Raw genomic sequence first — 71,051 nt, forward strand, 5'->3', positions numbered from 1 at the left:
TATATTACTAAATGAGCAATGGGTTAGAGAGGAAATCAAAGGGGAAATTAAAAAATTGCTTGAAACAAATGAAGGCATCAGCACAACTTATCAGAACTTATGGGATACAATCAAGGCGGTGCTGAGAGGAAAGTTCATTTCAATTAATGCTTATCTCAAGAAACAAGAAAAGCACCAAGTAAATCAGCTAATCTTACAGTTGAAGGAACTAGAAAAACAACAACAAAGCAACCCTAAGACTAGGAGGAAAAAAGAAATCATCAAAATAAGGGAGGAAATAAACCAAATAGAGACCAAGAGGACTATACACAAGATTAATCAATCAAAGAGTTGGTTCTTTGAGAAAATCAACAAAATAGACTCCCCACTAGCTCGACTAATTAAAAAAAGGAGAGAGAAAATACACATTAATAGTATCAGAAATGAAAATGGAGATGTAACAACAGATACCTTAGAAATACAAAGAAATATCAGGAACTACTATAAGCAGCTATATGCAAACAAATTAGAAAACCTAGAGGAAATGGACAGATTTTTGAACATATACAATCCACCAAAATTGAATCAAGAAGCAATTAACAATCTAAATAGCCCAATAACATGCACTGAGATTGAATCAACAATTAAAGCCCTCCCAACCAAGAAAAGCCTGGGACCAGATGGCTTCACTGCTGAATTCTACCAAACGTTTAAGGAAGAATTAACCCCAATCTTACAGCCAAGCTTTCCACCACCTGCGCAGGTACATGGGGTGCGAGGCTCTCGGGCAGCTTTTCAATTTGCCAGGGTCCTGGTCTGATGGCCTCCGTTTGGGGCGGGAAGGTTGTCCTGGGACCCTGAGAAGCGGATTGGGAACGCCTCTGAGCCGCCATGACAGGGGCTGGAGTGGGGGAGGAGCTAGCAGGATCCAGGCGGGGGCCCAAGCAGCTTGGCCCCGGGCCGCCATGCGGCCCGGGTGCGAGGGTCCCTGCCACGATTCCAGCCTAACACAGCCAAGCTTTCCACCACCTGCGCAGGTACATGGGGTGCGAGGCTCTCGGGCAGCTTTTCAATTTGCCGGGGTCCTGGTCTGATGGCCTCCGTTTGGGGCGGGAAGGTTGTCCTGGGACCCTGAGAAGCGGATTGGGAACGCCTCTGAGCCGCCATGACAGGGGCTGGAGTGGGGGAGGAGCTAGCAGGATCCAGGCGGGCATTTGGCTCCAGGCTTCGCCTGCTGGCCGCCCGGCCAGGAAGTTCTGGAATTTGGTTTCTCTGATATGCTGCATGAGACGCTCCGTGCTGAACCCACAGTACTCTCAGAATATGTATTAGTCCTTAAGCTTTTCAAAGGCATTTAATCTTCCTCTGAAGAACCTGTAGTCACTTTATAGTGCCGATCACCAACATCAGCTTACTTAAAAGGCAAAATTCCGGCCTTGTCAAGCAGGAGGCCCCATTACCTGATAGGATGAGGGATCAGCAGAGGGGTCACAGAAAGCAGGACTATGACACTGACTGGCATTCAAGAACCATACTCGGGGCTAGAATGTGTGAAGCATGCGTGGACCAATCCCCTGACACTCTGACCCCATTGGACAGTTTAGAAGGGCCGGTGGAGTCTATGCAGGAGGCATGACAGTGTATAGGACGCTCTGGGCTGAGTAGAGCAACCTCTGGTATAGTTACCACTGGCTGGCAACAGGCCTGGTTGGAGAGCGTGGTGGAGGCCTTGGCTGCGTGGAGCCTACCACTAAGGGGCACAGGAACTGGAGGGAGGCTGAGTTCTGGTCGGGTCACAGTTGTAATCCCTTGGCACAAATATCAATTCGGCTTTGACGCACCATGCCAGATTAGACCACAGCACAGTTTGGTGCTCGGGAGGACCAGGATAGACGTTGGACGGGCTCGGCTAGGCCTCAACCCAATCTGAGCCATATATGAGATACGCGTGGGTATGGACGAGCCGTGGCTGGGCTGAAACTCTCAACAGCAGGAACCAGAATGGATTGAAGAGCGGAGCTGGCCGAAGGACCTGCTTGAATGCATGAAGCCCGACACCATGAAGGAGTCGGAGGGAGGAACCTGAACAGTTCCTCTGACAGGACACTGACTCTACAAATAAACGCAAGAAGCATGGAGGTAAATAACCCAGAAGAGGCTTTGGAATGTGACCCACTGGAATACACTTGGCTCTGGTTGGGGCAGACCAGGCTGAGTCGGTTCACGTCATCCACTTGCAAGCCCAAGTGCTGAAACTGTGTGGGGGCCTGGCCGGGTTTGGTTGCAATAAAAAAAAAAAAAAAAAAAAACAGTACAAAACACAAAATGCCAAGGTGAAATGGCTTGTGCCAGTAGGGAATGCAACACCCGACCAGCACTCCTCCCACTGGTTTAGGTGAGGGACGAGAGTGTGATGGGCAGAGCCGGGGAGAGATGCGATATTCATTGGTTCCAATAGAGGTCGGGGCTCAGAAGAGAACCAACCCAGGGGTTAAAACCATCAGCTGATCGGAGTGATGGGCAGTGGCGGGCACTGTGCTTACTAGTAGTACATGTAGGAGCCTGGACTGGGAATGCCTCAAAGTTTTTTTTAGGGGGATTCCCCTCAACAAAATGGAGGAATCAAAGCATTAATCAAAAAAAGATGGAAAATGGAGTAGATGAATTAACCACCTCAGCTTTATGCTTGCAGCAAAAAACTGGACAAGGGGAAACCCTAAGACGGACTATGTCAATCAGTGGACTCTGCACCAGCCTCATCATACCTGGACTGTTGCTGATGATATGTTGGAGCTTCTAATTGATCGAGGTGACGCTCTGCTGGCTCTGCCTACAAACCTGAGAGGGCCTCCCTAAGAGGCCGCTGAACTTGAACTGGACAAGTGGGATGCTGGACTCTGTATGGTGTAAACTTTTAATTAGGGAATCTCAACGGAACTTGAGCTGTGGTTATGCATCAAGGTGAAGGAATTCATGATGGGGGAAGGGTTTGGGGTGAAGGGGGGGGAATCCCAGTACCTATGAAATTGTGTCATGTAATGCAATGTAATTAATGAATAAATGAATATTAAAGAAAAAAAAAAGACTATTGGAACTCATAAGAGACTTTGGCAAAGTAGCAGGATACAAAATTAATGAACACAAATCAATGGCATTCATGTATACAAATAATTCTGCCACTGAGGAAGAAATTGTAAGTACAGTTCCCTTTAAAATAGAGGAAAGGAATCTTAAATACCTAGGAATTAAGTTAACTAAAGATGTGAAAGATCTCTACGATGAAAACTATAAATCATTTTAAAAAGAAATAGAAGAAGATCTTGAAAAATGGAGAACCTTACCATGTTCTTGGATTGGCATTGTCAACATCATCAAAATGGCCATATTACTGAAAGCAATATATAGATTCAACGCAATCCCAATCAAAATCCCAGCAATATTCTTCTCAGAAATAGAAAAGATGATACAGAAGTTCATCTGGAACCACAAAAGACCACGAATAGCTAAAGCTGTCTTGAAAAATAGAAATCAAACTGGAGGAATCACAATTCCAGACCTCAAGACATACTATAGAGAAGTAGTTATCAAAAAAAAAAAAAAAAAAAAAAAAAAGAGAAGTAGTTATCAAAACAGTCTGGTACTGGAACAGAAACAGAGAAGAAGATCAGTGGAACAGAATAGAAACACCAGAAGGGGATCCACACATGTATAGTCAACTAATCTTTGACAAGAAAACAAAAAACAATCCAGGTAAAAAACCTGGTCTATTCAATAAAAGCTGTTGGGACAACTGGATAGCAGCTTGCAGAATAAAGAAGCAGGACCCGTACCTGTCGCACTATACAAAAATCAGCTCTAATTGGCTCAAGGACTTAAATCTACACCCAGAAACCATTAAACTACTAAAGGAAAACATAGGAAGCACACTGCAAGATATAGGAACAGGAAAAGACTTTTTAGAAAAGACGCCTAAAGCAATGGCGATCAAATCCAAAATGAACAAATGGGACTATATCAAACTAAAAAGTTTCTGTACAGCAAAAGAAACAATTTAAAAAGTGAAGAAGCAACCAACAGAATGGGAAAAAAATTTTGCATTCTACACAAGTGACAGGGGACTAATATCTAGGATCTACAAAGAGCTTCAGAAACCCAAGGATAGTGAAAAAATAAACCCTGTAGCAAAATGGGCAAAGGAAATGAACAGACGTTTCTCAAAAGAACAGATACAAATAGGTAATAAGTACATGAAAAGATGCTCAGACTCTCTAGCCATCAGTGAGATACAAATGAAAACCACCTTGAGGTACCACCTAACTCCTGTGAGACTGGCCTACATTCAGAATTCGAAAAACAACACATGCTGGCGTGGATGTGGGGGAAAAGGTACCCTCCTTCACTGCTGGTGGGAGTGTAGGCTATTACAATCCATATGGAAATCCATATGGAGAGTGCTTGGAAAATTGCAAATAAACCTACCATATGACCCAGCAATCCCTCTCTTAGGAATATACCCAACAGAACTGAAATCTGCATACGAGAAGGGGATCTGTAATCCTATATTCACAGCAGCACAATCCACAATAGCAATGTCATGGAAACAAACCAGATGTGCGTCTAAGGAAGAATGGTTAAAAAAACTGTGGTACATCTATTCAATGGAATATTATTCAGGTGTCAAGAAGAATGGTATTATTCTGTTCAAAACCAGGTGGTCCCAACTAAAAACTATTATGCTCAGCGAAATGAGTCAATCACAAAAGAATAAATACCATATATTCTCTCTCATATAAGAAATCCAAAATCCTAGCCAATAGAATTCAAAAAATCATCCGACAGATCATTCATCCGGATCAAGTAGGATTCATCCCTGGAATGCAGGGGTCGTTCAACATAAGGAAATCCATCAATGTGATACACCACATCCAAAAACTGAAAAACAAGAACCACATGATAGCAGCAATAGACGCAGAAAAAGCTTTCGACAAAATCCAACACCACTTCCTGCTAAAAACCCTAACCAAGGTAGGAATAGATGGAAAAATCCACAACATATTCGAAGCAATATATGAAAAACCCAACGCCAGCATCATACTGAATGGAGAAAAACTGGAACCCTTCCCACTGAGATCTGGAACAAGACAGGGATGTCCACTTTCTCCACTGCTATTCAACATAGTCCTAGAGGTACTTGCTGAGGCCATAAGACAAGAAAAAGAAATTAAAGGGATCCAAATGGGAAATGAAGAAGTCAAGCTTTCACTATATGCAGATGACATGATTCTTTACATAGAAGAGCCAAGAGGCTCAACACAGAGACTCCTAGAACTTATACGAGAGTTTGGTAGAGTGGCAGGGTACAAAATTAATGAACAAAAATCAACACCCATAGTGTATGCGAACAGCCCCAAGTTGGAAAAAGATCTAACCAGCAAGATACCATTCAAAATAACAGAGAAAAGTATGAAGTATCTGGGAATTAACCTAACCAAAAATGTAGACCTATTTGAAGAAAAGTACAAACCACTTAAAAAAGAAATTGAACAAGACCTCGATAGATGGCATAACATCCCATGCTCCTGGATAGGTAAAATCAATATCATTATCATTGCCTTTGGCAATATAGACATTCAATGCAATTCCAATCAAATTGCCAAAAACATTCTTCATGGAACTGGAAACAATGATCCAAAGGTTCATCTGCAAACACAAAAAACCACGAATAACCAGAACCATCCTGAAGAACAGGAAGTTAGCAGGGGGAATCACAGTACCAGATCTATGGACATACTATAGAACAGTGGTTATCAAAACAGCCTGGTACTGGCACAAAGATAGAGAGGAAGATCAATGGAGCAGAATAAAAACACCAGACGGGAACCCACACAGATACAGCCAAATAATCTTTGACAAAAGGACAAACGACAACCCAGGCAAATGGGAAGGTCTGTTCAATAAATGCTGTTGGGACCAGTGGTTGATAGCCTGTAGAAACAAAAAGATAGACCCACATCTCTCACCATACACCAAGATCAAATCTAAATGGATAAAAGATCTAAACCTACATCCAGAAACCTTTAAACTTTTGGAAGAAAATGTTAGAAATACTCTGCAAGATCTAGGGGTAGGTCCTTACTTCCTAAAAAAGACTCCAAATGCAGTAGAAATCAAGACCAGAATAAACAAATGGGACCTCATCAAACTAAGAAGCTTCTGTACAGCAAAGGAAACAATCAATAAAGTAAAAAAACAGCCCACAGAATGGGAGAAGATCTTTGCGCACTACATAGGCGATAGAGGGCTAATCTCCAGAATATACAAAGAGCTACAAAACAGCCAAAACACCAAAACAAACAAGCCACTCAAGAAATGGGCACGGGAAATGGGCAAACACTTCACAAAAGAACAAACCCAAATGGCAAATAAACATATGAAAAAATGCTCAAGTTCCCTGGCAATAAGGGAATCCAAATTAAAACATCAATGAGGTACCACCTAACACCAGTAAGACTGGCCCACATGAATAAAAGCACCAACAACACTTGTTGGTGAGGTTGTGGGGAAAAGGGGACCCTACTCCACTGCTGGTGGGGCTGCAGGCTGGTACAGCCTCTATGGAAATCAGTATGGAGAACATTCAAACAACTCAAAATCAACCGTATGATACCGTATGATCCAGCAATAGCACTCCTAGGAATATATCCAGAACATCTGTTTTATGAGAAACCAACATGCACTCCTATGTTCATAGCAGCACAATCAGTAATTGCAAAAACATGGAAGCAGCCAAACGCCCATCAACAGAGGACTGGATAAGAAAGTTATGGTTCATCTACTCCATGGAATACTACTCAGCTATTAAACAAAACAAAATGCAGTTCTTTGTGGCCAAATGGGCCAAAGTGGAAACCATAATGCTAAGGGAAATGAGCCAATCCCAAAAGGTTAAATACCACATGTTTGCCTTAATTTAAGATGATATGATGTTATGTATAACATATTATGTTATGTATGTTATATGTTGTGTATAAACCAAAACTGAAATGTCAATGAGGTGGTCACAGAAGGTGGTTAAGAACTTGCATTTACTCTTAACATGTTAGTTACTCATTACTATGTCAATAAATTCCATGGTGATGGAAATTTTCGCTGATGGTATGTTCGAGCTTTTGATTGACTGGGATGATACTCTGCTGGCTCTGTTTTCAGACCAGAGAGGGTATACCTAAGGAGCTGATGAACTTGACTGGACAATAAGATGCTGGACTCTATGTTTGGTATATGCTTGCAATGGGGGATTCTCAACTGAACTTGAACTATGGTTATGCAACACGGTGGAGGAATGCACCATGGTGGGAAGGTTTGGGGAGGGGTGGGGAGAATCCAAGTACCTATGAAACTGTGTCACACAATACAATGTAATTAATGAATTAATAAAATTAAAAAATAAATAAAAATAAAAAATAAAAAATAAAAAAATAAAAATAAAACCAATTGCATCAGTGCTAGATGAAGGTGAAAATTAACTAGTTTATGACTAAGTTAACATTTAATAAGAATCTATGATATATGTTCTCATAAATTACTATATTTTATAAACTTTCTTTCAAATTTTGTATTCTTGATTTTTAGCTAATATTAGTATAAGTTTAGAGAAAATTGGCTTTGCATAAATGTTAATCACCTGTCACTCTGTAACCACATGTCCTGCCAACCGTGGAGTTCCTGGCTTCAGCCAGGTGACTGCAGGTTGGAATGAGCAATGGCTTGCTGAGAATATTTTCATAAAGCAAAATAATAATTTTTAAAGAAATATTTTGCTAATCATTCTTTAATCAAAGTGTGGTAATAAAACAACTGGATGTCGTGTAAAACCTTGTGATGCTTCCTATAAAATAAAGAAGGCAATTACTCTGAGTTGCCTATTATGAGCATCACACTGTAGTGGTCTGTGTCTCTCCTTGTCTTCTTTTTTACCAATCATGCACCCTTCCTGAACTCTGAAATTTTTTTTTGTTTTATATATATTTTTTATTGTATTTTGTTGACAATCTTTACATAGTTAATTACGGTAAAAAAAAAAAAAAAGGTTCAGCAGTTATAGGGAAGTGGGCAATAGTATTATGTCCATATTGTTTCCATCATGTATCTGAGGTAAAGGGGGATATTGACGGAGAAGCCCCACCCAGTTTCCCACCCACCCCAAGTCCCAGATGTGGGGCATGCTCTGAGATCCTTGCTCAGATGGTTTTAATAGTTCTCCAGTTATGAATTGCTGCCAGTTTCACTCAATGAGGTTGTCCACTGATTGACACAGTCCATCATAGAGTCTTCATTTGCCCAGTATTTCGCTGCCAACATATAGCTGAGGTGGTTGATTGACTTGTTCTGTCCTCTGTCTTTTCTTGGCTAGGGTTCTGAGTCCAGCAGTTCGATTGGGGAGATCGCCAAAGCAACTTTGAGGTATTCCCAGACCAGATTCTTGTATGTTCTAGCAAGCACAGGGCCCGGCACAGTCCATCACCACGATCAGCTGATAGTTTCAATTGCTGGGTTGGTTCTGTTTTCAGTCCTGATTTCCACTGGAACCAATGGGTATTGCAGTCCAGTCTGGTTCTGTCCAGCACACACTTGGCCCTTGCATCAACCAATGAGAGCTGCCGCCTAGTCGGGGTGACCCACAATAACCCCCACCAGGCCCGCCCCCTACCCTGGATTGCCAGTATGTGTAGCAGACTAGTCCAGTCTGTCCCACATCCTATTTGGCTCTTGTACTTGTCAGTGGGTATTAAAGCTTAGTTCCATCTAACCAACTCAACTCTCCAGCCCTCATGGATGTTGTTGAGTGCCTCTCTGTCTAGCCACCCCAGCCCCCGGTCTAAGTTTTCATGCCCTCCCGCGGGTGTAGTGACCCAAGAAGGGGGAACCCACTATTTCACTCCCAGGTATCTCTCAGTCCCGGTTTATGCACTCTTTAGGTGGTTCTGTGATTTGACTTGACAGAATTAGTCCCCAGTGCCAGCTTCTGCCAGTTGATGCTGCGGTTAAGCCCAAACATCCCTCACCCACTCTAATTTATGCTTGCACCAGCAGGAATCATCCGCCTAGCCTGGCTTTTCCCTGATCTAGTCCACGTGTAGCGCACAGGTGTTGCAGCCTTGCTTAGTCTGGTCTGTCCCCATCCCAGCCCACGCTCTTCAGTGGGAGTAGCTGTCTGGTGAGGGGACCAGTCCCTTAATACCCCCCGCTGGCTCTGCCCCTCCCTTCCTGGATCTCGCTCGTGCTGGTTGGGTGCTACAGTCAAATCCAGTAAAAGCAACCTCACCCTAGCGTTCCATAGTGTGCACTGGTTTTGTCGCGACCAATCCCGGCTCAACCCACACTCTGTTCTGGTGTTCAGATTTACCAGTGTATGACATGAACTGATTCAGCCTGGTCTGCCCCTGACACATGCCAAATGTATGCCACTGGGAAGCTTTTCATGGCCTAGTCTGGGCTGTTTCCTATCATGCTTCTTGCTCTTACCTGCAGGGACTGTGTCCTGCCAGAGGAGTTGCACAGGCTCCTCCATCAGAACCCCTCCCAATGCCAGATTTTGCTCATACCAGGGGGTCCTTGAGCCAGCCCTATTCAGTTCACCTCATGTCCTAGCAGGAACAGTGGCTTTTCCTGGCTTGCTTTCACCCCGTTCTGGTTCTTGTTGTTGGATGTTTCAGCCCAGCCATGGCTCGTCAATACCCATGTACAGCTCACACATGGCTCAAGAAGGGATTGAGACCCAGCCTAGTCAGTCCCACATCCACCCTGGTTCTCCAGGACACAAGATGATGTTGTGGTCTGGCCTGGCCTGGTGCATCCAATCCCAGTCCACACTAGTGCCTCGGGAGATTGCAACTGTTTCCTAGATAGAATGCAGCCCCCATTCCAGCACACATGCCCCTTGGTGGGAACCTCAACCCAGTTAAGGTGTCCCCTTACCTCCCCAACTGAGCCTGTTCCTAGCCGTAGATCATGCGCCTGCCAGTGGTTGCTCTGACTCAGCTTGTCTCAGTCCCTCACTTGTCCTGGCCTCTGCCTTAGACAGTGTGACTTAGTGTCCTTGACTCAAGTAGCTACCTAAGCAGCGATTCAGACAACCAATACCCCAGAGCTCCCTGGCCGCGTGGCCAGTAGGCAGAGCCAGGCACTACATGGTGCACTGGCAGCCCTGGGGGAGGCCGAGGACTCGTTCACTGTCTTGCGGCAATGTCTTTGGTGTGAGCCCCCAGCATTGGGTCCGACCCGGCGGGGCACCCCCCACAGCCACCACACTGTGAGGAGTGGCACTTGCCCTCAAACCCTGAGCTCTGAAATTGCCTGCACCTGGTTTTCAGCAAGAATTAGGACTAGAGGTAAAACTACAGTGATAGTTATGGTTATGCTAACACATGTGGAGATGGCTATGATTATCCCAAAAATTAGGGTTAGCTTTAGGAATTTGATTTGTGTTTGAACTGGGGATGCTCTTAGTAGGGTCATCATTTGGTCTAGGGGTATTGTTAGCTAAAGCATAGAGCTCGGCTTAGAGTTACAGACAGGGTTGTCTTTATGGGAAGGTTTGTTTCAGGAATACGGCGAGGTTCATGATTAAGGGAATCTTTAGTGTTGCTTTTAAATCTGGTGTTACAGTTGGGTCTATGACTATGGTTGGCATTATGTTTAGTTTAATGCTCACATTTCAGTTAGATTGTATTAAAATTCTGCAAATAGGACTTGGCTAGGATTATGGTTAGGGCTAGTAGTATGGATGGGCAAGAATTATGGTTAGTATTTGGCTCTGCTGTGGGATGCTAGTGTCACAGGCTGCAGCTTAATCCTTTTCACCACCCTGTCAGCCCTGCGACTCTGTGTACTTGAATATGATTATCTCAGCTCTTCAATTGCAGTGTAAGTTTAAGTCCTGGGCTCACGGGACCAGCACCACATGTTCCACTTCACCCCCCCCCCAAATGTAGAAAGCTGGACAGCACTGGAGTAGAGCTGAACAGAGGACTTGGAACACTAGACCCCAGGATAGTTATGTGTCCTCCTTCAGACTATGGCTCCCTTCCCTGGCTGACCTCACAGCTTTGCAGCCTGCCTCTGCTGGTGGATTTGCTCCCCACCCCACTCAGCTACTGTCTGAATTGCAGGATTGCCAGCGAAGGGAGCCAGCCTGGGGCCTGTCCCCATCTGCTGTGCTGGCCTCTGGTCCTGCCCACCATAGCCCACTTTTTTTGAGGCCCCACAGGCTCACGGTCTCTGTTCTCATCAGGTGATCGAGGCTATCAATAATTGCGAGGAAATGAAGCCGTAGGATGAGTCAGATGTGGCTTGCAGTCCCAGACATGCTGGCGAGGGGCCCCGGGATGCCACATGTGCCCACTGCGATTCGCTCACAGAGACTGGTGAGGGCGGGAGGGGGCAGGCAGCTGGCAGTCCTGGCTGGGAATGGACAGAGGAAGAGTCAGATCTGACCCCAGATCCCTGCCTTCAGAGAAGAGACAGGCAATGGTGAGGGTTCTCTTATCGTCGGTTCCTAGTGGCATTGCACAACATCACATGAGCATAGCCTGGCAGTGGCCAGTACATTGCACAAGTGGCTTCCCAGTGGGTAAGCTATCAGGACAGAGGAAAAGGGACCTGGGGCAGGGGGATGTTGGACGAGATTAGATGCCATTCCAGGTGCCTGACCTCCCAAACTCCTGGTTGGGATTGTGGACTCAGCAGTGACCCATCATGCCCTTCTACAGACCTTGTGTTGCTTTGTCCCTGCTTCCCTTCACTCCACATATAAGAGGCTCCATTCATTTCTGCTGTGAGTGGATGGGGGGTGGGGGCAGGATCAGCAAAGGGCTTTCCCTAGGGGAGGGGCTGAGGCCTATTTATGTATGCAGTGCTGAAATTGGGAGGAACTTGACTGGGTTGGTGACTTGGTGGGTCAGGAGAGCATAGGGGGATACTAACAGAGATCCTTGGGGTGTGTGACTCAGTGTTCCCCTCTACCAAGTATACACTTTACCTTTGAGGCTCTGAGCACAGCCTGCCCCACAGACCCATAGCAGGGGCTCCATGGATGAAGGTGTGAATAGATGAATAAATAAATGAAAAGCAAAATCTAAGGGCTCCTGGGAATTCCAAAGATCCAAAAGGAAAGAGAGGAGAGGGGTGTAAGGCAGAAGTCAGGGAAAGCAGTGCGTTCTGTGGTCTGCTCGTGCTTCTGTCCCTTGACGGTCCTCTTCCCTCTCCTGCCAGCCCCTCCCACTGCTCCCCCAGTTCCTTTGGGGGATGCTGAAGGTGCAGCCTGAGAGCTCTGCCTGAGGAACTCATTACAGACACTGTCTGTGGGGTGGGAGTCGTGCTGGAGGCACGGGATGGCGGGGGAAGGCAGCTCAGCACCCAGGGGTGTTACCTATTGAACATTTGGCTCAGGCTGGGCTGTAGCCTCCACAGCCTGCCCCTTGGGCTGGAGCTTGCTCCTATCCTGACAGTCCCCTCCCAGGGTAGGGCAGTGAGCTGGCGGCAGCCTTCTGGTCTTTGTGTGTACAGCTGGGGTGTGGTGGCCAGGGCCCTGACCGTGGTCATCTTGGGGAGGTCTCCTCCAGCCACTCATGGACCCTGGATTGTGGAAATGCAAACCCAAATGCTTCACAGCACAAGTGGGGAAACAAAGGCCCAAGGAGGGGCATGGCCTCTCTGGAGTCACCTGCTGCAGAGCGCAGAGCCAGGCCTGGCAGCTCAGCTTCCAGAGGGCCAGCTGCGGGCACACACCTGTGTTTCATCCTTGCTTTCTTCGGCTTGTGAAATATTTCCCGCAAAATGCAAGGACTGTGACTTAGATGAGCATCATGGGAGAAAACTGCTGTGCAAGCGTGTGTCATAGGAAGACATGAGCCTTGCCGCCGTGGAGGTTGGCCTGTTACCCTGGGAGGAGGGAGGGAGGTCCCACAAAAAGGCGTGCGTTGGTTGCCCAAAGGAGGGATCCATCTTTCCGGTTTTTTCTTAAATAATTTGTTGTCAAATTCAGGCTTGAGTTAAAACACAACGGTACTCTATCTGGGAGAACACGATTCTATGAATTCTGACAGAATCGCCCTTGCTTCTGTATGAAAGTGCCCGACCTGTGTCAGAGTCATGCAGCATCCTTGCATGTTGAAGGCAGTAACCGAAATGCTTGGCCGCACAGAGCAGCCCCCTGCTGCCAGGGGTGACGGTTTGTTTTTGGCCTCCAGGCTGGGAAACAGCACCGGAGTGAACATATGTCTTCCTCAGCCCAGGAAGGGCCCAGAAGTGGGTACCACTGTGCCCCCTGCCCTCTCTCCCTCCCTCTCCCTGGCTGTAGGGAACCGGCTGGATGAGGGCTCAGACATGGAGTCGGAACCCACCTCCCACTGAAGCGGAAGCAGTGTCGGAGCCGGACCACGTTCACGGCCGAGCAGCTGGAGGAGCTAGAGAAGGCCTTCGAGCGGACCCACTACCCAGACATCTACACCCGTGAGGAGCTGGCGCAGAGGACCAAGCTGACTGAGGCGCACGTCCAGGTGAGGGGTGCCGGAGTGGGGGTGTTTCCCGCTGCAGGTGCATTTCCCAGGACAGGGTAGGTGAGTTCAGGGGTGACCCCTGGAGGGGATGCTTGCTACAGCTGGTCAGGGGCCACACGGACAGGCAATGTCAGTGCCTGATGAAGAGTTCCCGGATGGCAAATGTTGGCCAACTGCAAAGGTGGACAGTCGAGGAGAGCGGCAGGGAAGGGAAGGCAGAGGGAAGAGGGGTCTGGGAAGGGTGTGAGTCTCGTCTCCAGCTTCTGATGAGATGAGGGGAAGTGTTCTAATTGCCCGGGCTTCCTTACGTAGGTAATGAGGTTCCCATCACCAGAAGTATGCAAGCCTCCCAGGAAGGTACATCCTGGGAGTTTGAGGAGTCAGAAAAGCAGGGGCAGACTCAAGACCTGGACATACCCCTGCCCTGTGTGTGGCTCCACACCAGCAGGGCTATGGGAGGGGCATAGGTGGGGAGAGCAGAGCTTTCTGGGGGCAGGGACGCCCCTCTCCCCCAATCTGGGCTTCTCCCCTCCCCCTGGGCTGAGCCCTCAGATTCCTGGAAGTGCCTGGTTGTGCTCTGGGTACTAAGTCTGTGCGGGTAGGAGGGATGGGGGTAGCCCAGCCAGTGGAAGGGGCTGAGGCTGGAGAGGGTGGAGGGAGAGCCAATGGCATGTGATGAATGACTCTCGGGGAACCTACTCTTGGCTCATCTTCTTGGTGGACAGGGCAGCAAGGCAGAGAGGCACCACCCCATGCTGCTCTCTGGGGGAGCTGCCATGCCAGGGAAATCGTGTTCCCTGGGCACCTGATGGATGCCGTCTGTTAGCACTCGGGCTTTGCACCGATAGCCTGTCAGAGCCTCAGACCACATGGCCAGGACAGCTCAGGAATGTCCCTGGGCTGCAGGTGGGCAGAGCTGGATGTGGTCATCTCCAAAAGGCCAGCATTGACTCAGAACCCAGAAGCCCTGGGAAGAAAGGGACAGTGAGCCCTCTAGGAGCCGACTCCCTCCATTCTCACTTCCCCTCCCCCACTCCAGCCTGGAGGCCCTTGACCACCTTTGAGGGAGAACCCAAGTCAGGGGTAGAGGGCAGGAAGGGGGCGGGAGGGGAAGGCAGGCATTAGCAGCCAGAATCTCCCCATCCCTGCCCCTGGAGGGTGATATCCTAGCCTGCCTGTGCCCCCAGCCTCCCCTGGTCCCTGTGCAGCTGTTCTGGGCACATTCCTGGGCTCTGTCTCATTCCCATGTCTGGCAGCTGCAGCTGGCTTCCCACCACCTTGAAGCCTGACCGCTCCTTGTAAAATGTCTTGCTGTCAGACCGCTGCTTTTATTGGCCCTGGGGGCCCAGAAGCAGATGTCACTAGAGGTCCCGACAGGGAGGGGTTTGGGAATGGAAGAGTAGCCACGCTGAGGATCAAGGCTGACCCTCTGCACTGTAGAGGACCCCATCCCCTGTCCCCACCTCCACCCCTGCATCTGCTCTCAAAACCACATACTCTTTCTCCCCACCCACCTCAGGCCAGGGCAGGGGCTGCTTGCTGAACCACAGAGCTTTCTCAACAGAGAAGTCAAGGAATGAACAAAGGCTGGTCAAGCACAAAAGCCAGAGACACACCTGATGGAGAGTTCAAGAGAGAGCCTGCAGGTCCCTGCCTCTGATCAGCGTGTCATGGGAACCCAATCAGCTTCCTTTTCTGAGACTTAGCGTCCTGTCTGTAACTAGGTGGCCACCAAGACCCCATAAGTGTATAACATCCTTCCTTGCTGGCTGTCAGGGGTGCCCATGAGGTGGCGAGTTCCCAGTCACAGGAGTGTTCAAGTCAGGGCAGTTTCAATGGCCCAGGGGCCTGGAAAGTAGGTTCCTGCTGCAGGTGACAGATGGAGCAGGAACCTGGGAGGTGTACTCCCCACCCCAGCATGCCTGGGTCTTTAGTTCTGGAATTTGGCAGTCCTGTATGTCAGCATGTGCCTGCTGGCGGCTCCTGGGAGGTGGGGGGGTGAGTGGATGATGCGGAGTTGGCCAGGCACCTCGGTGTGGACTCCAGCCTCACCGCTAGCCCTCTCTGCCTGTCTTCATCTTCAGAGTGGCGAGGATCACAGCAGTGTCTACCACTCTTGTGAGGAGGAAGTGCTTAAATGCAAACACACACACACAGAAGGTCAGGGGATTCTGGCCCACGGAGGGACTGGTCCCTGGGCTGTTACTATGGAAACCCAGCCTGCTCTTGGTGGCTCTGGGCCTGTTCCTTGGGTGCCCATTCATTGGGGTCTCACGGTGTGCCAGAAGCTTGCCGGGGGCACTGGGCACAGCATGCCACCACTGCTGCCATCGAGGAGCGGGCATTCCAGCAGACGTGGAAGCAGGTGGACATGTCCCAGGCCTGCTGCCTGCCCCTGCTTCCCTCCAGCTCCACTCTCCTCCCCTTGCAGCCTGCTGGGCAGTTCATGGGCCTGTGATTCCCTCGCAGACCCTTCCTCCACCTTTTTTTAGATTTTTTTTTTAATTTGAAGGTCAGTTACATAGAAAGGGAGAGAAAGATTGTCTGTCCGCTGGTTCACTCCCCAAATGGCTGCCATGGCTAGAGTTGAGCAGATGGGAAGCCAGGAGCCAGAAGCCTCTTTCAGGTCTTCCACATGAGTGTGGGGGTCCAAAGACTTGAGCCATCCTCTACTGCTTCCCCAGGCTATAGTCAGGGGGCTGGATCTGAAGTGCTGAAACAGGCAGTGCCCATGTGGAATTCTGGCACTGCAAGCAGAGGCTTAGCTCATAATGCCATGGCAACGTCCCTTTTCCCTTTTTAAAGCCCCCCATTTTCCCAGGGGCTGGAGGATGATCCCAGCCTTGTGTGTGTCTTCCTTGGAGGGGAATGGGTTCCTCGGCCGTGAGTGCCGTGGTTCTGAGCCTGTTGAGTATCTTCCAGAAACCGCTGCTGCAGGTCTGAGGGGTCCTGGGGTCTCCCCATTCGTCACTCAGCACCCGGAGCTGGGCAGCTGGGCTGCAGCTTGGATGCCAGTTCAGCCCCGACTCGGAACCTGCTGTTAACTTCTTTATTGTCTCTGGATAGAGCTCCCACTTGGCAAGTGCCAGGGAACTCGCTGGTGAGACAGTCTTGAGCCAGCCCCAGGGAACTTGCGCCCAGCCCGCCACTCTTCAGCCACTCTTACTGTGCCTTGGTGGGGAGAAAGAGCTGAGAGGCGCCAAGGAAAGTAGCTTCCTGGAGACATGGTCTGATGTGGTCATATTGGGACAAGACCCACATCTCTCTGCTCTTCTGTGCTACGTCAGAGGACCAGGGGACATCCCCAACTTCGTAAGCAGTCGGTGCCTGCTGAGCCCTGTGTCCGAGTTGAGTGTTAGGATTGGGATCCCACTTGGAAACCCAGCCCTGGCTTTCCACTAATTCCTGCTTGACCAGGGATTCTAGCAGGATTCTAGGGCCTGTGTGCCTCTCCGGGGGCCTCGGCTTCCCCATCTGTAAATGGGCTGCTTGCAAGAGGTGCCAAAAGCGTATCTTAGGGTAGGAGGAGTTAGAGGCTGGATTGAAACCCAGGAAGTTAGCTCCAACGTCCCTGCTCTCCACTGACATGTTGTATTTGGTGAGAGAGGGAAGCGATGGAGAAATAGGATGTGGAAGAAGAGATGGGAGAACTGGCAGCCAAGGGCAGACCTCCTCCTTCAGGAAGTCCTCCTGGATTCTGAGAGGTGCTGTTGGAATCCCCTCCTCATGATCTCTTGCATGACACTGCTGAGCTCACGGCACTTCTCCAGCAGCTGTGTGCACTGTGCTCGGGCAGAGGACAGCCCAGCAGCTGAGAGCCACTCAGTGCTGTTCTCAGTGTCTTTCTTAGCATAAAATGCCAGCAAGATTCTGAGATGAGAAGGAGAGAGGCCAAGAAGAAGAAAGGGAAGGGAAGATGAGAAGGAGGAGGAAGGCTGCTTCTTTGCAAAGAGCAAAGAGGGGCCACGGACATGAATACCTGATGGGCACAAACTTAAGATTTGTTTATTTGAAAGATGGTGCTACAAGCACACGTACACACAGTCATCCATCTGCTGGTTCACTTCCCAAGTGGCCACAATGACCATGGCTGAGCCAGTTGAAGCCAGAAACCAGGAGCTTCTTGCAGGTCTGCCATGTGAGTGCGGGGGCTCAAGCACTTGGGCCATCCTCTGCTGCTTTTCTAGGCGCATGAGCAGGGAGCCAGCCAGTTTGGAAATGGAGCAGCCAGGACTAGAACCAGCACCCATACAGGATGCTGGCATTCTAGGCAGTAGCTTGCTGTACCACAGCATCAGTTCCACATCCCAGTGTTATCTGTATTGTTACATTTAACAAAATCAGTGCATTCCACAATAAATATACAAAAGTCCTTGGATAAATACATTTAAAAAGATGTTTATTTTGGTGCATTTAGAAGTCTGTGCATGGGGTTTTCATAACAGGCAAATGTTTTGCTACAAGTCTTTTGAAGACCCCTGCACTGGCAGGCCATCCTTACAAAGAAAGACATCTGGGAAAAACAGGCGGGGGCCTGCGCTGCAGCACTGTGCACTAAGCTACCCCTTGTAGTATCCCATGTGGACACCTGTTGGAGTCCTGGCTGCTCTGTTTTTGATCCAGCTCTGTGCTAGTCTTGGAAAGCAGCGGAAGATGGCCCAAGTGCTCATGGGAGGAAACACAAAATAGGAACCCTCCTGGGAGAAGGCAGGGGATGTGCCTGGTTCTAAGTGAGGCGCACAGATTTGGGAACCAAGCAGGGGATTCATTTCAGCTGAGCCCCCGAAGCCCTGACCCAGGATGCCTGCACATCTGGGTGAAGGGCAGGAGAAAGGCCTGCCTGGTTCAGGCTTGAACCTCAGCTGTCTGTCCCAGACCAGCTATGTGGCTATGGGCAGGCTCTTTAGTCTCGGTTGGCCTTGGTTTCTCCATCTGTACAATAGGACTCAGGAAGAGGAATTTCCGAGGGTGGAGATGGACCGACAGGTGTATGGTTGCCCATGCAGGGAGGAGAGAGATTCAGAGAGGTTGGGTTGCTTTCCTGCTGCTGCTTCATAATCCCTGGGTGTGTGTTTCCTGTAGGCTGGGTCCTGGGCTCCACCTGTGCGTCTTGAGTTGCAAGGCAGGTGAGTTCTGGGTGTGCCACTTGCTTTTCTCCCCGGGGGCTTCCTGGAGGAGGTGGGGGAATGATACTTTGGGGTGTGGTCAGCCACGCTATGGGAAGAGCTCTGGACACCGAGGCCCACAGATGTCACTGGACCAGCGATTTGCCCTGTCCAGGGCCAAGCCCCTGCTCTCTCTGGGTCTCAGGTTCTTCGCCTCTAGAGTGGGACTAATAGGAAGAACTCCTCACTGGGTGAAGACAAAGGGAATGGCGTCCACTAGAGCAAGTGCCTGTGCTGCACAAGGCTGTGGCGGGGAGGAGGCGTGGCCTGGCACACTCATCCTGCTGGGTTCCAGCTTTCCACTGGGAGCCAGGCTGAGGGTCCGGTCCTGTCTGATCTCAACCCAACCCAACCCCCCAGGTCTGGTTCAGCAACCGCCGTGCCCGTTGGCGTAAGCAGGCAGGTGCCAACCAACTGGCTGCTTTCAACCAGCTTCTGCCAGGAGGCTTCCCACCCACCGGCATGCCCACGCTGCCACCCTACCAGCTGCCGGACTCCACCTATCCCACCTCCAGCATCTCCCAGGGTGAGTGCACTGCCCCTCCCAAGCCCATGACTGTTTCTCTGCTTTCAAGTGGACAGACAAAAAGATGCAACCTTAACCTTGAACTTTACGGCTCTGCCCACAGACCACAGCCCCTCCGCTGGGACCAGTAGGCAGCCTCCATGCACCTGTCTGTCCCCAACTTCCCACACTGTAGAATGCCCAGGGTCTCTCTGGGAATTGTATTGAAATATTGCTGGTGGAGAAGTGATCTGGACCTCCTCAGCGCGCCATGCGGCTGGAGTGGGGGAGGAGCTAGGAGGATCCGGGTGGAGGCCTGAGCGTCTCAACACCTGGGCAGCCATGCTGCCCGGGGTGCTCGGGTGCCCCGCCACCAGTCCAGCCTAGCACAGCCAGGCTTACCACCACGTACGTATGTACATGGGGTGAGTGGCTCACTGGCGGCCAGTGCGCCATTTGGCTCCAGGCTGCTCCTGCTGGCCGCCCGGCCAGGAAATTCTGGAATTTGATTTCTTTGATATGCTACATGAGTCACTCCATGCTGAACCCACAGTTCTCTGAGAATGTGTATTAGTCCTTAAGATACTCAATGGCAGTAAATCTTCCTCTGAAGAACCTGTAGTCACTTTATAGTGCAGATTACCAACACCAGTCCCTTCAAAAGCAAAATTCCTGGCTTGTCCAGCAGGATACCCCATTACCTGATAGAAGGATGGATCAGCAGAGGGGTCAAAGAAGGCAAGACTATGACATTGTCTGGCATTTGAGAACCATACTTGGGGCTAGAATGTGTCAGGTATGTGTGGACCAATCCCTGTGCAAACTCTGACCTCACTGGATGGTTTAGAAGGGCTGGTGGAGTCTATGCAGGAGACATGACAGTCTATGGGGCCCGCTGGGCTGACCCAGAGCAACCTCTGGCATACTTAATACTGGCTGGGAACAGGCCTGGTTGTGGAGCTTGGGGGAGGCCTTGGCTGGGTGGAGATTACCACTAAGGGGCGCAGGAACTGGAAAGGGGCTGAGTTGGGTCATAGTTGTAATCCCTTGGCACAAACATGGATTCGGACTTGATGCACCATGCCAGGTTAGACCGCAACATAGTTTGGTGCTCTGGTGGACCAGGGTAGATGTGGGACGGACTCGGCTAGGTTTCAATCCCAACTGAGCCATATATGAGCTATATGTGGGTATGGACGAGCCGTTGCTGGGCTGAAACTCTCAACAGCAGGAACCAGAATGGGTTGAAGAACAGTGCTGGCCAAAGGACCTGCTGGTATGCGTGAAGCCTGACACCAGGAAGGGGTCTGATGGAGGAATCTGAACAGTTCCTCTGACAGGACACTGACCCTAGAAATAAACGCTGGAAGCATGGAGGTTAACAACCCAGAAGAGGCTTTGGAAAGTGACCCACTGGCATACATCTGGCTCGGGTTGGGGGCAGACCAGGCTGAGTCAGTTCACGTCATCCACTGGCAAATCCGAGTGCTAGAACTGTGTGGGGGTCTGGCCAGTTTCGGTTGTGATAAAAACAGTACAAAACACAAAATGCCAAGGTGAAATGGCCTGTGCCAATAGGGAATGCAGCACCCAACCAGCACACCTCCCACTGGTTTAGGTGATGGACGAGTGTGTGATGGGCAGAGCCGGGAAGGGCTGCAATACTCATTGGTTCCAGTGGAGGTCGGGGCTGAGAATAGAACCAACCCAGGGGTTACAACCACCAGCTGATCGGGGTGATGGACTGTGGCGGGCACTGTGCTTACTAGTACATGTAGGAGCCTGGACTGGGAACACCTCAAAGTTTCTTTGGGGATTCCCTTGAACAAAATGGAGGAATCAAAACATTAACCAAGAAAAGATGGAAGATGGAGTAGATCAATCAACCACCTCAGCTATATGTTTGCAGCAAAAAACTGGACAAGGGGAAACTCTAAGATGGACTATGTCAATCAGTGGACTCTGCACCAGTCTCATCGTACCTGGATTGTTGCGGATGATATGTTGGAGCTTCTAACTGATCGGGGTGACGCTCTGATGGCTCTGCCTTCAAACCTGAGAGGGCCTCCCTAAGAGGCCATTGAACTTGACTGGACAAGTGGGATTCTGGACTCTGTATGGTGTGAGCTTTTAGTTAGGGAATCTCAACGGAACTTGAACTGTGGTTATGCATCAAGGTGAAGGAACTCACCATGGGGAAGGGTTTGAGGTGAAGAGGGAAGAATCCCAGTACCTATGAAATTGTGTCATGTAATACAATGTAATTAATGAATAAATAAATGGAAAAAAAAGAAATATTGCTGGTGTGCGTTTGAGGATGGAGCTCGGGGGGCGGGCTCAGGATTCAGCACTCTGCCAGGCTGTGGGTCCATGGACTATGCTGTGAGTATTGAAGATCGCAGCAGCTGGTCAGAGGGTGGAGAGCAGCCCAAGGATGCAAGGAGGCCATCAGAATGTCCTTGAAGATCACTGGCGCTGCATGGAGTCACAGCTTTTGGTGTAAATAAATGCATTTGTGGATTTGAATAGAAGAGACAAACAGATCTGCTAGTTTACTCCCCAAGTCACGCAAGAGTCGGTGCGGGGCCAGGCTGAAGCCAGGACCCAGGGACTTTTAGCCGGATCTTGCCTGTGAGTGGCAGGGGCTCACGTACTTGGATCATTCTTTGCTGCTTTCCTAAGCAAATTAGCAGGGAGCTGGGCTGGAAGCGGAGCAGCTGGGATTTAAATCATCACCACCCTATGAAATGCCCTTGGTGTAAACACTGACTTAGCCCACTGCATAGCTATGCCCTCCTGATGATTTTTAAATGAGAGAGTGGTGTGTGTGTGTGTGTGTGTGTGTGTGTGTGTGTGTGGTGAGAGGATATGGAATAATTATTTTAGATTAAATTGGTCTCTAATTGGTGCCCAATAAAAGTTTACAAAAAGGCTTTAATAATGTTCTGCAAGTTTTGCTGCTCTAATGAAGCAGAACTGCTAGGAACAGAAACAGCTGTGCAAACTCTGGTCCTGTCTGTTCCAGGTGTGGCTTCTGGATGAGCTACTGGGTGCTAAGCATTGAGGCAATGAGCGGGTACACAGTGACGGTGTGGCTGCCAGGCAGGACCAGGCAGTCCCTAGTTCCCGGTTGCCAGTGGGCCGCTCCCATCCCACATGCCTGGCAGAGAAGGCTTGTGGCTTGCCTGTGCCGGCCCATGTAGGAAGCCCCATGCTCAAGATTTCTCTTGGGTGTCTCCACAGACGGGGGCAGCACAGTGCACCGGCCCCAGCCCCTCCCACCATCCACCATGCACCAGGGTGGGTTGGCTGCAGCTGCGGCAGCTGCTGACACCAGCTCAGCATATGGAGCCCGCCACAGCTTCTCCAGCTACTCTGACAGCTTCATGAACCCGGCGGCGACCTCCAACCACATGAATCCAGTCAACAACGGCCTGTATCCCCAGCTAGGTGGCTGCCCTTCTACCCTGGGTCACCTTGCCAGACACCGTTGCCAGCCTGGCCAGCCCTATTACACACAGGTGCCTGTCAGAATTCTCTGGTCCCTGTGGAACCATTGATTCTTGGTACCTTTTTAAAAAGATGTCTTTATATATTTGAAAGGCAGAGTGACAGGAGAGGGAGAAATAGATTTTCCACCTGCTGGTTCACTTCCCAAATGATACAACAGTTAGGGCTGGGCAAAGGCCAAAACCAGCAGCCAGGGACTTCTCAGGGTCTCCTATGTGAGTAGCACATGGACCATCTTCTGTTGCCTCCCTGGATCAGAAGTGGAGAGACCGACTTGAACCTGTACTCTGAAATGTGATGCTGATGTCCCAAACAAAGGTTTAACATGCTGAGCTGTGATGCTGGCTCCTGGCTCTTGATACCTAGGAGAGGTTTGGGTGGGATGTGGGGATGCCCCCTTCGTCTTCAGTTTTTTGCACCCATGATCCTTTGCCTTGAGTTTGTCTTCCTCAAGCTGCCAAGTGGAAGCTTGTGTATCAGTATTTCTCACCATGCAGAGAGAGAGAGAGAGGGAGATTATATTGGAAACTTGCACTTGGCATGATGGCACCCCATTTAGAAAGCTGGCTAGCGCCCACCTCCGACTGTAAGGTCTGTACACACCAGGCATTTTCAGATGGGTGGTGGCTGCCACACATCATTTCCTGTCTGACGCCAACTATGTTTAAAGATTCGTCCTCTAGCCGAGTCCTTTCTGTGCCCCATCTGCTGCATTTCCAGAGGGAACCGATCCATGGTGAAGGCAGGGCCCGGGTCTGTTGGTGGAGCCCAGTCCCAAAGGGAATCAGCTGGGATTCACTCTGATTGGATCTTCGCAAGTCTGTTCCCTGGATGTGATTGGCTGAGTTGCTTACTGCCTCCTGGTGTTTCTTGAAGCCTCAGGACCTGCCTGCAGGATTCAGTAGGGTGGTTCTGGGGCTTGGGGGGTCTGTCTGGTACATTTGGGGAGCAGACCCAGGAATGGATTTGAGGAGATGATGATCTCATTCATGTGACGCCAGCAGGGTCTGTAATATCCAGTGTTGGGGGAGGGTGAGAAATCAATTGTGAGGTTGCCTCATCTGCCAACTCCACATGTGTGCAGTTGGGAGTGTGCTACCTGCCATGCCACCTGCTCTGCACTGCACGCCTTGTTGTAAGAGGTGAGCCCTTTGGGGTGGGTGCAATCCCAGCTCCGCTGTGCAGGGCCTCGGCTTGTTGCCTGCTAAACACCTCTTAACCAGGAGTGTTTGCATCATTGAATGAACTCAAAGTCAAGCAAAAGCTCTCTCGTCCTGCTGCACAACATAGTTAATCTAGGAAACTCACTGCCTAGCTATAAGAAAGTCCAGTGGGAGCCACAAGCTACACCCTGTGGGCCACATCTACCCAGTGGCCTGCTTTGTTGATAAAGTTCTATTGGTGCACAGCTAGGTCTATTCACAAGGGGTGCTTTGGTGCTGTCACACCAAGCTTGGTTCCCAAAGAGACCTTTTGTGCACAAAATCTGAAATAGTTACAGGCTGATCCTTAGAAGAAAAAAGTGCCAATGCTGTTGCAAAATGTTGTGTGATTGGCTGAGTTGCTCACTGCCTTCTGGTACTTTCTGGTACTTTCTTGGGCCAGCTCTTCACTGCCAGGGTGAGCCCATGTGGCAGAGGGCTTACTGCATCTCTGTCCCTGGTGGGAAGACCTAGAGCACATTCCTTCCACTCTGTGCTTCGGTCTCTTGTCCCTGGAAGGTGACTCATTGGAATGTGACTCAGCCCCCCCACACCAGAGGGAGAGCCTTAGAAGCCCTTAGCTTGGGCAAGGAGGGGGCACCTGATGGCAATGCCCCCTGGGATCCCTGTGACAGCCTCATGCCACTGGCTGGCCTTGCCAGGTCACCCCCACTCTTACTAGGGTCCCACAGGCCAGAACGTTTTCTCAAGGGCACCGACTAACTGGGTTGCTTTGGGTTTAAGGTTATGGCTTCCGTCTCATGTGTCCAAGAATCAGACAAGCTGACTTTTGAGGGGACACAGTCCGGGCCTGGCTTTGTGGTATGGAGCAAGTGCTAGTGACAGCCTCACAGAGCCGAGTCCCTTTGGGCAGCTGTCTCCCTCAATGGACCAGGCGCTGGTCCACACTGGCCAGGCCGGAGCGAGCTATCCAGGGTGCGGATGCCTTGCTCCCAGCCTGTCCCCTTGTGGTCTGCAGTTTATTCCCCAAAACAAGATTTTTAATCCCTGGGCAGAGGAAATATTAGATTAGAGGTCTCAGGCTTCCTGAATGGGGTTTAGGAATGGGATTAAAGGGGGAAGAGGAGGGAAAAACACGCATGGGTGTAAGCAGGTGGATTGAGGTGGGAGAAGGCACCCTGATCTTGGGGTTTGAAGGCTTTGGAGTGGGGTGTTGTGTTTGGTTTGCTGTGTCTGGGAATCCTTGGGACTGACTTTCATGCATTGCCATGCCCAGCATCTCCCTAACCCCAGATACTTCCCCCTTCCCCATTGGGGACCAGGGGCTGGCAGCACATGATGAACTGGGGACCCTGAAGGTTTGCCACCACAGGTGTGACTGGGGCAAGGGAAGCTGGAGGTGAGCAACTGCCTTGCCTCTCCACATCCTCTCTTCCCGACAGCAGGGTCTCCCTGAGCCTCTGCGAATGACTGACAGGAAGAGGATGGCCTTTGCACTTGGGGTACGTCCCTTTCCCAGGATTCCAAGTGGCCCACACTCTCACAGGAGAGCTTGGACCTTGAAACCTGAGGGAGATTTTGTTCTTGTAAAAGCCAAGAGGGGCTGCAGCTGGGGGTATGAAGCTGGGGCTCTCAGAGCACCTGGCAAGACCCAATAGCGGCTTACAGATGCACCTGGGGAAGCATGCCCCTCCCAAGGGTGGCCTCAGGTCCTTGTCTCAAACCAGCGTGGGGAATAGAGACTGCTCAGCCTCTGGGGTCCATGGAGAGACTGCCCAACAAGACTTGTCGGAAAAGCATGTAGTCCCTTAGCTCTGAGCCTGTGCCCTGAGTACCTTGTGCCAGGCTGTGTCCCAGGTGCTTGGCATGAAGTCCATGGACATCAGACAAAACCTCCCTTGCTAGTGGCACTCACAGGATAGACAATCAACACGGTCACAAAGCAGTCTACCCAGTGTGCTGAACGCCGACGTCAACAAGGGGGAGTCCTGTGGTGTCCAGACCTGGTTCTGAGCATTTTGTAGTTGGTCATCTATCTGCATACAGGGTCACAAATGAGGCCCAGTCCTGCCACAGATCTGACCTTTCACCTCAGTGGAGGGAGGAGCCCATTCCGTCACTTTCGGGGAGAGACCAGGGACATGATTGAGTCACAGGGTAGAGCTCGGTCGTTCCCCCCGTAATCCTCACAGCCCCCACACTGCAGCCTTCTGAGACCAGGGACCCAGTGCTGTATCCGTGGAGAAGCCCTGTCCATGCACTGGTTTCCCCTGCAGAGAGCAAGGCAAGGCGGCTTGCCCGTGTTGGCACCTGGCCTGTTCCGGACCCCTGCCCCGTACGCTCGCCTCTGCTTTTGGTTGAGGCTTACTGCTTGCTTGGCAAATGATTCCTGCAAGGCAACTCAGGGCAGCTGAGGACAAAGGATGCCCTATGTGACATGGATATTTTGAGTATCACGGTCCCAGCAGACTGACCACTGCATACCAATCCCTGTCCAGGAATGGCAAGCAGGACACTCTCTGAGTGGGGTGGGGCGATGGCAGATGAGTCCAGGATGTGTCAGATGTGTCTGATGGCAGAGATACTGTCCTGTCTTGGAGAGTTTCCAGGGGCAGTTTCAGCACACCCATGGGTGCAGGATCTTACATCAGCACCTGCTTGTAGCAGGCATTCAGGCCCACAATAGTTCTGCACCTGGGGAAGCCCAGTGAGGCTGTGGGACTTGCTGAAGGCCACAGAGTTCATGAGTGGCAGGGATGGGACGCCACCAGCTGGGAGCCACACGGTCTCTGAACCCGCGGCAGGGTAAGAGGGGCCCTAAGTGATGCCCTCACATGCTGGGCACCACGGAGTCCCTATGTGCCTCCTCCTCTCCTCTCTTCTCCTTTGTTCCCGCCCCATTAAGGGATGACACTGCTTCCGTAATAAGCATTTAAAATGAGTATTGCTGGACCAGGGACGAGGAAGGAGGAGGGAGTGAGAGATTTGTAGGCAGGAAGATGGGGAGGGGGATCGTGGGGTGTTAAATAGCCCAGAATTTTTAAAAAACTGATGCAAATCATTGGTAGGAGAGAAAATTATGTGCAATTACGTTGTGATATTGGAGGGTTTTTGCCTAGCCCAGGCAACAAGATCTCATTAACAAGCAGAAAATAAGATTGAAATGGTGTGTAAAAGAGCTGAAAAATGAATTTGAATGCTGCGTTTGTCCACAATTACCCCGCCTTCACACATATTTTATTGCAATTTTTTTATTATTCTTAATCTCTGCATTCCTCAAAGCAGATTGGGGACATCCTGGCATTACCGGGGTGTCGGGAGGAGGCGCAGGGGATTTCCTGCCCCCTGAAAGGAGACCCCTTGTGCACACATCCTCCAAGACTGGGTTGTGGAAGGATCAGAATTCATTTCTCCAGCTTAGCAGGTTGTAGGAACACAGGGCTTTCACCCTGACCCATGCTCCCCTGCGCCCTGCCCGGTCTTACTTGTTCCTCCCTCCCTGGGTGACTTTCCTTGGCTGCCTGCTTGGTTCCTGCTGCCTTCTTGGGGTCTCCTTTAAGCCCTTCCTTCATCCAGAGGCCAGACTCTCAGGCTTTGCTCTGGAAGCGAGCCTGGTGCAAGAGAACCTGTGAGACACCTAGCAGCCAGCAGCATGGAGTCCGGATTCTGGTTCGGCCATGTTGACTGCTTTGCTGTGTGACCCTGGACACTTGCTTAGCCTCTCTGGGCTTCCTTTCCCTTGTCTGAAAATGAGGGTGGTACTCCCTCCTTCTCAGGAGGAGCTACGAGTACCTAGGGAATGTCTGAGTCAAGTGCTTGGGATGCAGTTGGTGCATAATGAATGTACATTCTTTCTATGCCCTCCTCCACCTTGGCCCTGGCCCCTAACTCTGACTCACTTCTCTTCTCCTCTCTGTGGCCCTCTTTGCGCTGCTGGGAAATGTCCCAGTTGGTCTCCTGTCCTGGGGCCATGCAGGCCTCTGCTGCCCGCAGGTCGAGGAAGAGGAGATGTCTTGGTGCAGGTGGAAGCGTAGGAGGAGGATCTCCTCACTGTCCCCACCCTTGGGCTGGACGAGGTGGACATGACTCAGGCTTGAAGGCCATGGCTCTGAGTGACTTTTTCCCAGGGTCAGGAGGAAGCTCACTAAGTCCACGCCCCATACACCCACGCTATCCATTCTCCCCATGGCTGGTGGGGTGAGGGTGGGGTGAGGTCAGGGCACGTTGGTGGAAGAGGCCAGGTCTGCGTGACTGAGTTTTCTTGGAGCCACGGCTAGGCGGCTGTTCTCTGTGTCTGCCTTCCCCACCCACTTTCACTCTGCCCTGGAAGAGTCCAGCTGCAGAGCCCGCCTTCCTCCCCCACTCCAGCCCTGAACATGGTGCACATCAGAGGATGCGCCTGCCCGGTTCACTCTGGTCTCCAAATCCCTGTCCTTTTGCTCCTGGCCAGGCAGCCCCAGACCACAGCTGAGCTGCCCTTGGCAGTGGTGACTCCGGGAGGTGGCTTTCATCCTGGGCCCTGGGCATCCTCGAGCCCGCCCAGGACAGGGCCTGCCAAGATGCTGCCCTGGAGGCCGCACCGCCTTTGTCCACGCTTCACCTCCCTCGGTGGGAAAGGCTGAGCTATTTCCCCTGGTGGTCCCCAGCAAGCAGAACCACCTGCCGGTGTCCCTCAAGGCTCCAGCTGCAGCCTGTGGGAGAGGCCCAGCCCCTGTGAAAGCAGAGCCCTGTTTATGTCTCTGGCTTCCTCACCCCCATTTCCTGGGGGCGGTGCAGAGAAAAACAGCTCTTCCTGGGCAGCATGGCTGGGCTGGGAGCGGGAACTTTCCAGGCCCTGCCCACATCGGGACGTGGGGGTGATACTGGGTGCCTTTGGTCACTGCAGGAGAAAGAGGAGGGCAAGGCTGGCCTTTCCTACTTCCTTATAGGGCCGGGGGGGGTGAGTGGAGGTCTGAGACCCCCTCCCAGTGCCTGAGCAGGAGATGGGGGTCTTGTTAGTGTCTGCCTCTGGACCACCAGGACCTCTGCATCCATTCACCGCACACCTGGGTAAGGTGTCGCAGGAACTCATCTCTGATCTGTCCCTTTGCCTGGGCAGAGTGAAGGCCCAGTTATACAGGCAGGGAGAAGAGCCTGCTTGGCATGGCATGGGACAAGTCTTGAGGTTTCCAAGTCTTAACCACTCTCGGCGTGTGATGACTGATCCTGGTGACATGTAACTCAGGATCTGGCACATAGTAGGCCAGCAGCAGCTGTCAATAAGCTCCAGGGTACACGGCAGCTCTGTTGAATCCCAGCTGTGTTTTGTCCCGAGAGGATTCACGCCATCCATGGGTTGTTCAGTTTGCACTTGACTGTCAGCATGTGGGAGCCCCTTTAAATTCTCTTAGGAACACAGCACACAGGGCAGCTGGAAAACATGCATGTCTGTTTGAGCTCTTGCAAAGTGTATTTTGGCGAAACAGACATCGCCTCACCAAAAGATCTGTTGTAGAAACTACTATGAAGAGTTGAAGGAAGTGCAGAGGGTGTGTGGAGGAGCGGAGGTGTGGCCAGGGAGGACTTCCTGGAGGAGGGGTCCTGAAGGGGAGTCAGAAGCCAGGGATGCTATGGATGCCACAGCAGTTGCTGGTAGAGAGGCATCACAGCAGGACAATCTTGTGGTCCAGGGCTCTAATTCTCCTCAGTCACTTACAGCTGTGTGATCACAAGCAAGCGATGCAAGCTTGTGGACCTGTTTCTTCATCATCAGTGGGGACCTGTTGTATTGACCTTGCACGCAGTGCTGTGAGAAATAGATGAGGCTGAGGAATGCCCAGGACGAGGCCTGGCATACAGCAGGAGCTTAACCCTGTGCCCATTCCCCACCCCCTGCTTCTCCGAGCCCCGAACAAAAGCTGGGTCATTGAAACCTTGCTGGGTTTCACTGTGTTTCTGAACCTGGATGTCAGGGCTAGTCCCTGGAGTGGGAAACCAGGAGACCTGAGCTCCCTGGGGCGCTGCCTGTCCCTGCTCTGTGCCATCTCAGTAGCTGCCTGCCTGTGTGGGGGTTCAGTCTCCCATCTGTGCAGTACAGAGATGGCCTGGGAGCAGCGCGCCACTGGTCCCAGTTGCTCACAGTCTGTGGGGCCTGTGCCAACACAGGAGCCCCAGTCTCTCGGCTGCGTGGGCAGGGCCCAGGCCTCTCAGGCTCTTGTCCTGCTGCACCCCATCCCCTGCCTCCTGGGGGCCCCTCCCTGGCAGGCCTGGGGCTTAATGGTGGCAAAGCTGCCTGCCTCCCTGGGAAAGAATTCAAATCTCAGATTTGTTCTTTCTGATTAGCACGAGGGCTCCAAACGAAACAGGCCCTGCAGATAGAGGGAAAGCAAATGGGGGAGATTAGCAATTAATACTGTGGGCAGACTCGGAGCTACACGGGCCCATCCCTGGGGTCCCTGATTGGGCAGGGGGAGGGGAGGCTGCTGGGATGGCCAAGCAAGTGGACGTAGGAGGCCAGGCAAGACCCCAAGTAGGAACATCATGGATGAGTTGCAGGCTCTGTCTCCAGCAGCCCTCTGCACCTGCTACTCCCTTGGCCTGGGGTACTTCCTCCCCACTGGCCATTGTCTTGAACCCAGTCCTACTTGGGTCCATTTCCTCGACCCCTCTCCCTCATGGTGAGTTAGCTAAGCTTTCCCCTGTATATTTGGTCATGTTTTCTATCAAAAGTACCTGTCAAATACCACTAAGTAACGATAATAATAACGAGGTTCAGTCTCCTTGAGCCCAGGACGCTGCCTGGATTAGTTCCCTCATTCTCCAAACATTCGTTGGGGAGGAATTATTTCCATCTCTCCATGAGGGGTGAGGGCAGAGGCACTGGCTAGTTTACATAATCCATCCCGGGTCAGTGGCTGACAGGCTGTAGGGCCTAGACTTGAGCCCGGCTTGTCTGGCTCAGGAGACCATACTGTCAGCTGGTGTGAGCTCCACTTCCCAGTGCTAGAGAAATCTCTAAGGGCCAGGAACTTGACCTTTAAGTTTGACCATATGCATGACTTGTAAGAAGCTGGGGTGCAAGGTCATGGAGTGGGTGGTGGTGGGAGTGGTTTCTAACACGGTCCCTCCCTGCCTGTGTGACTCCAAACAAGAGTTCCCCTGCCTCAGGCACCTTCCACTGCCCCACCCCGCCGCATAAAGCCAAGCTGATGGCAGCTGCTAGCACACAGAGCTGGACCGGGCAGTGGGTGTGTTCGTTTGGATGCAGAGTGTGTGCACACACATACAAGCACGTGGAGCAGCCCAGGCACCATGGGAGGCAGCTCCTTGCAGACAGCGATGCCATGAGGCTCAGGCAGGGACTGGGATGGGCCCAAGGCCATGGTGAGGTGGTGCAGGACCAGGGCCGGGGCCTCCTGAGGCAGCGTCCTCCAGCCCCATTCCCCTCAGCCTGGTGTCTGGCCTGCAACCTTGAGCATCTGTAGCGCCCCTTCCTGTTTCCCTCTCCAGGTTCTAGCCCTGCTCCACCTGAATCCCCGTGGTGGTGCTTCTCCCTCAGGATCCTCTCCCAGCTGTGCCCCCACCCCTCTGTCAGCAGGCACAGGTGTGTGAGTCACCCCCGGGGGGAGGAGGCTCTGCCCAGGCCATTGGCAGCTGCTGAGATGAGTCCCCTGGGAGATCTGGGCTGGTCTCCCTCGGGGCAGGTTGGGGACCTTTCCTGGGGACAGGCCTCAGTGCCAGCGTCCATTTCATTCTTGCCAAAACTTTCCCTGGGGCTCACTGATGGGTCTGTTTTGTACCCTGCCCCTTCCTTCTTGTTTCTCTTCCTCTTGCTCTTCCCCTGGACCCACCCTCTCCTACACCTTCACTCCTATACAACCCCCCACCCCAGTTCCCTACTCTCAGTCTTATCCTCACTTCCTGCCTGCTCTCTGCAAGCCCTTCTGTTTCCTCCTCCTTCTTCTCCTTTCCCCTTTTCCCTCCTAGGCGCCCAGCTCTCCCACTTGGCCCTGTGTGTGTTGCTAGGCTGCTGCGGGCACCGGGCTGGGGCCAGGGCTGGGGCCTGGCAGGGAGTGTGGGGGAGGCTTCGTGTTCCCCCTCCACGCGCTCCGCTGCTGCTGCCACTGCCGCGCCTTTGATCCATGGCCCGAGGCCTCCTGACAGTGGAAAATGCAGGGAGACAAAACCACTCAGTTAAAGTGATTCCCAACAACTGTGTCCCCGAGATAAGGATGCCCTTGGCTCGGTGGCCGCTTGATTCCCCGCGGCCCAGGCCTGGCGTCCCCGCGCCAGGCTGGGCCACAGCCGGGGTTGCATGACCTCCGTGGCTGCCTTGCTAGTGCAGGGGCTCGTCCCCACTCCCTGTGCTTTCCATATACCCCTCGGGCCCGGAACCTTCTCACCCCACCCTGCCCTCTCAGCTTCTGGTTCCTTCTTCCAAGACCCTCAAGCCTAGGCAGCCACATCCCCTGTTCTCCCCCCCTCTCCCGCTTCGCCCCCTCCCCCCCAGGGGCTGTCAGGTCTCAACTTCTCAGATCTGGTTCTCCCTGTACACAAGGCAAGGGCCAGGTGCCTGTGAATCTAGCCTGGCGCCTAGAAAGGCTATCTCGCCACTGTGGGCATGTCTTGGTACCTCCCAGCATTCATTCTGTTCCCTGGGCAGGTACACTGAGGGCACCAGGTGTTCTCTACCTGGCCCTTGGTCTCAAGAACCTTGCAGTATGTTTGACCATGGCTATGTACCCTGAGTTGGGCGATTTATGCAGAGGAGAGGCTATCTCCTGGAAGGGTGTGTGGCCCCCAGTCCCTGGTCACCAAGGTTGGGTGGGGTCCCTGGCGGCTTTCCCCCTGACCCCTCCATCCTTGATAAGCTGGGGTTTAGTGTGACACTGGGTGGCTGGCAGACCTGTGTATGCAAAGTGATCCCAAAAGGAAGTTCAACTCAACCTCTGAGCTCTGGGTGTGCTGTTGGGGACAGAGAGAGTCAGTGGGTGTGTTGGGGAGACTAGCATGGGCACAGTGCAGCCCATGATGAGGCAGGGCTGTCCACAGCCACAACTGGCACAAAATGGACAACCCTGACAGTCAGGGAATGCCTCTGGTGGTGGCACCAGGCCGGAGGCTGCTGGAAGCACACTGCTGGTCGCCCCATCCAGGTTCCAGGAGCGTGCACTCTTCACAGGGCAGGACAGTCAGAGCTCGCACTTCCCAAACCTTGCGTCAGAATTATCCAGAATGCCTATTGGCCTCAGTTCCCAGGCTGCACCCTGATGAGGGGTGTGTGTGCTTCAAAGCCTGGTGTGGTAGAAGCACTGTGTTAGCCAGTTCTGAGCTGGTCACCCCCCCCTCCACCCCAGGGGAAAGCTGGAGGCCATCTGGACTGCCCCCTTTCCCGCCTCAGCTTTTTGATGCCCTGGGATCCTGGTGTACCCCACTGGCACCAGACCTGTTCTTTAGAAAGCAAGCTCTAAACTGGGCAAGATCTGTTTTTGGTGACCAGGGACCTCCCCAGCAGTTGCGAAGCCAGATATTCCTGCAGAAATGATGCCTGCTTCGTGTCCCACGCTTCCGCAGCTCTGAAGATGGAGGGGGTGGGCAGCAAGACCTTGCTGAGGGAGGGATGGCTGTGGCAATGGCCTGGCTGCATAAAGAGCGGATGGACACCATTTTCTCGCCTCAGCCCCTGCTGTGTGTGCATGGAGCCCCGGGAGTAGGTTCAAACAGCATGAGTCAGGCAGCCAGCACGGATGGAGAGGGACTGGGGAGGAGTGTATGTGATGCCAGGGGGGAGTCGCTCCTGGCTCTGCTCTTGTTCCTGTCCCCCTGTGCCACTGAATGCCACTGTGGGGCCAGCAGAGAATGTGCGGACTTGAAGCGTGGCGCCCTGGGGACTGCCGGTGGAGCTGGCCCTAAGCCTGATAAATGCGAACCTCTCACCAGACCCTGGCTGTCTGACCTGCGGCATCAGAAGATGACAGTCCCATGACGACCCCGACTCTTTGTGACCCATGTCACAAAGAGGACGTGTCCAGGCTGAAAGTGAGACATGCAGCCTGGAGCAGAAACACCTGAGCACTCCCATTCCCTCAGGAGCTCCCTCTCCATCTTGGTTGGAGATCATCCCCCCCGTACCCCCTGTCCCTGGCAACCCTTCCTGAGTCCCTGGTGTGCTGACCCTGAGTCCAGACCCTCTCTTGGACTCTGGGGTGAAGCAGCTTTTTCTCTTGGTGGGTGGAAAGGGGACATCCTCTTCTCTGACCCCAGAAAGTGGGCCTGTGTCCACAGCCATCAGCTGGGAACCCTGTGGTTGGTGAAAGCAGCATCGTTGCTCCTACTCACTGTTTCACCCCCACTTGGAGACCTTCTGCAGGCTCAGAGAAATAGCACTCAGGGTGAGCAGCCAGGGGTAGTAGCCAGGATCTCGGGCCCTTGCCCCCTTTCAGGCTAGACCCTGGCGTTGCGGGTCAGCTCTATGCTTTCCGGAGATCCCCCTGTGTGTGTGTGTGTGTGTGTGTGTGTGTGTGTGTGTGTGTGCTCCATTTTGAAAGCACCAACTGAGGTGCAGCTCTCATGCCCTGTCTATCTGCTCCCTCCCACATGTCACCATGAGTTCGTTGCTGTGACTCGGGGGGTGGGGGGATTAGACAGCAGGAGATGGAGACAGGAAGGGGTCCCAGAGACCAGGAGGCAGGGGAGCCAGGGAACCCGGCCAGGGGCTCCCCAGCCAGGCTCTTTCCAATGTTGATGAGCAGATGAGTGAGATAGGGGTCCAGTGCCCTGACATCCAGGCTCAGCCCTGCCCTGGGCCGAAGAACAGAGAAATCAGGGAACAGGAAACCAGAAGGGACCAAGGACAGAAACAGGAACAGAGTGATAACAAGGAGAGATACAATCGGCGAGGAGGGTGGGCAGAGGCTCCCAGGCGTGTAGGCTGGAGAGGGAGACCCCTGAGCTGCTGGGCAGGTGCAGCGAGGGAATGTGAGGCCCCACACAGGGAGGCCAGCCTTGTCTCTGCAGCCAGAGGACCCATACTGAAAGATTCCAGCTCTGTGGGAGTCCCGGCTGCGTGGCCCCAGTCATCTGGCAGGCCCCCTTCTCTCCACATCCCCTTCAGCCTCTTCTCCCCGGAGTCCTTGTGTCTCTGGTAGGGCCCTTTCCCCAGGCGCAGGGGTTGAACCTCAGCTGCCCTGCCCCCCAGTGTGTTGGTGGTTGGTCCCAGAGCCTGGGGTGAGAAGTCCTGTCCTTTAGCCAAGTGTTTCCGTTTAGTCCCGGATGCCACCCTGACAGGTGTACCCCTGTGATTAATGTCCCCAGTTCCCTGCCCTCCCACACCCGGGACCCACCCTTGCTCCCGGAGCCAGGGCTGCGGTGTGAGTGGGTGGTGGCAGGGCAGCACAGGGGTGCAGGATCCCCTCCTGGCCTGTCTTCTCCCCTGTAGACCCCCTCCTCTGGCCACTGGAAGCTGAGAGCAGAGCTGTTTCAAAGCAGGGTTGGAGGCTGAGACTAAGCATCCTGGCAGCTCCTGCCTTCTGGCCCTATCATTGTGTTGGTGACCCTGTGATGGTGACAGCCCAGTCTTGGGTGTCCTGGGGCAGAGCAGGGAGGCTTCGGGGGTGTCCCAGGAGCCCCTAGAGCTGTGATGAGGGCATTGATGAAGACATGCCTTGGGTTCGAACTTGGGTTCTGCAGTGAGACCAGAGCACAATCAAGCTGAGGGGCCTGGCTGGATGCCTGAGACCATGGTTGGAGTTAGATCTGTCACATGGAATTGGAGAGTATTAAATGCTCTCTGGGTGTTCCTCTATGAGATGCAGCGGACAGCAGTACCCACTTGCCATGTGTTCATGGGCTGCATGGCTTGGAACAGCAGGGGGCATGGAGCTGGCCTTGAAGAAACACGGGTAGGGGACTGCAGACAGCTTGCATCTGGAAGCGTGGCCGGCTCTAGGACCCTCCAGTGAGGCTGGGGCTGTGTGTATGGGACAGGGACAGGTAAACTGTCAGCACTGCGTTCTTTGCTGTTGCCGGCGCCAGCCCCAGCAGAAAGCCGCTGTCTCCTCCCGCATCTTTCCTGGGCACGGGAGGACGGAAACACGACAGCATCTCCACGTGGTGTCCTCAGCCTCTTGTTTGTTTGGTGCGTTGGCGCCGTGGGCACGGTTTTGTTAATTTTGTCGCTGCCTTTATCAAGTGGAGAATTCACAGGCGCTTTATCCTCGATAAGTGGATTAGTCGGTGAGCTAAACAAGAAGGTGTGGAACACGGGGGCTGCCCCAGAGAAGATATTTGTTTCGCAAAGAATGGCACCCGTGTTCTCTGCCCCATGCGGGCCAGGCAGGCGGGGCGGCTGCTGAGGGGTTTCACGGGATTTCAAAGAGCTGGAGGAACCCACCCTCAGGGCAGCACATGGGCAGCAGCCTTCCCAACCCCTGGGGCTGAGCCCTTGGGTCCTCCAGGATGGGACTGGGGCCCTGAGTCAAGCCTGGCTGCAGTACACAGGTCCTTTTGATGGTATCACCTCCCTCACCCAGCTGCCTCTGCTTTATCCCTTCCCTCTTTTCCTTCCTTTTTGTTGCCTTTCTCCCCCTATCCCCCACCCCACTGGGGCGCCTTTTCACTTTGGGGAATTCATGGTCTGGTTGAACATAACCAAGTGATTTCATAGACCCCCATACAAGGCAGTGAGAGGTGAGAAACGACATCTCCATCTGTCACCTTCGATGGGATGCTCTCTAAGGCATGGCCGGCAGGTGCACCTTAATGCTTCTCAAAACTTTTCTTCAAAGCCCCCCTGGTAATGGTTGAGCCTAGAGGTGGGATGAACACTGGCTCCTGCATTTCCTTCGAGGTGCGTATAGATCTTGCATTCCTTGCCATGGTGGAGCCATCTCTGCTGGCCAATCATAATAGGATGAATTTGTGCCTTGCTTAATCTGCAACTTTGCAGGCCCCAAACTGGTTGCTAAGAATGCAGAGGAAAGCTGAGATAACCAGGGCATCCTGAGTCTGTGAGATGAGAAGGTGAAGCAGCGATGGAAACAGCAGGCTGAAGACTTGGGTCTCAAGGAGAGTTGCTGTTTGGAAAGCAAGGCTGGAAGGAGCCACAGGGTGCCCGGGGAGAGATGAGGGTAGACACATGGCTTTCAGAAGCTTTGCTCTGCAGAACCCAAGGTGGAGCAAGGTGCACAGGGAAGGAGGGGAGGGGAGGGCTGGGAGGATGCTTGGTCCAGATTGGCATAACTGGGGGGAGGAACCACATAGTTTCCTTTCCCTTCTGTTTAAACTAGGAGCACTAAGGATCCTGAGGTCCCTGCCCTGTGCTGCAGTGGGAACCTGGAGGGGAGGGGAGCAGTGGAGTAGAGACCCCGAGCAGGAGAGAGAAAAATGGAGCAGAGCTGCCCGGGTCCCCAGCTGGTCCTTAGCCGCGCCTGTCCTCCCCAAGCTGCCTCCAGCTGAGTGTGATTTTGCTATTTATTTACATGTAATTGATACTATGAGGTGCAGATATTAACGCTGTCAAGAGCAATTTGCTCTGACATTTTTCACTCGCTCAGCACCCCCGCCACTCTCGACAGGGCCCAGGGCTCTCCCGGATCAGGCCGCTGCACGCTCGGCGGCCCGGCCGGGGAAGCACCCAGCCGGTAAGGAGTGGCATCAGCAAGCTCCTGGGCTCTTCTGCAAAGTCATTAAAGTGCGAAATTGAATTTGGTCTGGGAGCGGGCTGGCTGGGCCCTGCTCCTCCAGCCCAGGCTGGCTCAAGGCCTGTCTGCTCTGCCTGCCATGGAGCAGACTGGGCAGGGGCGCAGGGTCCTGTGGTTGAGGCTGGCAGAGGGCAGTGAGGCAACTGATGCTGATGGTGGAGGACCATTGTCAGAAAGTTGGGATCCACAGTGCCAACCCTAGGGGTGATCCCAGCATGGCTGTGGCTCAAGGAGTGGGAGTACAGTTCAAAGCCTGTCCGCTCCATTCCCTGGTCTCCTCTCTAGGAGGCACAGCATGGCACCTGGTCGCTGAGGTGCTTGGGTGGAGCCAGTCAAGCTGCTTAGGCCTCCTGTACAGGGTGGGCAGCACCTGAGCCGGCCCCACACTCAGGGAGACAGGTTTGGATGGACGCCTCTGAGTCCCAGCCCCATCACTTAGTGCTGCTGCAGATAGAGCACATTCTGCAGCTTCCTAAAGCCTCAGCTTCCCAAGCTGTGCAATGGAACATTTTTCATCATAACCATATTCTTTGACTCCAAGCCAGTTTGGTGCTGGTACTTTCTTGAGTTTTTGTCAGAAGGTGTGGGTTGAAGTTTTTGCCCAGCTTCCTGTCACCCGGTCAGCACCAGGTACGGAGGCCCAGAGCAGTCCAGTTTCAGAAATATGGTCACGTGTGTCCTTGAACCGTGCCCTTCAGACATAGTGTTGGTGCTGCCTGCACACAGCAGGCTGTGATTCTCACTCCATGCAAGCATCCCAGGTGCCAGGGGCCATTTCATGCCTGCAGAAACCAAGGCCCGGGCCGGCATTTGTTCATGTCACTGGCTGATTGTGCAGAGTGGGCAGGCAGCGTCTGGGCATCACGGCCAGGAGGCCCTAACGCATTGTGATCAGTGCCGGCTTATGTGCCCAGGTACTAACGAGGCCTCGCTGCCACCACTCAGCTCCTGCCATGGGTAATCTGCATCCCCATCTCAGACAATTACCAGCAGAGACCCCCCCACCCACCCCACCCCGGGTAGCGGGGCTGTGAGCCCTGGCCTCCCAGTCCTCCTTCCTTCCAACCTGGGCTGGGGCCAGAGTCAGGAGGTCCCCCTCCCCTTCCTTCCCGAGGCTCAGCCAATTAGGCCCCTGACACCTGGAGCCGCTGACAAACTGTTTTTGTCACTTGCTCTCTGTCTTTCATTAGGACTGCATAGGAGGGGCAGAGGGAGAAGGCGAGGGAGACGGGCTCTTTCATGCTTAGTAAGGCAAGATACATTAATTACAAAATGGCCATTTGCCGCGTGAAAGTGTGCTAATTAAATTTATGCAATCATTATCTTTAAATAGTCATATCTTTCCCGGCGATCGGCCCCTGCCTTCCCCAGCCCCGCCACTGCTCTAGTCGCTCTAATCCCTGGCCGGCGTTTATCGCACCATCAGAGATGGGCTCTGAATCCCCCCTGCGTCCCACCAGCTCCGGCACCCGTCAGGGGCCCGGAATCCTTGGATCCATCCTGGCATGGTCGTCTTAAGGCTGGAGCCAACCTCAGAATCTCCTCCGGGGGGTGGGGGAGCTCAGATGTTTCTAGATGTTTCTGGATATTCAAAGATTGATGTCTTGGAGACCAAACATTGGAAGCATTCTGTCCACCCGCCTTCCCCACCTGCAGACAGCCTTTAACCTAAAGGCACGGAGGCCCCAGGGGTGGGGGGCTCCTTGAAGTCCATTGGGTTGCAGAATTGGGGAGGGGTTATGAGCAGGCGAGGCCCTGTGTGCCGCTATTCAGATAGATTCACTCATCTATGTATTTGCTCACTCATTCATTTTTTTTTCACACGTTCATGAATCTGCTCACTTAGAATGTTTGTCAGGCACCTGCTAGTTGTCAGGCATGGGGTATAAAGTGAGGATCTGCCCCCAGGCAGTTCCTGGGGTGGTGTGTGTATGTGTGTGTGTGTGCGCACGCGCGCAAGTTTGTCTTGGCAGGCAGTGGCGCAGCATCAGGCCCAATCTGTATGAGCCAGAGGCTGGGCTGCGCCGTTCTCCTGGACCAGCTGCAAGTGCAGGGATGGGATGTGTCTGCACTCAGCTTAGCCAGGTCTTTCCCTCCACCCACCAGGAACTCACACCCAGACCTCTGGTGTACACCCACACATGGTCCATCCTTGCCCCTTCACCCACACAGAGCTTGCCCCTGGAGTCTCCTCCTGAGAGGAAGATGGGGAACCCTATGCTGGTCGGAGATGGTGGTTGGGGACCTGAGCTGAGGGCCTGGACCCATCCCTGCAGAGTGCCACCTGGGAGAACATGTATGGGACATGTGTGCCCCATGTGTGTGCTGTGCTTAGTCCCCTACACACATTCAGTCATCCACAGACTGACACATGCACACACAGATCACCCACACCTAGGCAGCGCTCAGCAGTGGTGTGCCTAACCCTTCCTAGGCATGCGCAGAACTCCCCTCCACAGATACCCATATAGCACTCCCATGTGCCCATGCATACACACACCATGTTCCTTACACATGTGAAGAGTTAATGCACACACACACAGTGAGTTACTGAATGAACTGTCCGTGGTAAATGAAGACCACTACTGGATGCAGGGGTGACTCTGGATGAACCCCTAAACCTCAGTTCCCTCATTCAAATACCGGGGTGACTGGTTCCTGGAGTGGTGGTGAGGCCTAGGGCCGCGGGCTGTCAACTTTCAGGGGACAGCAGCAGCCAGGCTGGAGCTGGTTTGGCGGGAGTGGTAAAAAAGGAAGGGAGTTGGAGCTTGCTGGCCAGATGGACTGGTGCAAGCAGTGTAGGGGTGGAGGGTTGTGGGGAGGGTTGTGGGTGAGCGGAGCTGGAAGGTGAGGGGCTGGGGACTGGAGCCCTGCAGGAAATCTTTTTTTTTATTAATTATTGTGCATTATGTGACAGTTTCATAGGCTCTGGGAATCCCCCCACCCTTCCCCCTCCCCTCCCCCCTGGTGGATTCCTCCACCTTGATGCAGTATTACAGTTCAAATTCAATCAAGATTCTTTCCTTGCAAACATATACCAAGCACAGAGTCCAGCTACTTATTGTCCAGATGGGTTGAACAGTTTCTTGGGGAGACCATTTCTGGTCCGAAGTTAGAGCTGGTAGAATATCATCCCAGTCAATTAAGAGTCCCAATATAACATCAACAGCAATTTGCAATATTATGGAATTGACATGGCTTTGAGTAACCAGTATGTTAAAAATAAATAAATAAATAAATAAAAAAAACCAAGTCCTAACCACAACCTATGATTGGCTCATTGACATTTCAATTTTAGTTTATATACAGGACCGGCTGCTATATACCTTAAAATGGCTATAAGGTACCATCTTGCTTGGAAGCTCCCAGTCAGCACCCGAAGCCCATTACTGCTGTCCGCAGGGGGAAGGCAGATGGGAGGGGGCCCAGATCCTCTTAGTGGAGAATTGAGAGGCAGGGAGTAGTGGTGGCCGCTGCCTGGCTGTGAGATTTCTCCACTTGCACTAATCTCAGCATGGAGCTGGGATAGGCGGTGGGACTGGTGTGTGTGTGTGTGTGTGTGTGTGTGTGTGTGTGTGTGTGTGTAAAGGAGGGTGTGGAGAGTGTATTGGGGCTGCAGGAGGGTAGACTAGGCAGGCAGGTAAGTTATGGCACTGTGAGGCTGTCATGTCTGTGCCTGCGTGTGGAGGCGTGGGTCCTGGTGGCACATGGGGATGGGGAGGGGTGTTCTGCAGCTCGGCAGGTGCTGTCTTTGCTGTGTGCTCCTGCCAGCTCGTGTACGTGTCTCTGTGCCTGTCATGGCTCTTACAGGTGTGCATACTCATGGTGTGAGCATGACAACAGTGACGATTTGAAAACAGAGATTCTGAAAATTGTCTGCAGTTGGAATCTCTGGGGAGTCTTTTCCCCCCTGGGGGTCTTAAGTCAGCTCTGGCAAGTGGGTGTCGAGAACCAGGACCAACACAGACAGCAGACGGGTCCTAGCTCTTTGTAATGACGCAGTAAGAATCATTCAGGGTGGGGTCCTGGGCACCGTGATGGACTCTAGGCCCAGGCCTATAGGGGCTGGGTGGTGACCCAGGCCACCTTGGCTGACTCCCATGCTTGGAGACTACCCCTCTCCCAAAGATCAAGGGAATGGATAAGCTATACCTGCCACCTGCAGGCAAGAGCATCCTTGGACCCCCAGCTGGGGCCTGGGGCAGGAGGGCATTGTGGGTTTATACTGCCCTCAGTCTGTTGTCACTAACTCAGTGTCTGACTGTTCCCACAAGTTGTCTCCCCAATTTCACATGTGTATCAGGTATGCTTACATATTTGTGCCTGTCTCTGTGTGTAGGTGTGTGCATAGTGAGTTTCAAGCATAGTTGGGGTGCAGATGTAAGGGTGATAGGGACCCTCGATGGGGGTATCAAGACAACACTGCCTGCTCACCTGGCAGGAGGCATGATGCATGTGTTGCACTTGGCTCAGGCTGCTCTGTGCCCACGTGACATGGAGCGGGGACGTTCTTGGCCCTTGGGCTAGGAGAGGTCCCAGACTTACCAGCAGGACCTGCATTCCTGGTGGCTCCCTTTGTAGAGTTGGGAGCAAGTTGGGAGTAATGTGGGCTTATGTTCCGGGTAGTTCTTCATTCAGAAGCATTGGGTGCCAACTCCCCCTGGGGAAAGAGGAAGAGAGAGATGGTCCCTGACTCAAGGAGACCCCAGAGCTTGTTCACCAGGGACCAGGCCAGGACCTTGAGCCCCTTCGCCTCTCCCCCTCCTCCATCCCTCTAAATCGGGTGGGCAGGGGAGGGGAGACGTGGCATTGATCGGGAACAAATGTGGCACCGACACTGTGTTAACATTCTATGCGCATCTGCTCATTTAGCCCTTATAGTAAGGTTATAGGTGGCTACAGCGAGAATCATTCCCATCATGCAGATGAGAAAACTGAGGCACAGGGATTCCAGTAATTGTTCAGGGTCCCAGCTGGTCAATGGCAGAACGCAGATGCCAATACGAGACATCCCCACTCCCCATCTGTACTGCATGGCCCAGTGTCCTCTGCTGTGTCTCTTTGAACCTCAGAGTAAACCCTTCTCCACTCCCCCCACCACTAGGCAGTGTCGGGATGGGAGCCTGACCTGCAGCTGATCCTGACATCCCTGATCTCATTATTTCAGGCCCTGTTCCCAGAGAGGTCCCGCCATCCTGACCTCATGGCCTCCAGCCCCTGCACCCCCGCTCCCCCATCCCACTCTGCATCCCGCTGCGGCCCCCGCCCACCTGGCCCCTGCCACAGAGCCCCGGTGATGGTGATCGCCCCTTCTAATTGCTGCCGTGCTCCCAGAGCTGCACTCGGTTATCACAGAGGAAGCAGATCCCACAGCTCAGCCGACTCGGTCCCAGGCCCTCAGGGCCAGCTCAGGAACGGAGGAAATTCATTACATTTCTCGATCCCCTTCTTTTAAAGTAGGGGAGTGCGCAGGCAAGCAGGGGCTGTGCAAGGGGGGCTCCACCCCTGAAACCTGCTAGCCTCTCCCCAGCGGCGTGCGGAAGGGAGGGTGGGGCCCACACTCCTCAATGATTTAGTCTGGTTGAGGCTGGGACTGATTTGGGGCAGAGCGGGAGGAAGGGGTTGGGGGCTGGGTGAGGGGGTGGGTGGACGAAAGGAGAGGAAGGGATGGCTGTCAGTCAGCTTGACAGACAGGCCTGAGATTTGCCTTCAGATAAAACCTTACAGATGTGAAGGTTGGTATTGATTTTGAGTTAGTAACCATAACGTAGCAAGAAGTAATACATTAGTGAGAGCAAGGTCATGGGGAACACGGCAGACCCACCCGGGGAGAGGTCGGAGCATTCTTGAGGGGGGTGGCTGACCACAACAGACCAGGACTTCCTCAAGTTCAAAAGTTTGCGGGCCCCAGACCTCAACTGGGCCCCTCCCCGTGGCCAAAAGCTTCTTGCATCTGCAGGCAGAGAGACCCCGAGAAGGGCTGGATGTGGGCGCCTCGCTGGGGCCTGCGGGGCTGGGCCGGCCTTTGGCAGCCTGTGGTGGGGTGGGGTGGGGTGGGGTGGGGCTCTGGGAAGCCTGGGTGACCTCATCCCACCTGTGTGATGCCAGATGAGCCTGTGCCTCAGTCTCTGGTGGTGGCTGTCCCGGTTGCTGGTACCACCCTGACTGGAGACCGGAGGGTGGGAAGAAAGCCAGCTGCTGTGTCCTCAGGCCTCCAGGGACTTGAACGCCTTTTGGCCTAGGTCACACATCTTCATTCATGCCGACCCAGATGTGGAGCTGATTGGGTGTTCCAGGACAAAGCCCATGGAACAAATCCCATTCTAGGAGGTGCTCCCTGGGCCTGAGCTCTTCAGGAACTGGCCTGTGGTGGCCAGGACCAAGGTCTCCAGAGCTTGAACAGAGGACTGTGGGAGGCCTGCAGCACCCAGGATTTTGGTCTGAACCTTGACCTTCTGCTTCCCCTCTCAGGGCCTTTGCACTTGCTGATTGGCCTGCCTGGAAACTTGTGGCTGGTTCTTTGTAGTCCTGCTGAATGTCTCCTCTCCCTTGCCCAACTCCCCCTCCAACACCCCATTCCACATCCCCTTACTTTTCCTCCCTAGCATTTTTCAGGATCAGAAATGGCCATTTATTTGTAGAGCTTCCTGCTCTAGGAGGATGTGCAATTGGGCTCGCTCATTGCTGTATCCTCTGTGACCAGTTCAATGGTGCATCAAACCTGCTCACAAACACCTGTTTCATGAATATGCATGAAGGAGGCAGAGCTTTCTTAAGCTCACTGTCCGTGGCAGACACAGCACAGGTCGTGAGGCTGCAGCTGTGGCTGAAACCCAGCTCCACGCTGCCATTAGAGAACTCAAGGTCCGGCCCTGTCCTTGGCCTGGTGCAAGTGACCCTCCGTGCAGTGTTTGTTGAATGAGTATGCATGAGAGTGCAGGAGGCAGCATGTGGCTTGGTGCAGCTCAGATGCAGTGCAGAGGAGGGAGGTGGAGCTGGAGGTAGGAGGCCAGAGGTTGGGGTAGGAGGCCGAGGGCAGACTACATCAAATCCTCGAGGAAGGTTCTGAAGAGCCCTGGGTAAGTCCTGGGGGATGGGGTCAGGTTGGATGTCAGGTCCATAATGGTCCTTGTCTTTCCGACTGGGTGCTGGTCTGGGCACTGCTTGCAGCCTGTCTCAGAGCTAACTCCTGCATCCTCTTCCTTATTCCTCTCCCTTTCTCGCTTGTAAGTTTGACATTTTGGCAATGAGCAGGTGGGAAAAATGGAGCAAGGGCTCGAGTCCCTTGCCCCGTGATCCTGAGGGCTAGGAAATGGGACCCCTGTGTTCTCCCCAGGCTCTCAGGGCCCAGGTCTCCGATGAGTGGATGGTGGAGTCTGAATTTATGGGAGATGAAGTGTTGCTTGAGTGTTGATTTATCACTTTAGGTAGGAAGGAAGGTCTAGCCTGGGAACCTGTCTCCTAAGCCCCAGGGTGATATTAGATCCTTGAGATGCCTCTGGGATCCTCCCTTCCCCTTCCTGTTCATACCGCCCCTCCTACCAGCCCCCAGCAGCCTCCTGGGCTGAGGACCTGCAATGCAGATGGTAGAAAGAGCCCAGTGCCATCTGAACCTCACCGAACTGCCACCTCGCCACGTTGAAGACCTCGACAGCATATGTGGGGCTCAGGTCCCCAAGATACTAGGAATATCCACAGAGAGGAAGTGGAGGAGCTGTCCCCAGAGAATCCATGTCGGCCAGGCCAGGCCTCTGGAGAACGTGGACAGGGAACTCTGGGCAGTGGAAGCATCATTGCTGGATGGCCATGGCCAGCTGTCTTCCTGACACCCCTCCCGCATAGCTCACCAGCTGCTGCCACCTGCAGGTGCTTTTTCTGAACCCACAGGATGGACAGAGAGCACCCCCTGGGTCTCGCCTACCAGATGTGGATCTGCTCAGCTCCTCCACTGAGGGCAGACAGTGTGCTTGCTTCTTCCTGAAGTCCCTGGGACTCTGGGTCTGAGGCTGAGGACATGGTCACCCTGTGTGTGTGCTTGTTAAATGAGGAAGTGAATGCCTCCCTGTCCCAGCGCCTGGTTTTCAAGATGAATTGCTCAAGACGAGCCTTGGCCTGGCAGCCAGATTGCCACTACTGATGGCATGGTCCTGTTGGCTGTGGCTACGTCTGCTGGCCACTGACATCAGGACTGATAGCATAGTGGGAGGTGGGTGGACAACCTTGGCTTTGTGTTGGTGCTTGTAGGAAGCTGCCCATCTGGAGACGCTGAGAGCAGGGCTAGCCTAGTACAGGAAAGGGGTAGAGCCAGGAAGATCCAGAATCCTACTCTAATATGTGTGTTGGAGGAGGGTGACACCCCAGTCTGGTAGAGGAGGCATAGTTCTCTGACTTAGGAGAGCTCCCAAACTGAGGGCAAAGGTACCATTACTTATGCAGGTCATGCATGCAGGCAATGCATTTGTTTGTTCGTTCATTCAGGATGCACCTTTGGGCCAGTTTCTGGGGAATAAGGGAGTAAATTGGGTCTGGCACCTGAGGGCAACCAGTGGAGGGGGTGCCCCACGGGTCAGGACTTGGGCAGGAGAAATGCTGAAGACCAGTGACTGCCTCATGCGTAGGATTTACAGAACAGATAAACTGAGGCCTCCCCATACTGCAGGGACCTGGAGGGAAGAAGCAGGCCCAGTCCTGCTTCAGGGCTGCCTGGCCCTGTCCACAGGCTCATCCTTGTGACACTGACCCTCTGTCCCCTGCAGGTCATGAGCATCCTCAGCAACCCTGGCGCCATGGCCCCCCAGCCGCAGGCCGACTTCTCCCTCTCCCCACTGCACAGTGGTCTGGACTCGGCCACCTCCATCTCAGCCAGCTGCAGCCAGCGTGGCGACTCCATCAAGCCTGGAGACAGCCTGCCCACCTCACAGTCCTATGGCCCACCCACCTACAGCACGACCGGCTACAGTGTGGACCCCGTGGCTGGCTGCCAGTACGGCCAGTACGGCCAGTACGGCCAGAGTGAGTGCCTACGGCCCCGAGTGTACCACTCCCCTCCCTCATTCCAAGGGCTCCTGCTTACTTCTAGAGAGAGCAGTCTGGTGTTAGGGTGTGGGCGCCTGTTTTGCAGATGGGGGAGTTCAAATCCAGATAGGAGACAGACTTAGCCCAAGATGACACTGAGCTGAGCATCCAGGTCCCTTTTCTCAGCCAGGTCCCTTTCCTTTCCTTTGGATTCCCGTGGAAACATCACTTCGCATTTTCCTGTGACCACATGTCAAAATGTAAGAAGAAACAAGTGGTATTACTTTTACTAACATGTCATATTTAATCCCATATAGCCAGAAAGTGATCACTTCAATATGAAATCATGAATGAGTTACTTCACCCACTGCTCTTTGTGCTGGCTGGGTGGATGGAATGAATGAATGAATGTGTTTGACAAGCAGTGTGTGTTTTACACTTACAGCCCATTGGAATTCAGACTCTAAATTTCAACATTGACACACCCAAGTTTTTCCAAAATAGAATTCTGAGTTTCCCAACCACGAAATGGCTAAATTGAAGAGCAGCTTTAAAATTCAAATTAGAACAACCTAAACAAACATTCGGAGTTTGGTTGGTGGTGTTCGCCAGTTCAGCTTTGCTGGGTGGTTCTGAGTACTGAGCTCTGTGCTTAACTGCCTGAGCCTGCGATCTCCCCAGACCCTGCAGTGGCCTCACTCACTCATTCCAGCTGCTGTCCGCTTGGCACCAGCCTGGAGGCAGGCCCACAGCCCCTTAGACCAAAGGCTGGAGGAAGGGCAGCAAGGCAGGCCTGCAATGGGGGAGCAAGAGCCAGAGGGCACCCTCCTGCCCCACCTCCACATGAGGCCTCACCTGCTGGTGTCAAACTAATCTGAAGGGCACACGGGGAGTGGGAAGAGGCCTCCAAGCCTGGGGGATCCTCTCCTCCAGCCGCAGCTCTGGCCTGACCTCTCCGACCTCTGCTTCCTGTACCCCTCTCCAGCTCTTCCTCACATGACCTTGGCCTCCATGGCTAAATGAGAGCCAGCTGTGTGGGCCTGCACTGCCCAGCTGCGTGTGTGTGTGGACCCTCCCTGTGCCTGGGCATGCTTGCTCGTGTGCAGAGAGGTGTCTGTTATGAATGTATGGTGACTTGTGTCTGCGCACACCATGTGCATGTGGTGTGTCTGAGCAACTAGCATGCGTGTGTTGGCAAACATCTTTGCAGAGAGGTGAGCATTTGTGTGGGGGATGTGGCAGTCCTGTGTAGAAATATGCATATAGACTATTGATACATGAACATAGTTCACCTAGGTTGTCTGTATGGAATTTTATATGAATGTATGTGTGCACACTTGTGGCAGTGGAGTATGTTAAAATGTTTTCAGGTGTATGTTTGTGGATGCGTGGATGCATGTATTTGGCACAGGTGTGCATGTGTAGTTGTGTATAACAAGTGTATGTACATGTGTGTAAATGTGTGTTTAGGCATGCACATTGCTGGCATTGACTGCAATGTGTATGTGTGTGTGGATGGTCAGGTGCACTGTGGGCAGTGATTCAGGGGTACAGCCCGAGCAGCAGGGGTGTGAGGGTCGGAGGGGGGAGCACAGGTCTGCATGCTTGTCTGAAAGCAGGGCGCATGAGAGTGTGTCCTAGGGCCCCGGGCGACCCCCTGACCCCGCCCATGTGTCCAGACTGCAGCGGGACACACATGCTCTTGATCAAGACTGAGAGCGGTTCCAGCGGCAGCAGGCCTGGGGCAGGCGTTAGTCACACCCGGAGCCCTGCCCAATTCAGAAATAAAATTAACCCCAAAGTCAGCAAAGGCCGGCAGGGGAGGGGATCAAACAGGGAAGGGGCCCAGGAGGCGAGAAAGGAGTGTTTGTTCCCATTAGCTGGAGGAGTAGGGCACAAGTTCCTGGGCCTCAGCTCCCCTCCCCTCCTGTACCTTCCTCCAGCCCTCTTCTTCCTCTCACTCTCCTCCAGCTCCACCCCTGCCCCCCAGCTCCTCCAGAGAGAGCTCCAAGCTGCACTTGGGCTACTTCCTCCAACCCTTCCCAAAGAGATGCAGGCTCCCCCTCTCACCTGCTTACATCTGTCCTGGACTCCAGTTTAGCCCCAGGAGCACTGGCCAAAAGACATGGCCTTCATCACTGTGATTCTCAAAAACTCTGGGCAGATGCCAAAACTAGAGTGTGGGAGAGTTAGGCAGCTTTCCCAAAGCCCCACAGCCAGGGGTGGTGGGCTTAGAGCCACCCTCACTTGATATTGCAGCCAAAACAGACTGTGTGAGACCCTTACTGAGACACCTGCACTCACCCACATGTGGGTCTGTGCTCATCGCTTTACCTGCAGCTGGATGCAGGTAAGCCCTCACCCGTGTGTGTGTGTGTGTGTGTACGTACAGATGTGTAAGATTCAAACACACAAAACATATGGGTGTGGAAGCAAGGACACCTGCCTCCTGGACACCCACTCTGAGCTTGGCCTGGCAGTGTTTGTGGCTGCTGCCATTGCACGGCAGAGGATGTAGGGGACCCACAGAGCGGTCACATGCCTGAGGACACACAACAGCACAAATCAATGAGTTCACAGCCACACCTGCAGCCCCGGTCCACACGGGGCCACAGACCGAGCAAATACATGGGCCAGGCTCTGGCCAAAGGGTCCTCCCCTTTTTTCTGGGCCCCTCTGGTTCCCTAGAACTACTTCACTCCTTCTTTTCCTGCCCTTTCCATTGTCTGACCATCTGTCACTGTCTGCTCCTGGGAGGGGTGGGGGGCCAGGGACGGGGCACCCGGCAGATTAGTATGGTCCTGGTGTTCCCAGAGGCCGGGGCTGTGCTAATGATGGGACTGATGGGACGCAGAAGTGTGAAGAGAATGTTAATAGATCTGCCAAGTCTAATAAGAGTTTGTGTCTAGAAGAGTCCCCCTCAGGGGCCGCGGACTGACGAGGCGCTGACGGCCGAGGTTTGTTTACTGCTTGGCATCACCACCATATCTCCTGCCACCTCCTGCGTAATCTAATTTGAGATGTTTAGAACCCGGACACGGGTGCGAGCAGAGAAGGGGACATGCAGGGACACAGGGACAGGGACGGCCACTGGTGGTGGTTGTGATAAGAGATGTCACAGCCTTGTCCCTTGCAGACCCTCAACCACCTCGTCCTTTCCAAGGTGGGGAGAGGTAAGCCCTGTGACCATCGTGTGACCTTGGCGTTGGCAGGGTCACCAGCCAAGACAGGCTTCCTGGTGTTTTCTTAGGTACCTGGACAGGACGAAGACAAGCTCCTACTGTGTGCTGGGCCATGGCAGGTGTCTGGGAGAGGCACGAGAGGGGACACACCGAGTGATGCGAGGCGCAAGCAGCATCCATACAGCCCCTCCTTGCAGCAGTGCTGGGCGGGATTCTGGACTGGCTTTCTTCGGGGCCTCAGTTTCCATTCGTGCTCAGTGAGCACCCTCAGGCCTGAAGCCCATGGCTGTTGGAAGAGTCAAATGGGATTGGCTCAGCCTGGCACTCAGCGAGTGCTCATCCCTCATGCACATTTTCCCCAAAACCGGGCCTTTCAGCCCCACCTGCAAGCACAGCCCATGGAGGACTTAGGGAGGAGGCACACAACAGCCTCTCGTGATGAGGATAGGATCTCCAACCTTGCCTGGAGAGCAAATGGCCCCCATTGAGAGTTGAGGTACAGAGACCTTTGTGCAGCCTCGGTGCCATGCATAATCCAGGTGCTGTTCCATGCAGGCTGCAGGTCTGGGTAGCAGCTAGCAGTAGAGTGTCAGACACAGGGCAGCTTCCAGGAAATGGGCCTGTCAGTGCTTCTGGCCTCAAGGACTGCCGTGTATATTAAGGGAAAGAAGAGCCAGAAGGACTTAGGAACTCTGTAAACGCTAGCACCTGCTCTTCCCATTGTGGTTCCTCGCTCCAAGAGGGAGGCCTCTGGGCAGGTGGACTCTGGTGCCCAGGTGGGTCTGTCTGTAGGTGGCAGAGATGGGAATGCATCATGCCCTCGCTCCAGGATAAAGGACAGGCCTCAGGCAAGACAAGGCCAGCTGCAGCTATCTCTGCGGTGTCAGCTGGAGATCTGGTGGCTGCAGAGAGAGGACGGTGGCTCCTGGGCCTTAGCTAGGGCTTCCCTTCCCTCCCCTCCCCTGCCCAGGAGCCTGGAAAGCTCATACATTCCAGAGCAACCCCAGGACATTGGCACATCATGGCAGCATCAGGGCAACTGAACCTCTGTGATGGCCATCTCTATTATTGTTGTTATTGTTATTTACAGATTTATTTATTTTTATTGGAAAGGCAGAATTATAGAGAAGGAGAGGCAGATTATCTGTGTTCTGGTTCACTCCCCCAAATGGCTGCAAAATACCTGGAACTGAGCCAATCCAAAACCAGGAGCTAGGAGTTTCTTCTGGGTCCCCAATTTGGGTGCAGGATGTTAAGGACTTGGGCTATGCTCTAGTGCTTTCCCAGGCCACAAGCAGGGAGCTGAATGGAAAGTAGAGCAGCTGAGACACGAACTGGCCCCCGTATGAGACATCAGCACTTGAAGGGGGACGATTAGCCAGTTGAGCCACTGCACTGGGCCCTGTGACAGCCATCTTAAAAAGTATTTTCTCACAATAAGACTCCTCACAGCAGCCCTGGGGGAAGCCAGATTAGTTTCTCCCATTTTAGAAATGAAGGAGACAGACTTAAAGGGCAAAAGCTTTTGCCCAAAACCACGCAAGCAGGAAGGAGCTGGGATGGCAAGTCTGCATTTGCCACCTTGCGTACTTTTCGCACCTACTGGAGGTCAAATTTTCCCACCAAGCCCACTTCTAGGGTCCCTGTGCCTGCCTTTAAACTCTTTATCCATGAGCCAGGCAAAGTGTGGTCACAGGCAAAGGCTTGTGGAGCTCCAAGGAGCTCTGCAGCCTCAGTACTATGAGTAGCCCCATTTTACAGACCAGAACCCTGAGGTTTGGAGGGGTAATACTGTGTGCTCCAGATTGCAAACTCAACAGTGGCAGGCCTGGATCATACAGACTACAAGGCCTCTCTGTGGGCCAGGAACCGGCATTGCTCACTTGCCTTTCTTGACTTCATCCTTAGGCTGTGCTTACCACCCAGGGGTGCCACCCATCTGCCCTTGGCAGGAGCCTGCTATGTTGGGGCAACATGTAAAGCGTGGTCTTCTCTGGACAGGTGATAGGGTAGGTATGGAACCTGGCCTCAGGGTTCCTGGCATGGTGGTGTTTCTGCCCATCTCTGCCTCCTGGAGTGTTGGCTTGGCCACAGTGACAGATCCTGGCTTTGGAGTCTATAGCCCTGTGTGTCAGGAGGCCTTGGCCAGGAGCCAGGAAAGGCCTCTGGTCAGGACGGATTGATGCTGCAGCCTCAACAGGCCCAATCAGGACAGTCAAGACAGAAAGCATGTGCACCGGACCAGTGTCAGACACATGCACATACACGTGTACAGGTGCTTGTCCCTGGCTCAGGCGGCACTCACCTGTATGCAGTGTCGGTGCATGACAGATCTTCCCCTGTCTGTCTACTCAGAAGGGGGCACAGGACTCCTGCATGTATGTGCATGTGCTTGAGCAGGTGCTGCTCTTGTGTGATGTTCATCATGACTACACAGATAATCTTGATCCCACTCCACTTACACAGATATGCACACACAACCCTGTCTGGGTGGCCAGAACTGGGCCTCAATTCGCTGTGTGTCTGTCAGCCTGCTCTTCCTTCTGTAAGGAGCACTCAGTTCATTAGAAGGCAGAAGGAGCTTGCCTCGTTACTAGCTGTCCTCAGCAGGACTTGCCAGATGGCCTCCATAGCAGGGCAATGTCAAGGACTGTTTGGAAGAGCAATTTTAATTCCCTTTTCAACAATGGGAATATCCTCTCGTACTTTCCCACAGGGCCCATGAGAGAGCTGAGCAAATAAGTGTTAGGTAAAGCTTTGCTGATGATTGGTCAAGAGTGAAAGAAAGAGTTTCATGAAGAGGTGGGTGGGTGGCTGGCTGGCTGGATTGAAGGAAGGATGTATGTGTGAGTAGATGGACTTATGGCTGAATGGATAGACTGGTAGGTGGATGGATGATGGATGAAGGATGGGTAGATGGATGGGTTGGGTGGCTGAACAGAAGGAAGGAGGGAGGGAGGAGGCAGATGGAACAATTTTCAAAAAGAACCTCCATATCTGAGTTTCTGTCTCTCTCCCCAGCTGCTGTTGACTACCTGGCCAAAAATGTGAGCCTGTCCACACAGCGCCGCATGAAGCTAGGGGAGCACTCCGCTATGCTGGGACTGCTGCCCGTGGAAACTGGCCAGGCCTACTAGGGTCCCTGGGATGACTTGCCCCAGGCTCAGCCCCACCCAGCCTTGCCTGACCCCTGAGCCTCCTGGCCTCTGCTCCCTCCTGCCCCTGGAGCCTCTGGAGCCTCAGGAGGCCTAGAAGGGAGACCCTTTCCTTCTCATTGCCCAGGCCCTGGAGGGGCACAGCTCACATTGCTCACCTGCGTAACGGACCCAGTTCATGACCCCTGGGCTTGTGCGACCCTGTGCTAGCCCCAGAGGTCCTGCTAACCTTCAGTGCTCCCACAATCCAATCGACTGTGGCCTCTTGGCCATCTCACCTCAGTGGGCTCTGTGGCTTCCCCTGAACAGAGCACCTCTGCCCCCCACCCCAAAAAGGATGGCGCCCATGATGAGGGCCTGGAGCCCTTGGGCTTTGGATGCAGGGTGCCCTGGTGGACATGGAGGTGAAGCCCACAAGGCCACTGTCAGTAACAAGGGCTGGGAGCTGGCCCTCCAAGACGGGTCCGTGGCCCAGCATCAGAAGCAAAGCCCTTCCCTCCCATGGACACTGGACCCTAGTAGAGGGGCCTGGCCCTGGGTTCTTATTATGAAGTAAGCAGGGTGACCGTCCAGCCTCCACCCAGGGATTGGGTGGGGGGGGCTTCAGGACCGTCCCCATACATCTCTGCTTGGGAGGGGTGTTGTAGGAGGGCCACAGCCCAGGGAGAAAGACCAGGAATGGGGCTTTATCAGGGAATAGGACCCTGTGACAGCAGGGTTTGTCAGCCCGAGAGCAGGCATCTGGAAGCAGAGAGCTTTCAGCCTGCAGCTCAGCCTCCAATCTTGTCTACCCCATGGAGGGCCTGGGCTTGTGGAACCTTTTAATTTCCTCAGATGGGCTGGGGAGAGGGACATGGCAGTGAGGGGGTCCAAGGCAGGCTCAGAAGGGCCTTTGCTTGGGGGTTTGGGCCAAGGTGTTTGCTTGCAACCTTCAAGTCCGCACCAGGAGCTGAGCTGCACAAAGCCTGCTACAGAGTGCTGAGCCCCTTCTGCACATGCCTATTTTCATGGTGGGAGTTCGAGGGGGGAACCTCCAAGGGGCAGAGACCTTGGGAGTTGAGCTCTGGGCCCAGGCAGGGGTTGCTTGCCCCACAGGAAGGCCCCTGAATCCCTCAGCTGATGTCCCATGCAGAGTGGCATGACTCAGTGAGGTCAAATGCCCAGCCAAGGAGCTTGAGTCTCATAATGCCCCACAGCTGAACTAGGGCACGTGGCCACTTTGCCAGCCACCACCCTGATACCAAAGGTTCCAGAGTAGAGAGGGGAGGCACCTTCTTTTACCCCTCAAGCTCCCCAGTCGCTCTAAGAGCTGGGTACCCCTGTTAGCCGCTCCCTTGGAATTGCTCACCACTTTCATCTGCTTCTCAAAGTTGGATGTGTCTTCATTGTGGTTGTTACAATCTTCTGTTCTCGGATCACCTTCACCAAGTGCTGTTGGGGGCTGGGCACTCGGATGGAGGACTCCGTGCTGAATCCACAGACATTGGACCTGATGGTTTGTCGCTACCTGAGCATGCGAGGCCACCTTTTTGCTCAGTCCGTTCTTCTTGTCCTTGTCCAGCACAGAGGGAAGGGCTGCTGCCTCAATGTCTCGTTGAGATCTCCCCCAGGAGGCTGGACTGGCAGGGGACAAAGCCACTTGTCTGCATGGACATCACCTCTGTGACATAGCTCACCTGCTTCTTATCTTCAGAAAGTTCTGGACATGATTACGGTGGCTTAGATCTCCACTTGCGAAGGACCTGCGGAGTCATGGAGGATAGGGGACAGACAGGCACATGTGGCCCGTTAGGTTCAACCTCGGTCTCGGCTAGAGCAACCACTCCAGGAGACTTTGGGTTCTTCCGGCTCTGGACGAGAAGGGAGACAGTGATGTCCCTGGGCGACCCAGTTCATGTTACAGCCCTTCCCGAGGACCAAGCACTTCTTCATGCACGTTCCTTGAATGGGCCCATCCTTCCCTGAGAGTCCTGGCTTGGAAAGTGTCTGAGTCCGTGTACGTCCCACATGATTTGGGAGCAGGGGACCTCAGATGGGTGACATCAGAACCACTGAAGCACCTGCCCCAGCCTGCCTCCCCCTTCCCTGCTCAGCCTCACCCCTAGGAGGTAGCATTCCAATGAGAGGACCCACCCCAAATGTCTGTCCCTTGTGGAGAGATGGAACTGAGACCTGCTTGGGAGTAAGTCAATGCTTTCACCCCACGCCTCTGAGGTTGTCCCAGAACTGAGGAGCCCCCGCCTTCCTGAGGAGGGAGTCCTTGACTCGGACAGGTTGTCCCTAAAACCTTGCGTATTAATGTGTATAGCCAGTTCTGTCCGCTTCAGCCTCGTGTCAGCATTTTGGGGTTTTACTAGAAATGATGACGACGCTGGACCGCAGGCAGTGGGCCTCTGTCTCTTAGGGGTTAGTGTCTATTGCCTGGTAAAGAAAGGCCAGGCCACCCCAGAGACACGCCTTCCATATCCCTGTAGAGTCCATAGCAAATTGAGAGATTTTCCCTTCTACGTGTGGCAAGTAGCTGTCGGTCCTGCCCACGGCGGGGGCGGGGCCTGCCTCGGAGCGCATTGTACATTAGTTGGAAATGTGGTGACGTGCTCTTTGTTTATAGGCAGTCGACTTTTTATACACATATAAATATATATATCTATATCTATACGCACTAAAGAAGCAAGGCGAAGCCCCCGGTGTGTGTCTGTCGTGCTGGTGCCTGGGACCATCTGTAGGGATCTGTCTGCATATCGTGTGTTGCCCAGTGTACATTCCAGGCTCCACCAGGTTCTCCGATTTTCATTGCTTTGTGTTTTCATCTGGTATGTTCCCTTTGGCCATGAGTTGTGGTTTCACATCTCTCTGTGCCCTTCTGCACTTCACTGTACTCCTCTTTTTTTTTTTTTAATTGGAAAGTCAGAAATACAGAGAGGAATAGAGACAGAGACGAAAGATCTTTTATCCGCTGATTCACTCCCCAAGTGGCCACAACGGCCGGTGCTATGCCGATCCGAAGCTGAGAACCAGGAACCTCTTCCGGATCTCCCACATGGGTGCAGGGTCCCAAGGCATTGGGCCATCTTCAATTGCTTTCCCAGGCCACAAGCAGGGAGCTGGATGGGAGGTGGGGATGCCAGGATTAGAACCGGCGCCCATATGGGATTCCAGCATGTTCAATGTGAGGACTTTAGCTGCTAGGCTACTGCGCCAGGCCCTAAAAAAAACCTTAAGAGCATGTGATATGACATTTCCCATCTTGACTTTTTCAGTATGCAGCTTAGGAGTCCTGGGTATACTGATGCTGTGCTTCACCAGCTTTCCAGAACTTTCTTACCTAGTCTGTTGACCCACGGGTGCACTGCTCAAATAGCTGCAAAGGCCAAGGCTGGACCGAGCCAAAACTAGGAGCACAGACCTCTATCTGGGTCTCCCACATGGAGAGCAGGTGTGCAAACGCTCCAGCCATCTGCTGCTGCTTTCCCAGGCAGGTTAGAGAGTTGAATGTATTGATGCTGCGCTACAACAGCGTCCCAGAACTTTCTCATCTTGTAGAATTAAAACTCCAGGGCAGGGAATGGCCCCTGGGTCCTGGAAGACTTGAGAATTCACTGGGTCTGGCCCTGTCAACACAATCGCAAGTGGGACTCAAAATTCAATCAATCCACAGCAAGCTCATTTGTAAGCAGATAATTTTGCATGGTTGGTGAATGTTGTTATAAATATCCACATGGCACTGGGGACAAAAAAGATTCCCCAACTTTGCCGTAAGCCCAGTAACCATCCGGCTCTCCCTATTTCCCATTCTGCAGCCTCATTCTATCTTGTGCTTTTGTGGACACGTTAGATGCCTCGTGTATGTGGATGAACAGCATCCATCCTTTCGAGAAGTCGTGTTGTGTTTTAGCTTTCATTCGTCTCACACTGGTTTCCGATTTTCCTTGTGAAGGCGTTGAGCCGTTCTTTAGGAGCGTGTTGCTCTGTGTCCATGGATCTGGGACTTCCCAGACTGCCTCCTGTGGCTGATTTCTGACGTGCTTAAATCATAACTCGAGGACACCGGTCCTCTTTGTTTTCTTCTTAAAGATCTATTTATTTATTTGAAAGGCAGATTGGGAGCGGGGTGGGAGGGTGAAGAAATCTTCCATCTTCTGGTTCATCCCCCAAATGGCACTAATGCCAGGGCTGATGAGGCTGAAGTCAGACCTCCAGCCAGGTCTTCCACGTGGGTGCAGGGGGGCCCAAACATCTGAGCCGTCGTTGGCTACCTTTCCTAGCACATTAGCAGGGCGCTAGAATGGAAGTGCAGCAACTGGAATTTTTTTTTTAAAGATTTATTTATTTCATTACAAAGTCAGATATACAGAGAGAAGGAGAGACAGAGAGGAAGATCTTCTGTCCGATGATTCACTCCCCAAGTGAGCCACAATGGCCGGTGTGCGCCGATCTGAAGCTGGGAACCAGGAACCTCTTCCGGGTCTCCCACGCGGGTGCAGGGTCCCAAAGGTTTGGGCCGTCCTCGACTGCTTTCCCAGACCGCAAGCAGGGAGCTGGATGGGAAGTGGAGCTGCCGGGATTAGAACCGGCGCCCATATGGGATCGTGGTGCGTTCAAGGCGAGGACTTTAGGTGCTAGGCCACGCTGCCAGGCCCCAGCAGCTGGAATTTTAAGGTATGCCAGCATTGGAATGGGCGGTTTAACTGGCTATGCCACACCACTGACCCCTAAACCCGGCTTTATGGCCTAACATAGTGTGTACATAAGAGCCTGCCATGGGCCTTTGAGAAGGCTACGGTGAGCTAGTGTGACCAGCAGGTGTCCATCAGCTTTGTCGTTTTGTTGTGCGGTTCAAATCTTCTCCATCCTTGCCCATGCTTTACTGCAGGTGGGATGTTGAAGTTTCCACTTACTGTCAAGTTCTCTGCTAATATATCCATTCCTTCCTTCAGTTCTGGTCTGGGTTTTGGGGCTCTCCTGATGGGGTGTGGGATTTTGATGGATTGATTCTTTGTAACATGTCTTTCCTTCCTTCTAGTCCACATTTGTCTTCTTTGGAGCTTTTATCTCTGTCTTCATCATTTCAACATGAGTATGACATGCGCACATGTGATGTGGGATTTGTTCTAAGTGAGTGTTTTCTGAGTTTCCTCCACCTGTGGTTTGGCATCTGCCATTGATTTTGGAAGACTGACAGCCGTTCTTTTTTAAAATTTCTTTTTCTGCCTCATTTTCTCCTCCTTTTTCTTTCTTTCTCTTATACCTTTCTTTGTGTATACCTTTCATAATTGTGCCATAATTCTTGGAAGTTCTGTTCTTTCTTTGCTGTCCATGTTTCCTCCCTTCGCTTCTTGGTGTGGGAAACTTCCACGGACACGCTTACCAGTTCATCGATTCTTCCTTCAGCCAGGTCTGGTCTACTGACGACTCATCAAAGACAGGCACTCCTTGTTTCTGCTAACGTGTTGGTGGTTCTGTTGTCCCTGGTGGGTCAGCATTTAGAATTTTCATGGCCCGTACTTTCTTCGATGTTCTCCGCTTTTAGAATCGTAGACCTTAGGGAATCAGTTCTTACAAACTCTCTGTCTGATGGTTCCAAGAAACATGTCACATCTGAGTTTGATGCTTGTTCTGTATCTCCAGGCTGTGCTTTTGGCCTGTTGGCGTGCTGTTGTTGGAAGCCAGACAGGATCTGCTTGGGCAAAAAGGGTGGATAATGCCCATGGAAGTGGAGTGTGACGGCTTCTGCTTCTCTGGGAAGGAGTTAGACTCTACATCCTTGTTTCTGTAGATGTGACGTCAGCAGCTGAAAGTTCTGATGTTCTTTTTGGTTTCACTCAATCTTAGCCAAAAGGCCAAAAAGCAATTGTCTTTTTTGGTTTTCACAGTCATCTTTGGGCTTCCCTAGGGACTTCTTTTTTTTTTTTTTTAAAGATTTATTTTTATTACAAAGTCAGATATACAGAGAGGAAGAGAGACAGAGAGGAAGATCTTCCGTCCGATGATTCACTCCCCAAGTGAGCTGCAACGGGCCGGTGCGCGCCGATCCGAAGCAGGGAGCCAGGAACCTCTTCCGGGTCTCCCATGCAGGTGCAGTGTCCCAAAGGTTTGGGCCGTCCTCGACTGCCTTCCCAGGCCACAAGCATGGAGCTGGATGGGAAGTGGAGCTGCCGGGATTAGAACCGGTGCCCATATGGGTCCCAGAGCGTTCAAGGTGAGGACTTTAGGTGCTAGGCCACGCCGCCGGGCCCATTCCCTAGGGACTTCTTAAACAGAGGCTGAGCTTTGCCAAGGTGGGGAGAGGGAAAGTGTTCTCTTCCTTCCTGGCTGGTCTCCATCTTTTGGTCTTTCCCAGTGTCTCTCTGTTCTAACCTTTGGCGAGACAGGAAGACTGGAGGGAGCTGGTACCAGAGATCTACTTCCATGTCAGGGAAGTATCAGGAAGACCCACATTTTCTGGGTTCTAGTACATCAGACTGAACTTGGATTCTGAACTTGCAGGATCCACTGCCTACTTGGACCCACAGCTCTCGGTGACTGGCAAAGCCACCTGTCTGTTGTGTAGACCCCAAAGGCGACAGTTGTCCTTGATGGCATTCTCTCTCAGCCAACCCAGCAGGAAACCCTGCCCAGTCTGCCTCCAGAATCAACCCCGAATCTGACGTCTTCTGGCCTCCTCCACTGCCCTCTCTTTAGATGGGACCGACGGTTTCACATCCCACTCACAGTGCAGGTCGAAGTCAGAGGTGCTTTGGAGGTTTATAAATGATGACATTAAGAGACAGCTATTTTTGCTGCAAAAATCGTGTGGATTTTCCATAAAAATGCATTTTTCAGGCACACCTCCTTGTGTGACCCGACCATGGGGGTTGACAGCCATGCCCCCTCCTCTGCTCATTCTGCCTGGCGCACCCTGCCTGGGCCAGGTCTCTGATACATTGTTTCCCCTGCCTGGAGCAAATGCCAGCACGTGGACCTGGCACACAGCTGTCAGGTGTCTTCTCCAACTCTCCCAGTCTCCCCCATCCTCCTTGCACTGCCTAATTCTTCCTCACTATTTATCATCGCCTGCCGTGTCATCTGTTTGTAGTATGGATTATCTCCATCAGTGTCAATTTCCTTACAAATATCTTAACATATGAATTCGTTAGGAGCAGGGGTGTGTCTGTGTGTTTGGGGGACTGAGAACATCCAGTCCAGGATCCTCGGAATGCCCACTAAACTGCTGGGTCTGGTCTTGCCAAGGGTGCTTGTTGAAGAGGGTATTTTTTTTATTATTCATTAATTACATTGTATTATGTGACACAGTTTCATAGGTCCTGGGATTCTCCCCACCCCTCCCCAAACCTTCCCACCATGGTGGATTCCTCCACCTTGTTGCATAACCACAGTTCAAGTTCAGTTGAGATTCTGAAGAGGGTATTTTTGAGACCATGCCTCCTGCTTATTGCCGTGGCCCTGGTGCCTGGTGTTGGTGCCCAGCGTGTTCTTTAGTGAGTTAATTACGGGTGAGATTGCGGGGTAGGAGGAGGGGCTAACTTGATTATATAGGACATAGGTGATCCTGGCCATGGGAGTAGGATGTTGCCAAGGCTACAGTGTGTGTGTGTGTGTGTGTATGTGTGTGTTTGTGCGTGTGTGTGTGTTGAGGGGGGGTTCTGGAGCAGGATGTGTGCACATGTGTTCTGTGCTCATTGCTTTGGGCACCGACTTGAACAGGTGCAAGGTCACCTGCAAGGCAGGGAGACCATGGACGGCCCAGGACTAAAGGCATCCGGTGTTTGGCTAAGGCTGATGACGTCACCGAGGTCCGTCTGTGAAGTATCAGGGGAAGCAAGATGTCTGTAAGCATCATCTGACAGCCAGGTACAAGAGGGGCTGCAGGGGTCAGTGTTGCAGCGCAATGGACTGAGCCACCAGCTAAAATACCGGCATTCCACATAGGAGCACCAGTTCAAGTCCCGGCTGTGCCACTTCCCATCTGACTCCCTGCTAATGCACATGGGAAGGCTGTGGAGGACGAACCAAGTACTTGGTTCCCTGTCAAATGTGCAGTAGAACTGTACAGAGTGCTGAGTTCCTGGCTGCAGCCTGGCCCAGCTCCCGTTACTGTGGACAGTGAACCAGCCAGTCAGTGGAAGATTTCACTCTTTCTCTGTGCCGTACTGCTCTTCAGATAAATCAACAAATAGCTTAAAAAAGAAGAAGAGGAAGTGGAGGGGCAGACAGAGCAGAGAGTGTCGAGGACGGGGGAGGACCAGAAGGGGGGGCTCTGGGTTCCAGGTGCTGCCAGGGCACCTGCCCAGGCCCTTCTGTCACTCTCAAGACAGTCTCACTGGTCATCAGCATGCTGGTGTCTTTTTTTTTTTTTTCTTAAGATTATTTAGTTTAAAGAGTTACAGAGACAGAGGGAGAGGGACACACCACACACACACAAACACACATACACACACAGAGATCGTCCAGCTGGTTCACTCACCAAATGGTCACACTGACCAGGGCTGGGCCAAATTGAAGCTAAGAGCCAGGAGTTCCATCTGGGTCTCCCACATGGGTGGCAGAGAGCCAAGGGCCTGTGCTGTCTTCTGCTGCTTTCCCTGACACATTAGCAGGGAGCTGGATCGGAAGTGGAACAGCTGGGACTCGAACCAATACTCATATAGTTTAAACCCCCTGTACCCAAATGCTGGCTCCTGCCCCATTGCTCTTATTGTGTCCTGTGTATAGGATTTACTCACTCCTTTAGGACCCAATGCTGGGAGGCTTGTGTATTTTTCTAGGTTCTGGAAATAGAGCAGTAGAGACGATAGGCGTGGCTACTGCCTACTGGTTCTTGCACACTCAGAAAACTCCAAAAAAACCTTGCAGACCAGCAGTCTAGGTTGTGAGTGGCAGAGAAGGACATAAGCACAGGTCATCATGCTGTGGATTGCTGAAAACGCTCAGTGTTGATAGAGGCTTGGGCAAGGCTGGAGCCCAAAGCGATCTCTCTCTCCTGGGGTCTCAGTGCTTTCCTGGCCTGCTGTCCTCCTCCCAACAAGTGGGCCATCAGCAATGCCCAGGCTCACAACCTGGGCCCTCGCAACTTCACCAGAACTCTCTGTGGTTCGGTGCTTCCATCAGAAGGTGGCTTAATCTTGGGCTGGCAGAGCTAAGAGCATCACCCTGATGGTGACTCCGCATTCCTTTCCCTCCAGGGAGGGGCCAGGCAACCGTGCCCTGAGCATCCCACAAGGTGGGTGGAGTAGGGAGTCACAGGGCATGGGAAGGGGCAGTTCAGGATGTCTTGCATGCCTGCCTCCAGATCCCCGTGTCCATGTGCTCAGAGAGCTGCCGGCCCGGGTAGAAGAAGAAGGCCGTGGGCATGCACCCCTGCTGCTTCGAATGCATCAACTGCGTCCCCGGCACCTTCTACAACCAAACTGCAGGTATAGCTCCCGTGTCGGCACACCTGCCCGCACCTGCCCACACCTGCCCACATGTGCCCACACATGCCCACACCTGCCTGCAAATGCCTGTATGTGTCCATACCTACCCGCACCTGCCTGCATGTGCCAGCATGTGTCCGCACCTGCCAACACGTGCCCACACCTGCCCGTACCCACCTGCCCACACAGCCTCTGGGGTGCTTCCTTTGTCCAGGGTCTCTGGGGTGTCTGTTGGGATGTTTAAGTGTCTGAAGGCCAGGGACTATGTCTGTCTAGAGCTCAGGCCAGAGATGCCCACTGGATGATGAATGGATGAGTGAGTGAATGACTGAATGGCTCTTCCCATTGAAGGATACCTTCTGGCAGGCAGGATCTGATTTAGGAGGAGAGTTGAAAAGTTCATGGGTGATGGACTTTAAAGGATAGGATGGTAAGCCACAGCTTACAACACCGGCATCCTGGGGCATCAGTTCAAGTCCTGGCTGCTCCACTTCCAACCCAGCTTCCTGATAATGTGCTGGGAAAACAGCAGAAGATGGCCCAAGTGCTTGGGCCCCTGTGACCACATGGGAGACCAGGATGGAGTTCCTGGTTCCGGCTCCCTGGCTTCAGCCTGCTCTGTTCTGGTCATGGCGGTCGTTTGAGCCAGTGGATTCTGTACGTCCCCTGACCCCCATCACTCTGCCTTTCAAGTGAATGAATCTTTCATAAATGAAGTGATTGCGCTACACAACCTTTTTGATGCCTCTGCATTGTTCATTCATCACAGAGATTCTCCATAAACCTTTGAAAGACCCGTTTGTATGTATAGATTTTGAAAACTGATGTTTAAATATCTGTTTATTTGAAAAGCAGAGTTACAGAGAGAGAACTGAGACACAGAGAGATATTCCAACTACTGGTCCACTCCCCAAATGGCTACTACAATGACCAGGACTGGACCAGACTGCAACCCAGACCCTGGAACTCCATCTGGGTCTCTCAAGTGTGTATAGAGGACCATGCACGTGGACCATCCTCTGCTGCTGTTCCAGGAGCATCAGCAGGAAGCTGGATGGGAAGTGGAGGAACCGGGACTAGAACTGGCGCCCATATGGGATTCCAGCTTCACAGGTGGCAGCTTAATTCACTGAGCCACAACATTGGCCCCAAGGATCTCAAGATGTTTGTACTTGTCTTCCAACTCTGCTTGCCACAAACTTAGGAAGTCCCCCTGTGTGTCTCTGCTGTCCTGTGGGCCCAGCAGCATCTGCTCACAGCGCTGCTCAGCAAAGGCTGTGTGTGTGAATGCTCCCTCACCAGCAGGGTGGGGACAGTGGTATCTCTGGCCCCCATTAGTGCTCAGCATGGGGAAACTGGGACCCCAAATGAATCCTCCTTCATGGTATCCCTGAGGCTTCTATCTCCTGGGCCTGGAACAGCTCAGGACACACAGTGGGTGTTAGATGAAAGCTTGCCAAGCGGCTCCCTCTGCCTCCCCTCCTGCAGCACCAAGGTTTTCTCTGTTCTTCCTTGCCCCCTTCCTCAGGAATCCATCCCAGTGGATGGATTCACAAAAAGAAAAATAACAAAAAATTGCTGAATGAGTTCTTTGAATGTTTCCTCTACCAGAAGTGACAGGTCTTGGAAGGGAGGAATTACCATTGGTAGGAGGGCTGGGCTCACATCCTGCCTCTGTGACTTATTGCTTTGTGATTTTGGGGCAAATGATTTACCCTTTGCTGGCCTCTGTCTTCACATCTGGGAAATGGGTTTCTGGGCAATGCATGGTGAGAGACTCAGCGAGCGTCGGCCATGACCATTGGGGTGGCCAGCCCAACACAAGGCTCTGGGGATGTGGGTGCTCGGGCAGCGGACCTGGCTGACGGCAGCTGCTGTGGGTGTTTGCAGAGGAGTTTGACTGCCAGCCCTGCCCGATCCACACGTGGTCCCACCAGAAAGACACCTCCTGTTTCTTGCGACGGTTCATCTTCCTGGAGTGGCACGAGGCCCCCACCATCTGCGTGATCCTGCTGGCCGCCCTGGGCTTCCTCAGCACTCTGGCCATCCTGGTGGTGTTCTGGAGGCACTTCCAGACGCCCATGTGCTTCTTGATGCCGGCACTGCTGCTGCTGGCTTTCGCCATGGTGCCTGTGTACGTGGGGCCGCCCACGGGCTTCACGTGCCTCTGCCGCCACGCCCTCTTCAACCTCTGTTTCACCGTCTGCACCGCCTGCATCACCTTGCGCTCCTTCCATATCGTGTGCATCTTCAAAGTGGCGCGCCACCTGCCGCGCGCCTACCGCTACTGGATCCGCTACCACGACCCCTACGTCTTCGTGGTGCTCCCCACGGTCCTCAAGCTGATCATCGTGCTGGCCAACGCAGTAGCCACCACCACCAACCCCACCTACCACACGGACCCTGAGGACCCCACGGTCATCATCCTGTCCTGCCATCCCACGGCGCTGCTGTGCAATGCCAGCCTGGACCTGCTGTTCTCCCTGGGGGGCTTCACCTTTGCCTTCATGGGCAAGGAGCTGCCCACCAACTACAATGAGGCCAAGTTCATCACCCTCAGCATGACCTTCTCCTTCACCTCCACCATCTCCCTCTGCACCTTCATGTCCGTCTACGAAGGGGTGCTGGTCACCATCATGGACGTCTTGGTCACTGTCTTCAACCTCTTGGCCATCAGCCTGGGCTACTTTGGCCCCAAGTGCTACCTGAGCCTCTTCTTTCCTGAACGCAACACACCCAGCTACTTCAACAGCGTCATCCAGGGCTACACCATGCGCAAAGACTAGAGCCGCGAGCAGACAGGGAGGGGGACTTGGCAGGGGAGAACTTGGAGTGCTAGCCAGCCACTGCTGATACCTCCTCCACTCCTGGCATCTCTCTCCAAGTCTTTGCACCCCGGTAATTTTTGTCCACATAGCAGTGGACACCTGAAATACACATCATTTCATTCCTATGAGCTATTAGGTGCTGTCATTGCTTCTAGGAAAAAAAATGACCCCATACGACCTTGGTCTCTTGCACACTGTTGGTCTCCAACAGCTGTCTGCAGTGTCAGCCTACAGCGCCATCCGGTGGCCACAGTAGACATCTGCGGGTGCTGGCTCGTGGCCTTCACTCATTCATGTTCAAGGCTTGGGGAACCTGTGAGTGGGCTGGGGTAGTTGAGGGTGTGAGCTCCAGAGCAGCCCTAGCCTCATAGCCTCCCTGCCTTGTGCATCTGCGTCTCATTTTTTGATTCCCAAAGAGCTTGGACCCAGGCTTTTGTGCTCTGTTTCGGTGATGGTTGGGCATCATGGGTGCTTAGTGAATTAGTGGGTGCTTGTGAATAAACCCCATCTGGTTAAAATGAGTACACGTGTTTTCTTCAGCAGGCTCCTGAGAAAGAGCATGTGGGATGAGAGAGAGAGAGAGCGAGTGAGCGAACGAGCAAGCTTGGGTAAGTCTCAGGATCGCCACTTCCAAGCTGTGTGGCCTCAGGCCCGTGATATACAGCCAGACTTCAAAACAGGAGCAGTAGCAGCTTCACAGGGACCTTCAAGGGTCAGAGAGGATGTGTGGAGAGTGGATACGCTAGGTTCTGCATAAGCACGAGCCGCTGGAAACCTACGCGTGCCTGGAACCACAGTACATCACAGAACTGGCCTCTGCAAGAGGCAAACTCCTGCTCCCTGTCTTCTCCAGCTGTTCCACAAACTCTGGGCATGGTGTGGGCGGTACTCAGACCTCATTCCCCCTCTGGGTCCCATGGAGTCGCCACAAAGCAGGTCAGGGATGCACAGACCCCACCCCTGAGCACCACGGAAGCTCCAGCTCAGCTTCAGGGGGCTCTGACTTCTTGGCATGCAGGGCTATCATCAGGCACCGGGGGCCACAGCTTCAATGCCAAAGCCTCAAGCTGCCACCCAGAGAGACTCCCTGGCTTCCTCAGCTGCACCCAGTTGGTGGAGGAGAGAGCCAGGGTCAGGGCTCCCTCCGCTGCCTGCTGGGCCCAGGAGAGGCAGAGGTGGCTTGCTGGTTGAAGTGACAATGTGGGGGTGGCGAGGAACCCCTCTGGGATGACCCTGCCCAGAGGAGCTGCCACCTGCTCACAGGTGGCTGGGAAGGCAGGACAGCCTCTCCCTGCCCTCAGTTTACCTCCTTCACAGTCAAATGGGGCCAGGTGGGATTGGGGCTTGACTCATCTGGTATTTGGGGATATGCCTGGGGCGGTAGCTGCTTCCTCCTCTGCGCATCTTCCTGAAGACTGACAGGTAGCAGGTGTATCGTGAGGCCTGGCCAAGCTATGGCTCTGTCAACTCCTTTCACATTCCCTCCACCACCCATTCTCTCAAACCACTGCCTCATTGATGCATCTCTCATAGCCCGGAACACCAGACTCTGAGCGGTGTTGTAAATAGAGGGCAAGTGTTGGGGCCAGTGGTTAAGATGCCTGCATCTTGTATGGGAGTCCCCGGGGTTGAGCAGCTCTACTTCTGATCCAGCTTCCTGTGACTGCACGCCCCAGTAGGCTGGAAAGGATGGCTCAGGGGCTGGCCTCCCTGCCACAAACGTGGGCGTGCCAGGCTCTAGCTTCAAGGGACCCAGCTCTGGCTCTTGTGGCCATCCGAGACGTGACCCGGTAGATGGCGCTGTCTTGTGGCCATCCGAGACGTGAACCGGTAGATGGCGCTCTCTGTCTCGCTTTACCTTTCACATAGTCAACAGATCATCACGTTCAGAACAAATAGGGTCTTTCTGGGAGAGACCAGTTCCAGGATGCCCCAGGATACCGAACCCCAGGAATACTGAAGTCCCTTATACAAAGGTGCTGAGCAGGGCTGGACGTTTGGCCTGGAGGCTGTCCACATCCCCCCTGGACACGCCTGAGTTCAAGTCCCACCTCTGGCTCTTCATTCCAGCTTCCTGCTGAGGCAGACCCTGGGAGGAAGTGGTGCTGGTCCAAGTGATGGCTTCCTGCCACCCACTTGGGAGCCCTGGGGGAAGTTCCTAGCTTTCAGTTTTATGATCCGGCCCAGCCTAACATCATAGGCATCCCTCTGGGGACTGAGCCGGAGAATGAGAGCTCTCTGTCTGCCTTTGTTTTAGAACATGGTCAGTGTATGGTGGGTTCAAGCCATAGATGTGAGAGCCATGGATGCAGAGCCAGGTGTGACTCTGCTTGAAGCCATGCCATGGCACTGGCCACAAGGCCACAGCCAGCATGTACTGCCAGACCCCTCGCCGAGAACGCTCTTCGTTGGACATACATGTCGTCTTTGTCCCATGGAAGTCAAAGGGTTTGGAGTTTCTCCAACATATCCAGGGTCCCTTAGCTGTCATGCAAACCCCATACAGCCTCTAACTCCCCCAGGAAGCCCCTTTTCTTCCATGCAGCAAACCTGAATGGCCCTGCCATGCTTCAGGGGAGCCATGCTGCCTGCTGGGAAGACCCTGTAAGCCCAGACCAGGGAGCACAGGGTCATGGGCGGCTTTGGATCTGGAAGAGGCAGGGACCAGAGGAGGAATGGGGGAAGCTGGCACTTGGAAAAATAATTAAAAGATAGAAGAGAGTTGGAAGGCAGAAAGTGTGGGAGTGGGGGAGGGCCTGGGAGGCGGCAGGAAGAAGGGGGTGCCGGAAGGAGCCCAAGGCAGGCACAGGTGGTACAATTGTGAGAACTCAGTGGAGGTGAGAGCTGGATCTAGAAGTGGGGGTGCCCCTGGGTGTCTGGGCTTTCTCTTCCCTGGGGAATCCCGCTAGGCAGGTCCTGGGATCCCTGAAATGTCATGTGCCGCCAAGCCATGCTCTGTGCCCAGCTTCCTCTGTGACTGGCTCCCTTCCCACAGTTCTCTGCACATAGGCCTGACCCGGTAGTGCCCTGGAGAATGCCTGACTGGTGGGATCCTTCCAGAACATCCCTTCTCTGTCCCGTCTGCTTTCTTGCAGGGGAGCCCAGGGTCTTGGCTTCCGCCTGGTCTGGGACTTTCAGGGGGCCACCTTGGCTGGTCTGTGCCAGTGTCCTGTCTCCATGGCTCTTGGGACCAGATTGCCATAGGCCCTGGGAATTTTAAGCTCTTAATTCTCTTTCTTGTCTGTTTCTAAAGGTTTAATTTTTTTTTTCCTGAGAAAAAGAGCTAATGACCTTATTGCCTGATTCTACCTCCTGGGCAGCATTAAAGAAAAGAGTTGTGGAACCGCGCATCCCCCTGAGCACACCTGCTCCTCACTGACTTTGGCAGCTGTCCTTGCATTTGGGGTCTCTGTGCCTTCTAGTTTCCTCCTGGTCACAGGAGGCTCGCATTGACAAGAAGCTTCTGGTACTGACTCAGAACCTCCTCCTGGCCTTTCCATGTTTGGAAATTTTATGCCTCAGGACCACAGATTAAATGCACCTCCTCCAGCTGATGGTCACCTCTCCAGGAGCACCTGCCTAGTGCCGGGTCCTCCCTCACCCGGACTCCAGCCCCCCACCCCCCTGACCTACAACCACCCCTCCCCCTCCCCCAGCAGGTCCTGCACTCAGAAAATAAATCTGACTTCGTGGCCGGGGGCCAGAGGACTGGAGCAGGGAACCCGGGCCAAGCCAAGCAGCCTGCATCTTTGCTTATCATAGGCTCCAGGGACACATGTCCTTGGTTGGGTCAAGTAAGAGGTGGCTCAGGACATTGGCTGGGACCAGATTCTTCCCACAGGGACTGGCCAGGCCATAGGGGGCATTCTTGGTGCATGTAGGACCCACTGGGCTAGTACCACCTCTGAAACCTCGTGGTGGTCTTCTCTGACGCCTGTGTGCTCAACACACACACAGCTCCGCAGGACACCTGCCATGCCCTGCCCCGGGGCCTGGACACTCGTGGACTCTCTGGAAAACACCCTTCCCCAGATGGTGAGGCAACCCCTCCCTCACTGCCTTCCCCTTTCCACACGTCCTGCCTCTGCCGTGTCCACCATGTGTTTTACCTTGTTGACCAGCTGATCAGCCCAGCAGGTTGTTTGTAGTATGAAGGAGGATACCGGGGCTATTTCACTTCCAGATGTGTCTCACACACCTGGAAAGGCTCCAGACCCTGGGGTGAGAGGGTGGAGGGGGTGTGGCTTCAGAGCCTGAAGAGCCAGCAGCAAACAGGAGAGGATGCAAGGGGATGGCCGGGCTGGTGGTTAGGGCTGGGACCTGCACAAGCAGTGGCTGTTGGAGGTGACAGTCACGCATGCATATGCTCACTCACCAATTCACTCATCCACTCATTCATTCACCCACTTACTCATTCACTTATTCACTCACCAATTCATTCATTCATATACTCACTCACCTCATTCATTCACTCACTCATTCACTCATTAAATCACTCATCCTCTCATTAACTCACTTATCCACTCAGCAAGTGCCTACTGAACACCCTTGGCTCAGACCCTGTGTGGCCCTGAGGACACGACATCCTCAGGAGGTCCCTGCTCCCCGGGGGCTCTTGTTGAAGACTGCAGACCCCCAACAGAACGTCGTGGCACCAGGTGCCGGGGCTGTGAGGAGGAAAGCCCAGGAGGGATGCCTGGTCCTGGGAGAGCGAGGAGGAAGCAGCACCTTGCTGAGATCTGCAAGACAGTAGGTTGCCAGCAGGTGGGGGGAGGGGAGGATGGCCACACTGAGGCCTGGCAGCAGGGATACAGGGCAGGACCAGCAAACAGAAGGCTGGGGAAGCCAGTGCACGAGCATGGGGGTGGGAGGGAGAGGAAGGGGACAGAGAGAAGAGGAGGAGGAGAGAGAAGTGGGAAGAGAAAGAAGGGGAAAAAGGAGAGGAAAGCAGAAGGCAGAGAGGGAGGGAGAAGCAGAGTCTGGGGAATACTCCCCATGGGGGATGCTCCCCATAGCCCAGCTGAGGCCTCCACTTTCCATGCCATGGGGAGGGGGGCAGCTGCCTTGCCTCGCAGGGCTGTTGTGAAGGCCTTGGCATGGCTGCCGCAGGGTTGGGCTCCCCAAGTGTTAGGTCTGGTGACTGAGATGACCTTGAACTTGGCCCCCTAGAAGGGCTTCTGCAGAAGGGTGGACGTGGGATCAGGGTTTCTGGACCCCCTGTAAGGAACCTGCACAGGCCCACATGGACGAGGCTGATGGTTTAGGGTTGGGGTGGCCACATGATTCCCATGGGAACAAAAGGGCTATGGGAATGAGAGGGGTGGGGATCGTGGGTTGGGTGTTGGCAGATTAGGAGGGTTAGGGGCCACCGGAGAGACAGGCAAACATGGCCGGACCTCTCACACCATGTCCCTGCCTCCACGAGGGCCAAGCCTGGTTGCAGGTGCGGAACCACAGTAGGGGTCTCTTGGGTCAGGCCCCTGAGCAGACACAGGGTCCTGGCCAGGGCTCGGGGCCATTTCCAGGGCTTTGTACTGCCTGGTGGATTCCCTCCCAGGCTGTCCCCAACAGAAGTGACCTGTTGCTCTGATCCTTTGGGAACAGTCCTCCCTGTGCTTTGATCTCCCCATGAGAGGCTCCCTGGGCAGGCCCCAGCCCGGGGAGTGTGTGCTGTGGGCAAGGGGCAGGGGACCAGCAGAGGCCCATCAGCTTGCAGGGAGCCACTCCAAGAGGGTTAATCCGTGGGCGCCCGAACTTTGGGCTTGCAGGTTGAGAGGGTGGGAGGAGTCCCAGAGGTGGTTTTCTGGTACCAGCCATAGCTGAGTACTTGCTGAGTTTATAGGGCCTGCCTGGGAAGGAGACATGGGTGTGAGCAGACATGGGCACCCACTTCCTGTG

The 71,051-nt window shown here is 53.3% G+C and overlaps 1 protein-coding gene across 1 annotated transcript; it reads left to right on the plus strand.

The window, feature by feature from the left end:
* The first annotated feature begins 13,167 nt into the window (after positions 1 to 13,167).
* LOC131478251 (paired box protein Pax-7-like) lies at positions 13,168 to 52,894 on the plus strand. Its single transcript, XM_058656669.1, is given in 8 exon segments — positions 13,168 to 13,210; positions 13,340 to 13,378; positions 13,381 to 13,538; positions 19,064 to 19,229; positions 22,452 to 22,644; positions 34,345 to 34,354; positions 46,317 to 46,572; positions 52,779 to 52,894. Coding segments are annotated over 8 exon segments (981 nt in total).
* Positions 52,895 to 71,051: the final 18,157 nt, after the last annotated feature.

Source organism: Ochotona princeps, chromosome 2 (assembly GCF_030435755.1).
Source record: "Ochotona princeps isolate mOchPri1 chromosome 2, mOchPri1.hap1, whole genome shotgun sequence".
Classification (NCBI taxonomy): Eukaryota; Metazoa; Chordata; class Mammalia; order Lagomorpha; family Ochotonidae; genus Ochotona; species Ochotona princeps.